At 46.9% G+C, this 60,948-nt stretch overlaps 3 protein-coding genes across 3 annotated transcripts; 2 read left to right on the forward strand and 1 right to left on the reverse strand.

The window, feature by feature from the left end:
- Positions 1-35,692: 35,692 nt before the first annotated feature.
- Positions 35,693-37,759, reverse strand: LOC143882095 (uncharacterized). The gene is made up of 2 exons (XM_077385500.1): positions 36,632-37,759; positions 35,693-36,253 (listed from the first exon to the last, which is right to left on the reverse strand). Exons 1-2 carry the CDS (start codon positions 37,757-37,759, stop codon positions 35,693-35,695), a joined length of 1,689 nt encoding a protein of 562 aa, XP_077241615.1.
- Positions 37,760-43,983: 6,224 nt separating this feature from the next.
- Positions 43,984-45,870, forward strand: LOC143882103 (uncharacterized). Its single transcript, XM_077385511.1, has 4 exons — positions 43,984-44,267; positions 44,436-44,753; positions 44,859-45,462; positions 45,565-45,870. The coding sequence occupies exons 1-4, from the start codon at positions 43,984-43,986 to the stop codon at positions 45,868-45,870; spliced, it is 1,512 nt and encodes a 503-aa protein (XP_077241626.1).
- A 1,143-nt stretch (positions 45,871-47,013) lies between these two features.
- LOC143882111 (uncharacterized) lies at positions 47,014-49,080 on the forward strand. The gene is made up of 2 exons (XM_077385524.1): positions 47,014-48,141; positions 48,520-49,080. Exons 1-2 carry the CDS (start codon positions 47,014-47,016, stop codon positions 49,078-49,080), a joined length of 1,689 nt encoding a protein of 562 aa, XP_077241639.1.
- Positions 49,081-60,948: the final 11,868 nt, after the last annotated feature.

Consider the following 60,948-nt stretch of genomic DNA (forward strand, 5'->3'; position numbering starts at 1 on the left):
GCCACACATGGGAACCCTTGGGCTAACAACAATCGAATTTCAAATTAGTTGAAACATTTCCAGTAACAAGTTATGGATGATTGTGGCTTACTGGAAAAATTTCATGAATTATTATTAAGATTTGATATCAATTCCCGATTTTTCAAAATCCAAATCAGATTATAGATTAACACAACAACCTATAGCATATCAATTTCAAATCAACTTAAACTCTTCAGTATAAAGATAATCATGAGATTAGACTACTGTATAACTTTCATAAATTTGTATGACGATTTGATGCCCATTTAAATTCACATAAAAATCAGATGAAACCAAAGAATTACTTAAAAAGCAAACCTAATGGTATCCTAAAATCAAATGAAAAATTCCAGTAGATATATAATAGATTATATAATTTATTACCAAAATTTCAAAACTTAAAACTTAAATCTCCTCCATAAAATTGGTTTTTAAATATAAGAGATCAATTTGTTTCCTAGGCATTATAACCCGTTTATTAAAATGAATTGTAAAACCTTATTAAATCTTTGCAAAATTAATTAAAAATATTTATCTAACATTCCAGTAACCAAAGTTACTGGTTTGTAAAGAAAAATTTTGAAAATATGTTAATTTAATAAGAAAAGTAATTATGGCACGTAAAACGGGAAAGCGATTAGAAAACAGTAAAAACCATATTAGTTTTAAAATATTTTTTAATGAAAACTTCCATTTATTACTAGGCTTTAATTCTGGAAAGTTTCATCAATTTTTAAAATGATTTGGTATTTATTAAAAATAGCCAAAATCTAAAATAATTAATAATCCGATTAAATAAACTCCAAAAAATATGAAAATTTTTGGGTGATCTAAAAACCTTGTAAAACTACTGGAAACAAACTTTCACTAAATTTGGACATGATTTGATATACTTTTGGCTCCATTCATCAAGAAGTAATCATTTTCGGGGTTATTCTTTGAAAAATAGAATAAAAAATAAAACGGCTGAACCGCGGTTGAAAATTAAGTTTTCAGTAGTTTTGTATTTTATATAAATCCCAGAAAATATCATATTTTAAAAATAACCATGTTTTCAAACACTTGCTTTGATAATTTAATTTAAATCCATATTGAATAAAACAAAAGAAAACCATTTTTAAATTGAGGAAAATTAATTTTTGGATTAAATTTTGGATTTTGAAAACTCATAATCTATATTATAATATACTGGAATTTCAAAGAAAAACTCGTTGATTTGATCCATCAAAATTAAAACCCTAGCATGCTTTTTCTACTTCACAAAGATGAGGAATCCTTACCGTTGATCGCGATCCTTGTCTCTAGGGTTGGTGATCCAAGATATATGCTTTGTCCAACCCTTTTATACGCTAAAAAAGGTAGAAAGAACACTCCAATAATTCTTGATTGTGTGATGCCTTGGAGAAGAAGAAGGAATTCAAGAATTCCTTTTGTGAAGAACACTTGAGAGGGAGATCACACTTAAAGAGAGAAAAAAAAAATTTCTTGGGAGGAGAGAGAAAAAGGACGAATTTGGATTTTTTCCCCAATCTTTTTTGGATTGTTTGCTTTGATTTTTATACAAAAAAAGTTAGGGTTAAGAGAGAAATAGTAATTTCCAATATGAGAGCTTCCTTTTTGGCTTGTTTCCAATTTTCCCTTCTTGTTTTCTTTATTTCTTATTTCCAAATTGGATTTGATTCCAATCTTAATTTCTTGTCAATCAAGACATGTTATTCTCATTCCACATTGATGCTTTGGAAGAAAACCTTATTAAGCAATCATTCCTCTTTTCTTCTTTCCTTCTTTTCACTTTTTATTCTTTTTATTTTTCTTTTAATAAATATGATGTCACCATTGTGACATCATCAAGGTTGGGTGCTCAACTCATGTGGGTCAACCATGTGGGCCGCCCACCATGGTGGTTGACCCATATGGGTGAACCCACATGAGCTGCATCTTTGCGGGCTTTAGCCCAATGGGCCATTTCACACGGATTTCGGGTTTTTCGTAAAAAATCATTAAAATCTTTCTAAATTCAACATTCTATATATGGACCCAACTCATTTGACATTTATGGTGCATCCCTCACACATGATCATACCATCTTTTTTGGAAAATAACTTTTCGGACCAAAATGCCCCTACTTGACTGTTAGACATCCCAATGTGACCAAAATACCCTCAGATTGGTTCACCCCTAAAGGAAAAAAATAAAAATGGAAAGTCTTTGTGGTCAAACTTAAAAAATAGAAACTTTTAAAATTAGGTCCTTTCGGTGAGCAATATTAAACAGAATCATTTGGTATCCCCTGAAAATACCCAAAATGCCCTCAACACTTAGAATTTCCAAATTAAGCGAAACTCCTGAGAAATTCTAAATTTACCAGGTTTTTCAAAATTCAGAAAATCATTCATAATCTCTCAGACATATTTCGGGGATCAAAAGAAATACACACGAAAAGACCAAATTATCCCGAGGTGCTAGAATTTGGCGAGACTAGGGAAAACCCTGAGAAATTCTAAAAATAGCAGATTTTCGAAAATTTATGAACGATCTCAAGATTTCTTAGACACAACTTAGGGACCAAATATGATATGTTTGGAAATGTCTAAAATACCCCGGAAGTGCAAGACTAGAGAAAATCTTGAGAGATCTAAATTTAGCAGGTTTCCCAAAACTTACGAAATTACTCATAATTCATCAGCCGTACCCTCGAGATGGTTTTGGACATATGAGAAATGATTGAAATATCCATAAGATGATGAAAATGTGGAAGCCCCATGAGTTTCTAAAAATAGCAGTTTTTTCAAAAATTTGTAAAATCACCAAAGATTTCTCAAATATAACTCGGGGGTCAAACAAGACACATCGGGAATGACCAAAATACCCCAGTAGTGCAAAATAGGCAAAAATGAGGGAAACCCTGAAAATTCTAAAAATAGCAGGTTTTCTCATTTGCTTGGAAACTTGAACTTTCATCTTTCAGAGGCCAAAGGAACCTCCTAGAGACCTTCAGGATTGCGAATCAACTTCAAAACTCTCATAATGAAATGAAATCTACCCTAAAATGCATGGATGCCTAATCTAATGCTGAATACGGATTCAAAACTCGATGATACTACTGAATCTTTTGCTTTTTAAAGCGTAGCAAAATGGGGGTGTCTACAAAGAGATACCTCCAGAAGGTAAAGGAGAAGCTGAAAAAGAATGGGGGAAGTTGAGATTCTCCAGGTACCGCGGGACATGAACAATCGAGCGGATACTCTGTCAAAAATGGCCTCTGAGGAAACCCATGACTTCGGTACCGTGCTCACAGAGATACTGCTCCACCCTAGCATCGATGAGGTACAAGTCTTGGAAATTGCACCAGGACCAAACTGGATGGACCCCATCATGCGGTATCTAAAAGATCGGATACATCCCGAAGATAAGCTGGAAGCCCGACGCCTAACCGCAAAAGCCGCCCACTACGTGCTCCACGGACCCAGGTTGTACAAACGGTCGTACACATGGCCGTACCTCTGATGCCTGGTAGGGGTGGACATGGTTCCGGTTCGAACCGAGGAACCGAACCGAACCGGCACATTTGGTTCGGTTCGGTTCGGTTCCATTTCTATATGGTTCGGTTCCGGTTCAGAAATCCGAGAACCGGTGCAAATTTGGTTCGGTTCTGGGTTTGGGATTCCGGCACCGAAAACCGAACCGAGAACCGACCCTCACCTTAAGTCCTTAAGTGCCATACCTCCTCATTTGATAAAATCACCCCACGCCCATTTTAATTTACCCCCATATAAGTTTTAATTATTCTTAAAACTAAAAAGTTAAAAAACCAAAATATTCACAAATCAAAACACAAAAAAACAAGACAAAAACCCTAGTTTTTCTTTTCTCCACTCCCGCCGTTCCTTCCTTCTCTCGGTCTCTTGCCGTCTCTCTCGATCTCTCGCCGCTCATTCTCTCCGACTCTCTCGGTCTCTGCAAACCGCAAGCCCGCAAGGTATGATTCTCCTCTCCATCTTCTTCCTCTCTCTCTCTCTCTCTCTCGGGTTTTATCCCTCTCTCTCACTATTTTCTTCTTTTCTTCTATCAGATTAATTTCTCCGTCCCTCCCTCTCTCTCTCTTCCATTTTCTCTAACCAAAGACCCTTCAAAAACCCCATTTCATGTTTTTTTTATTTATGTTTTTTGGGGAAAACCCTATTTCGGGTTTCATTTTCCCTCCATTCCTCTCTCTCTCTCTCATTGTGATCTGTGTATGAAACATTGAAATCCTAGATTTAGGGTTTTTATTTTCCTGAAACTTTATGGTTCTAAGTTTCTAACCCTCTACCATCTGTTTTTTATACATGTTATTACTTATTAGATTGTTGGGTTTTTATTTCTCATGGCCTTGATTTATTTTTTTTGTACAGATTTATAGATTTTAGGATTTTTTTTTGGGGTTTCTATTTTGCAGATTGGTTTTAGAAAGAGGGGTATCTGGTAGATACTTAGATTAGTATTTTTGACTCTGTTGAGTAGTTTTTCTTTGTTACAATTTTGATCCATTTAGCTTTGTTAGGGTTTAAACTTAAAGATTAGGGTTTGTGATTTTGTCCTTTGCAACATTAATTTTAGATAACTATATTTTCTTAGAATTCTTATATTTTGTGAAAGGACATAATTAATTAGGGTATTTTCTTCTGAAACCACATTGGACGTTTTCTTGAGGCATTTAGATATTCTTGTTGGCAGCTTGTCTGAGTTCAAATCATATTCTAACATGTTGCTTTGATGCATCTCTCAAGATTTATTACTATTAGAATTTGAGTTCAATTCATATTCATATTATTGTCTGAGTTCAATTCATTTTATTGTTGCAGCTTGTCTTAGAATTTCTTGTCACACCATCTAGGCATCTAACCATCCATATTCCATATCTTGTTTATCTTGTTAGATGTCGAGCACGGGAGACACCAGCATTCCTAATGACGTACCTGTTGGAGGTTTAAGTCCTATTGAGGAAGGCACGTCTCAAAGTAAAGCAAAGGTATACCAAACTAAGAAAAGGTCTTTTACATCTGGGGTGTGGGAGCATTTTGCTAGACTTAAAAATCCGGAAGGGGGGAAACTTGAAAAGGCAACATGCAATTATTGCCAAAATTCTTATACTTATAGCAATTCTTATGGTACTAGTACGTTATGGAAGCATATTAAAAATTGCACTAAGTATCCCAATTTTCAAGACACGAGGCAAACACTCCTTTCTTCATATCAATCATTGTCACAAGAAGGGGATAGTAGTCTTGTGGCATGAAAATTTGACCAAGAGCTGTGTAGGGAAGCGCTTAATAGGATGATTATCATCGATGAATTGCCTTTCAAGTTTGTAGAACGAGAGGGTTTTCGACATTTTTGTAGTGTCATGCAACCTAGATTTAAGTTGATTGGGCGGCGTACAGTGGCTAGGGATTGTTTGGCAATGTATGCAATTGAGAAAAAAAATTAAAGGATTTGTTGCATAAAACAGACCAAAGAATTTTCCTAACAACAGATGCATGGACATCTTTACAAAACCTTTCTTATATGTGCCTTACAGCTCACTTTATTGATCATGATTGGAAATTACATAAAAGAATAATAAACTTTTGTGTGATTTCTAGTCATAAGGGTGAGGCAATTGGACAAGCCGTCGAGTCATGCATGATAGAATGAGGTATAGAAAAGGTGTGCACAATTACAGTAGATAATGCAAGTTCAAACGATACTGTTGTTGGATACTTGAAGAAAAAAGTTTCTAATAGGAACGGTTTGATTTTAGATGGGGAGTTTTTTCATATGAGGTGTTGTGCGCATATATTAAATTTGATTGTCAAAGACGGGATAAGTGAAGCCATCGATTTGATTTCTCGAATTCGTGGGGCCGTGAGGTACATTAGGAGTTCTCCATCAAGAGCACAAAGATTTAAGTTTTGTGTGGAGAAAGAGAGAATTACATGTAAGAGTTTACTTTGCCTAGATGTTCCAACTAGATGGAACTCTACTTATCTTATGTTGGAAATTGCATTGAAATTTCGAAAAGCTTTTGAATGGTTTGGAGAGGGAGATGTACTTTTTATGGCAGAGTTGAAAGATGGGTGCCCTAATGATGATGATTGGGATAATGCTCGAGTATTGACTCAATTTTTGAAATCTTTCTATGAGGCTACTCTATGGTTATCCGGATCTTTATATGTTACCTCTAACTCGTATTTTCATGAAGTTTTCAAGATTGAACGTCTTTTGGACGAGTCGTCAAAAAGTGGAGATATTTATTTGAGCATTATGGCGTTGAAAATGAAGGAAAAATTTGACGAGTATTGGGGGAACATCAATAAAATTAATATGATATTATTACTTGCCGTGGTGTTGGATCCTCTGTTTAAGTTGAAGTATATTAAATTTTGTTACTCTAAACTCTATGCTTCGAAAAAGGTTAGTGCACTCACTAATAGAGTATATGGAGTATTTCATCGTCTTTTTGTGCATTACCAATCTCTTTCCACATCGCCTCCCAATAAAGTTCAAAACTTAGATGAGATGGAGGTTGATAAGCAAAACCTAGACGCTTGTAAGCAAACTATAGATCTTGTTGATTCGGACTTTGTTGCATTTTTAGAAGAAGAGGAGAGCGTGGATACTAAGTCTGAGGTGGATAAGTACTTAGAAGAAGGATGTGAAAAGCAAGACCCAAAATTTGAAATATTGGGTTGGTGGAAAGTGAATAGTTTTAGATACAAAATTCTTTCTAAAATAGCAAGAGATGATCTAGCTATTCCCGTCTCTACTATTGCCTCAGAGTCCGCTTTTAGCACCGGGGGTCGTATTCTTGATCAGTTTCGTAGTTCTCTAACCCCTAAATTAGTAGGGTACTTGATTTGTGGACAAGATTGGTTACGGGCTTCGCCACTCCCTATTGAAGTAGAAGAAAAGCTAGATGAACTTGAAGAATTTGAATCAGGTAACATTTTATTTGTTTTTTTATTGTTGTCTTAAGTCTTTTGTTATAATTAATTATTGTAACTTGTATGCCCACATTAATTGTTGTATACTTTTGCAGTTGTTACTTCTCTTGATTGACCTTGAAAGTCCAACTGTCACTTCACTCATGTTGAAGAGGATGATGCAAAGAAACGTGAACTTGGACATTGGAATGGAGGATTTGAATAATTTGATGGCATTCCTTTTTATTTACTTTTCCTTTCTATTTGGATGTTTTATGGCTTGGGATGCTTGGATGTTATGTTATGTTACATCCTTTTGTGGTTTGGACTATTATTTGAAGTTTTGAACTCTACAGCTTGGGACTGACCCAAGAGCCAAATGCTATGCTTTTGCTATAAGTTAACTCTATACCAAATTTGTGCCTAATTATTTCCCTTAAAAATAGGTTCTTGTGGAACTTGACTTTTATATGCAGGTTGAGGAATTGGTTTAATGTGATTTTTGCTTTGGATATTAAAGAACATATTACATCGCATGGATGCTAGAATCCGAAACCTCTATTCCGAATTACCCACTAATGCCATGCTTATTCTTTGCACTGGTCATGGAGATACAACTATTGTTCAAAGGTACATCTTTATGCTGTGGGACCCGATCCCGGGAGAGGCGTGGGGGGCGAGCCGCCACGCTCTCTCTTGGTCTCTCGTACCCACGCGAATGGCGTGTGCTTTTTATTATCAATTTTAATTCATCTTTTATGTGAACTTGGGATCACTAAGGCAATCCGAATTCCACACAAAAGAGACTGACAGAGTCGCCACCTAGATGTGGGATCTAGGACCCATAATTAACCAGAAATCTAGACTCGCTACCTGGTTACGAGAATGGAAGGTATGGGGAGTTATCCACCACATGCACCATTCCTGGCCGATAATCGGTCTTCGATTCCAAAAGCTAACTCTTTTAAATTTATTTTAAATGGCTCATTCAACTCTCTGTTAATGTGCGAACTAAGTGACATGCATCCTATGATCTAATTTCAATGTGAATCCTAAATGTGTATCTTGATTTATTAATTTGTCTGGATTCAATCTAAGTGAAAGTTCTCCTAAAATTCTAATTTCATGGAAAGTCCTAAGTGATTTAATTAAGAATTTACAAGAAAATTAATATACAAAACCCCACAATTTGTTGTGGAGCCGACTCGCAGTTGGTATGCCATCAGACATCCAAGCTGCCTACGTACCCAAGCCTCACTGGGATCAGAGTCGACGTAGTTCGGTGCACCTAAGCTAAGCTACATATGCCTAACTCAACTAAGACACCGACCTAAACGGATTTGACTGTTTCAACAGTTTTAAGAGGAGTTATTTAATTCAAGTTGAGGATTTTATTATCCTAGGATTTCATCTAAGATTTTATATGATTCTTATCTAAATGCAAGTTGTTCCTTAGACTAATGCAGGTTAGCCTACATCCTAGTTTACTAGGCTTGTCCTAGGGAAAGATTGGGTGACTAGTGTAACTAGACCAATGGCACGGTTGCTATCCATAGCAAACGTACGTGATGAGGCTGGACTCCTAACTCTAGGACTCCCTAAAACCTAACACTCCCTAAAACCTAGGACACAACCGGACACAAGTGTTCCTAAATTGGGCTCTGATGGTTCTTATGACGGAAACCATAATCCAATGGTTCCGTAAGACTCGAGACAAATCGATTCAAGTTGTTGAAGTTAATTAATTTCAGATTTCAAGGGTTTTCGGTTTCTAGACATTTAAGGAATACCAATGGTTCTAGGGTTCACCAATTTCGGCCTCGAATGGCATCCAAGGAAGGGAATCGTGCGCTCTTTCCTTGTGCAATTTAATACTTAGGTTATAGCACCTTATTGCCTGGCATATCTCAGGATTTCCATGGACAGTAACCTCGGAGCCAACAACATGCTATAGCTTAAATATTCAAATTGTCAAAGATTTGTTGCAATTGGGATACGATTATGGATGCACTAGCCATTTTTCCAGGGAAATCTAAAGATCATAAGATTTCTGTTTCAATGGATTAAGGAATTAATATGTGACAGAATTTTAAGGTTCTTTATAAACTTTGTGATGATTTTTAATTAATTTCGGATTTTCAATGATTTTTATCAGTCTTATACCATAAGAGTGATTTTACAAGTGAAATTATTGTAAACGAATTCGAAATGAGTTGAAATTTCAATAGCAGCAAGACATGATGGAATGTAGCATACTGGAAGATTTTTGCAGATTTTTACATTAAGCTAATATTTAATTTTGATTTAAGAATAACGAGACCAGATTGCAAAAAGAACACAGAAACTACTAGAAATAGAAATCTAAATTCATTGAAATTTTTACAGTAGTATGATATAAGTAAAAATAGCATGCTTTTAGATTTTCATGAATTTTAGAAATTATTTACTTTCAATTTCGGATATTTCAATTTTCAGACCAGATTATGAATTAAGACTACATCCCATAGGAAACAAGATCCAAATGAATTGATAATTTTACAGCAGCAAGAAATATGATATATAAGACTACTATAAAAATTTTGTAAATTGTAATGGTGATCTGATATCAGTAACAATTCTAACAACATCTAATAATTTTCAAAGAAAGCATCAAATAATATACCAAACCAAATCCAACAATTCTTAAAAATTCATGGTAGAATATATCTGTAACATATTATTTTTTCACGAAATTTCATTAATTTTAAAATTTATTTAGTATATATTTTATTTTTCTTCGTCAAAAAGATGTTTTTGAAGAGTTTCCTATTTTTAAAACACGATTTTCGAGAAAATTACGACTCCGGAAAATATCCTTTAATCTTGTTCTGATGTGATGAATACAAGAAAAATTTAAAATTCCAAAAAATAGATCATCCTGAGATGACTATTTTTTCGAATTTCGTAATTTCTCAGCTAATATTTTAAATAAAATTTCACTCTTCACTCAAATTCTAAAAAACCTTTGATCCAATGTCCGATCCGATCTGACAATTATTTTAGTCTATTTAAGTAGATCATTGTATTAAATTTCGAGACGAAACGGAATTGAAACACCCATGCAGATCATGATTTTTAGCACACACATATAATATTTAATTAAATTCAATTTAATGTTAAAAATCATGAATTTTGCATAGCTCATGGAATATTGCCTGTTGTATGAGCATCCATTTGTTGTGACCCGCGGCGAGATCATCAAGGTTTACGATCTTCTTCTTTTTTTTTATGTTGGTCTGCATGTCTCGGACCATCTTGAATTGAACATCGGATTGAAGGAGAGCTCGAGAGATCGCGTTGAGGCATTCATTCAAAACCTTCTCATCGATGATTGTTTTTTCTTTCTTTTCCAAAAACCCGACACCCTGTTTTTCTAGATATGTAGGAGAAAAAAATAGAGGTGGCTCGGCTGTGCTTGAGGGGGAGAGAGATGGATTGAGAGTTAGAGAGAGTGAAGGTAAAACAGAGGGTGGTGGTGATGGGAGAGAGGAAACAGAGGGTAAGTAATGGGGAGAAAAAAAAATAGAGGGAGAGGGTAAGGGAGACAATCCTCTGTCCTCCTCAAAAATGCGTCTCTCTCTCCCTCCCACGCTTCTTTTTTTTTATTTATTACCCAAGAAGAGAATCACTTGCCTTCTAAAAATCGCACACGATTTCCATCAAAGAAAATACTAACTTTGCTATTTTCCAAAATTGCTAAAATCCCACAAATCTCAGCCTAAGGAAAATCAAAATTCCCCTTTTAGAGAGAGATAATAGCACAAGACAAAGGAAAGATAGCAACTTGCCTTCCTTACCCACGTTTTCCTGTAAAAAAAATCGTGTGAGACTCCCAACTACTAAGTTGAGTCTCATTATTATTCTTAGAATTTATTCATTTTTTATGGCTCTTTTCTAATAAGGTTCAACGAAACTGCCGTAACACTCTTTCCTTCTCATCTTTAAAGTATCACATGAGTCACCACGGGATGATCCAAACCATCCATTGCAATGGGCTACCGAATAAATGATTCGCTCCTCTAATTCATTGTCGCATGCCGATCTTGGCCATCCGATTGATAGGCTGCAATGTGGACCGGTTACACCACCTCTTAAATCACTCCATATTGTTTAATTGGTAGCCCCCAAATCTTTTCCTGTTAGATTTCAATACGGACCCCGAAGAATAAAATTGAATTACCTTGAGTGGGCCCCACGCATATTTAGTGAACCCCATTCCAGGTTGGACGAACATATTTTTCTTTGTTTTTTTATTTGATCTTTGAAAACCATAGTGAACCCTGCAAATGACTTGAATGCTTTTTACATGGGCCAACTTGCTTGATCTGAATCTAACCAAAATATTCGATGCGGCCCCACCAAATAGGTCCTAATTCTCTCTGGCTCGGATTCTCGCAAACAATCCCTCACAACAATTATCAGGACGACGCAAAACATGACAGAAATAACCGAAAAGATCGAGAAAACATAGGGGACGGACACCAAAATGGAGAATACTGACAAACTGACAGCGAAACACTAACTTCTTTGTTGATTAAGGCGGAGCAAAATGGGGGTGTCTACAGATGCCCCTCTTTGGTAGAGATGACGTAGTCATCGAATACCAAAGCAAAAATGACAGAACCATTTTGCGTGGCTTTAATCGACAAAGGACTCTCGACAAAATGGAACCTAGACGCAAACATATACTACCTAATGCAAGACCCTAGATGAAATCCTAGAATTTGAACATCTATCAAAAATCATTTACTCTAAACACCTTGAGATGGCAATTTAGAATAATGGAGAATCGGGTTTACTCTGGGTACCAAAATCTTGCAATCTAAAGCAAAAGATGATTATGACGCGGTGCCATTTTTGAACGGGCAGCGAAGGAATGGGATACCATATTTGTATGGATTTTTGGAGGGAAAGGAATACCGTTTTTGAACGGTTTCAGAGGAAACTAGACGCCATTTTCGAATGGTTTTTAGAGAATAACAGATGACTTTCAAAAGATTTTTGAAGAAAACGAAGCATCAGTTTGGATTGGGCTTGGATAAGATGAAATACCATATTTTTACGGATTCTAAGAAAATGAGACACCATATTCGTACGATGTTCAAAGGTAACTCAAGGACGACGAAATATCGTATTTATACGAATTCCAAGGAATGAGACATCGCATTTATATGATGTTCAAAGAGAAAAGTCCATTTTCAAACGGACTCAGGGAGAATGAAATGACGTATTTATACAGATTTCAAGAAAATGAGACACCATATTCATATGATGCTCAAAGATAACGCAAAGACAATGGAATATCGTATTTATACGAATTCCAGGGAATGAGACATCACATTTGTATGATGTTCCAAGAGAAAAGACATTTTCAAATGGACTCAGGGAGAATGAAATGACGTATTTATACGGATTTCAAGAAAATGAGACACCATATTCATATGATGCTCAAAGATAACTCAAGGACAATGGAATATCGTATTTATACGAATTCCAAGGAATGAGACATCACATTTATATGATGTTCCAAGAGAAAAGACCATTTTCAAATGAACTCAAGGAGAATGAAATGACGTATTTATACGGATTTCAAGAAAATGAGACACCATATTCATATGATGCTCAAAGATAACTCAAGGACAATAGAATATCGTATTTATACGAATTCCAAGGAATGAGACATCACATTTATATGATGTTCCAAGAGAAAAGACCATTTTCAAATGGACTCGAAAAATGAGACCGTTCCCAAACGGGCTCAAAGAAACGAGATAGCTTTGATTGATGAATTCAACAACGAAGAATTTAGAGATTTTTCATGAATTTGAATTTGACGTAGAATTGGATTTGATGAATTTTGGTTTTTTTTTTTTGTGAACTCAATAAAATCGGGGATATTATAGATCGTGCCCGACAAAGATATTGGAAACCAAGACTTTGACGAATGATGAGACGACAAACCTTATGAACGAAGAACCATTAGTAACAAGAATGGATTAGGAACACTTTTATGAAACTTCAACAAGATTTTTCTCAAAGAGACTGTTGGTCTTGTCTGCTGGGGATTTTGATAAGTGAAACCTTGAACAAGATATTTGAAATTGGTAATCTAGAACAACGGCTCTCTTGGATATAATCATGGAAAAGTGGGATTTGCCTCTTGACAGGTGTTTAGATAAACATTTCTTGACCATTCGATCACATGGAGATTGCAGTTAATCGCAACCATCCAAATCGTTGCCATTCTCTACAAAGGCAACCAAATTGGACATTTCCCTTACCTTGAAATTTGCTTCCAAAATCTACAAAGATTCCAAGGACACATGGCATCATCTTGGACCTTGAATTGTTCCTAAACTTTAGTACTTGATCCTGGCCGCATAAGTGCCTGCCATTTTTAACATAGCCATGGCTTAAATGGAAGATGCCAAAGAAGAGGGAGAATATTCTAGAAAAATTCGATCTTGGCCATTCTTTCCCCTTCCTTTTTCCACCACTCAATCTCCACCCTACACCTCTAGGCCCTAAAGATGGCAACCTGGCTCATCCCTCACCTATAAATACCCATGCTCTCTTCTTTCAAAAGAGGGAGAAAAAAAGAGGAAGAAGACTCAAAGAAAACTACAAGAGAAATCCTCCATATCCCCTCCTTCAAACCTTGTCCTATTCAAAGGATACACAAAATCTCCATCATATGTAGGTGCACTATTCTCAGATTTTTCCAGGATTATTTGATATTTTTTTATGTATTTTTGCACGATTTTTAGCATTTAATTGAATTTAATTCAATATTATATGTGTGTGCTCAAAATCACGATCTACATGAGTGTTTCAATTCCGATTCGTCCCGAAATTTAATACAGTGATCTATTTAAATAGACTAAAATAACCATCGGATTGGATCGGACATTGAATCAAAGGATTTCAAAAATTTGAGTGATGAGTGGAATTTTATTTAAAATAATGGCTGAGAAATTACAAAATTCGAAAAAATAGCTATCTCAGGATGATCTAGTTTTTGGAATTTAAAATTTTTCTTGTGTTAATCATATCAGAACAAGATTAAAGGACGTTTTCCGGAGTCGTAATCTCCTCGAAAATCGTGTTTTAAAAATGGAAAACTCTTCAAAAATATCTTTTCGACGAAGAAAAATAAAATATATACTAAATGGATTCCAAAATTAATGAAATTTCGTGGGAAAATAATATGGCACTGATACATTCTACCATGAATTTTTAAGAATTTTTGGACTCTGTTTGATATATTATTTAATGCTTTCTTTAAAAATTATCAGATTTTGTGAGAATTTTAACTGACATCAGATCACCATTAAAATTCACTAACTTTTTACAGTAGTCTTATATTTCATAGTTCTTGCTGCTGTAAAATTTTAAATTTATTTGGATCTTGTTTCCTATGGGATGTAGTGTTAATTCATAATCTGGTCTGAAAATTGAAAAATCTGAAATTGATAGTAAATAGTTTCTAACATTCATGAAAATCTCACAGAATGCTATTTTTACTTATATATTACTACTGTAGAAATTTCAATGAATTTCGATTTCTATTTCTAGTAGTTTCTGTGTTATTTTTGCAATCTGGTCTCGTTATTGTTAAATCAAACTTAAATATGAGCTGAATGTAAAAAAATTTAAAAATCTTCCAGTAAGCTACATCCCATCATTTCTTGCTGCTGTAGAAGTTTCAATTCATTTCGAATTCATTTGCAATAATTTCACTTGTAAAATCACTCATATGGTTTAAAATTGATAAAATCCATTGAAAATTCGAAATTAATTAAAAATCATCATAAAGTTTCTAAAGAACCTTGAATGTTTGTCACATATTAATTCCTAAATCCATTGAAACAGAAATTTTAGGATCTTTAGATTTCCCTGGAAAAATGGCCAGTGCATCCATAATCGTATCCCTATTGCACTCGATCTTTGACAATTTGAACATTTAAGCTATAGCATGTTGTTGGCTCCGAGGTTACTGTCCACGAAAATTCTGAGATATGCCAGGCAATAAGATGCTATAACTTAAGTATTAAATTGTACAAGGAAAGAGCGCACGATTCCCTTCCTTGGATGTTACTCTAGGCCGAAATTGGTGAACCCTAGAGCCATTGGTAATCCTTAAATGTCCAGAAACTGAAAATCCTTGAAATCTGAAATTCATTAACTTCAAAAACTTGAATCGATTTGTCTCGAGTCTTTCGGAACCATTGGATTATGGTTTCCGATATAAGAACCATTAGAGCCCAATTTAGGAACACTGGTGTCGGGTCGTGTCCTAGGTTTTAGGGAGTCTTAGGTTTTAGGGAGTCCTAGAGTTAGGAGTCCAGCCTCATCACGGACGGTTGCTATGGATGGCAACCGTACCATAGGTCTAGTTACACTAGTCGCCCAATCTTTCCCTAGGACAAGCCTAGTAAACTAGGATGTAGGCTAACCTGCATTAGTCTAAGGAATAACTTGCATTTAGATAAGAATCATATAGCATCTTAGATGAAATCCTAGGATAATAAAATCCTCAACTTGAATTAAATAACTTCTCCTAAAACTGTTGAAACAGTCAATCCCGTCTAGGTCGGTGTCTTAGTCGAGTTAGGCATAAATAGCTTAGCTTAAGTGCACCGAACTACGTCGACTCTGATCCCAGTGAGGCTTGGGTACGTAGGCAGCTTGGATGTCTGATGGCATACCAACCGCGAGTCGGCTCCACAACAAATTGTGGGGTTTTGTATATTAATTTTCTTGTAAATGCTTAATTAAATCACTTAGGATTTTTCCATGAAATTAGAATTTTAGGAGAACTTTAACTTAGATTGAATTCAAACAAATTAAGAAATCAAGATACACATTTAGGATCTACATTGAAATTAGATCATAGGATGCATGTCACATAGTTCGCACATTAACAAAGAGTTGAATGAGCCATTTAAAATAAATTTAAAAGAGTTAGCTTTTGGAATCGAAGACCGATTATCGGGCAGGAATGGTGCATGTGGTGGATAACTCCACATACCTTCCATTCTTGTAACCAGGTAGCGAGTCTAGATTTCTGGTTAATCATGGGTCCTAGATCCCACATCTAGGTGGCGACTCTGTCAGTCTCTTTTGTGTGGAATTCGGATTGCCTTAGTGATTCCAAGTTCACATAAAAGACGAATTAAAATCAATATTAAAATGCACACGCCAATCGCGTGGGTACGAGAGACCAAGATAGAGTGTGGCGGCTAACGCCCCACCCCTCTCGCGGGATCGGGTCCCACAGTGACTAGTGTAACTAGACCTATGGCACGGTTGCTATCCATAGCAACCGTACGTGATGAGGCTGGACTCCCAACTCTAGGACTCCCTAAAACCTAGGACACAACCGGACACAAGTGTTCCTAAATTGGGCTCTGATGGTTCTTATGACGGAAACCATAATCCAATGGTTCCGAAAGACTCGAGACAAATCGATTCAAGTTGTTGAAGTTAATTAATTTCAGATTTCAATGATTTTCGGTTTCTGGACATTTAAGGAATACCAATGGTTCTAGGGTTCACCAATTTCGGCATCGAATGGCATCCAAGGAAGGAAATCGTGCGCTCTTTCCTTGTGCAATTTAATACTTAGGTTATAGCACCTTATTGCCTGGCATATCTCAGGATTTCCGTGGACAGTAACCTCGGAGCCAACAATATGCTATAACTTAAATATTCAAATTGTCAAAAATTGGTTGCAATTGGGATACGATTATGGATGCACTGGCCATTTTTCCAGGAAAATCTAAAGATCCTAAGATTTTTGTTTCAATGGATTAAGGAATTAATATGTGACAGAATTTTAAGGTTCTTTAGAAACTTTGTGATGATTTTTAATTAATTTCGGATTTTCAATGATTTTTATCAGTCTTATACCATAAGAGTGATTTTACAAGTGAAATTATTGTAAACGAATTCGAAATGAGTTGAAATTTCAACAGCAGCAAGACATGATGGAATGTAGCTTACTGGAAGATTTTTACAGATTTTTACATTAAGCTCATATTTAATTTTGATTTAACAATAACGAGACCAGATTGCAAAAGGAACACAGAAACTACTAGAAATAGAAATCTAAATTCATTGAAATTTGTACAGTAGTATGATATAAGTGAAAATAGCATGCTGTTAGATTTTCATGAATTTTAGAAATTATTTACTATCAATTTCGGATTTTTCAATTTTCAGACCAGATTATGAATTAACACTACATCTCATAGGAAACAAGATCCAAATGAATTGAGAATTTTACAGCAGCAAGAAATATACAATATAAGACTACTTTAAAAATCTTGTGAATTTTAATGGTGATCTGATGTCAGTAAAAATTCTCACAAAATATGATAAGTTTCAAAGAAAGCATCAAATAATATACCAAACCAAATCCAAAAATTCTTAAAAATTCATGGTAGAATATATCGGCACCATATTAGTTTTTCACGAAATTTCATTAATTTTGGAATTTATTTAGTATATATTTTATTTTTCTTCGTCAAAAAGATATTTTTGAAGAGTTTCCTATTTTTAAAACACGATTTTCGAGAAAATTATGACTCCGGAAAACGTCCTTTAATCTTGTTCTGATGTGATGAACACAAGAAAAATTTAAAATTCCAAAAAATAGATCATCCTGAGATGGCTATTTTTTCGAATTTCGTAATTTCTCAGCCATTATTTTAAATAAAATTCCACTCTTCACTCAAATTCTAAAAAATCTTTGATCCAATGTCCGATCCGATCCGATAGTTATTTTAGTCTATTTAAGTAGATCATTGTATTAAATTTCGAGACGAAACGGAATTGAAACACCCTTTCAGACCATGATTTTTAGCACACACATATAATATTCAATTAAATTCAATTTAATGTTAAAAATCATGCAAAAATACATAAAAAAATACCAAATAATCCTGGAAAAATCTGAGAATAGTGTACCAACCTGTGATAGAGTTCCTCGCTGAATCTAAGAGCCGGAGAATCCGAAAAATCCCGCCGACGCGCACTTTAATACGCTTTCTTCCCCTTTTTTTTTTTTTTTTGCTTTCCTTCCTCACTGTGCAGAGAGAGAGAGAGATAGAGACGACAAAGAAGGCTGACAGAGAGTGAGTGAGAGTGGGATAGAGAGATAGGTAGATAGAGAAGAACAAAGAGATCGAGAGAATGAGATAATGAGAGAATGAGAGATGATGAGAGCGAGACATAGAGAGTGAAAATGCGAGAGAAACCGAGATGAGAGTGATACGCAGAGAGGGATAACGTAAAAAAAAACAGAGGTAGAGGTAACGGGGGAGACAAACAGAGGAAGAGGGGAGAGAGAGACAAAACAGAGTGAGCGATGGGGAGAGAGAAACAACACAGAGTGATATGAGGAAGAAGAAAGAAAAAAAAAACAGTACTCTGTTTTTTTTTATCCTCCCTTCGGCTTTGTTTTCCTTTTCTTTGTCGTGAAAGGAGCCTTCCCAGGATGTAGAATTTTGCATAGCTCATGGAATATTGCCTGTTGTATGATCTTCCATTTGTTGTGACCCGCGGCGAGATCATCAAGGTTTACGATCTTTTTTTTTTTTATGTTGGTCTGCATGTCTCGGACCATCTTGAATTGAACATCGGATTGAAGGAGAGCTCGAGAGATCGCGTTGAGGCATTCATTCAAAACCTTCTCATCGATGATTGTTTTTTTTTCTTTTTGCGGAATGCCCGTAAGGGAGATGAGAGATGGGGAATCGTTGTTGGGGTAGGAAACGGAGAGAGATCGTAAAAAAAACAGAGAGTATGGCTGGTGAGATGAAATACAGAGGGAGAGTGAGGATCAGGAAATGGTTAGAGAGGGTAGGGAGGACTTAGAAATATGATGAGAGTGAAGGCTCTTTTTTTTTTCTCGTTTTTTTTCTTTCTTTTCCAGAAACCCGACACCCTGTTTTTCTAGATATGTAGGAGAAAAAAATAGAGGTGGCTCGGCTGTGCTTGAGGGGGTGAGAGATGGATTGAGAGTTAGAGAGAGTGAAGGTAAAACAGAGGGTGGTGGTGATGGGAGAGAGGAAACAGAGGGTAAGTAATGGGGAGAAAAAAAATAGAGGGAGAGGGTAAGGGAGACAATCCTCTGTCCTCCTCAAAAATGCGTCTCTCTCTCCCTCCCAAGCTTCTTTTTTTTATATTTATTACCCAAGAAGAGAATCACTTGCCTTCTAAAAATCGCACACGATTTCCATCAAAGAAAATACTAACTTTGCTATTTTCCAAAATTGCTAAAATCCCACAAATCTCAGCCTAAGGAAAATCAAAATTCCCCTTTTAGAGAGAGATAATAGCACAAGACAAAGGAAAGATAGCAAATTGCCTTCCTTACCCACGTTTTCCCGTAAAAAAAATCGTGTGAGACTCCCAACTACTAAGTTGAGTCTCATTATTCTTAGAATTTATTCATTTTTTATGGCTCTTTTCTAATAAGGTTCAACGAAACTGCCGTAACACTCTTTCCTTCTCATCTTTAAAGTATCACATGAGTCACCACGGGATGATCCAAACCATCCATTGCAATGGGCTACCGAATAAATGATTCGCTCCTCTAATTCATTGTCGCAAGCCGATCTTGGCCATCCGATTGATAGGCTGCAATGTGGACCGGTTACACCACCTCTTAAATCACTCCATATTGTTTAATTGGTAGCCCCCAAATATTTTCCCGTTAGATTTCAATACGGACCCCGAAGAATAAAATTGAATTACCTTGAGTGGGCCCTGTTATGCCCAAAATCGGTTAACGGATATGGCAGTGACGTAAGAGCCGAGCTGGGGGGAAGTAGAGTCCGGACGAGCTGTGTGCTGCACAGGAGCAAACGAGGTCAGAATGACCGACCCGGAGTGTACTCCGGACAGGCCCTTCGACACTCAAGTCAGTATGAGCCGGAGTGAAGAGGGTGTTTGTAAGAGTGGTGGGTGAGAATTTCAATACCCTGATTTATGAGCTTTGAAGGCCCTTTTATAGGGAGAAATTGGGGTAGTTGGGGAGTTAATGCTCCCAGACAGGTGTCGACCAGCTATAGGCTCAAGCTCGCCTACTCTGTGTAATTACCAAACTGCCCCTGCTGGCGAGGGTCCGGCGGTGGGCCCTCCTCTAGCCACGTGTTGGGAGCTAACAGGCTGCTGCGCTGTCGCACCCCATCAGGCCCCACGCATATTTAGTGAACCCCATTCCAGGTTGGACGAACATATTTTTCTTTGTTTTTTTATTTGATCTTTGAAAACCATAGTGAACCTTGCAAATGACTTGAATGCTTTTTACATGGGCCAACTTGCTTGATCTGAATCTAACCAAAATATTCGATGCGGCCCCACCAAATAGGTCCTAATTCTCTCTGGCTCGGATTCTCGCAAACAATCCCTCACAACAATTATCAGGACGACGCAAAACATGACAGAAATAACCGAAAAGAACGAGAAACATAGGGGATGGACACCGAAATGGAGAATACTGACAAACTGACATCGAAACACTAACTTCTTTGTTGATTAAGGCGGAGCAAAATGGGGGTGTCTACATATGCCTACTGTATTAGTTGTTGAATTCATGTTTTGTCTATATGGTTTTAGAAATCTAATTTTTAAGTTATTGTTGGGAGTTTTTCTTAACAGGAGTCCTTAAAATCTTCTCCTTTTTTGGGTCCAACAACTAAGTACCTTTTCCTTTTTTTCGGCTTGAAAATTTGGACCTGGATATGCAATTTTGAGCAGTTTCGTAACTACTGGATTATTGAATCATGAAACATTTTGATCTTTCTTTTATAGTAAATAACCTTATAAACTCTCTTTTACTAGAAATTGCAGCAGAGAAAGTAAATAAACGTGAGTCACCAATTTGTTGAGGGCATTTTTGTCTCTCAAAGTGTAACACAATAATTGAGGAAGTAATATTTTAGTTTTTTGGTCTACTCATGGCTATCTGTCAACTCATAGGAAAAACTGTCACCATCTCAGAAATCTATTATGATTTTGTTTTTCTGAAATCATTGAAGAATTGTGCTAGGCACTAGAAAATGAGAACAAGTATCTTCAACGTCCGAAATTAGTGTCAGAGAGCCAAAGAGAACTCAACATCAATTGTAAGGATTCTATGGAAAGTCATGTTATTTGTCACTTTTAAGTGATAGACCTTTCATTTTTTAATCTGATATGTATTAAAATGCATCATCAAATATCTATTTATCTTACCTGAAAAACTTAATTCAATGGATATCCCTGACTAAGAATTGGTTTTATCTGTTTGTCATAATTTTGAGTTCAGAAATCCCTAACTTGGTCTTATCAACTGATATTTTCTAACTGAGATTGGTTGCAAAACATGAATTGAATTGAATTTCCTGATGGGTAGGAAATTGCCCATCAAAGATAAGAATTACTACTGATCTGAATGAACTGCCTAGTGCCTAACTGCCTACCAGTAATATATTACTGTTCATCTGTTTCACACCCATGGTATTAGTCTATTAGATGCGATATTTGCTACTTCAAAAGTTGATATTATGTTTTAATGAAGATTGAGGAAAATGCTTTCTGAGGAGCGCAGTAGCATAATTTGTCGTGAGAAATTTATAAAGGTCTTGGAAGAGCTCTAAGCGCAAGCTGAAGTAGCTCTGTGTTTTGTTCGTGTTAAGAATTGATTATACATTGTGAGCAAGTTCAAATTCTTCGCTTTTCAACCTTTCAGTGCTCCTCTTGTGGCATATCAGTTCATTCCATGCTGACCAGGTAAGACACTTTGGTACTATATAATTCTTTCCTTTGTGTAATGTATAACAGATAGGGTAAAAAAGATTCGGCAATTGCTAATTGCTAGTACATTCCCTTTTCAAAATTTCATGCTTTTCCATTGTTTGATTACATATGAAAAAAGTTACATGAACCACTGTATTTAAAGTTTTATTTTCTTTTCACTGTTGTTTAGGGCCTTTTGATGCTCTCCACTGTTGCCAACTGAAGTCTCTCCCCTCCACCCTTACACTATTGGGTCCACAAATATTCCTTGAAATAATTTTTCATGGTTGATTTGTTTTTGCCCAAGAAATGTTGGGCTAAAAACAAGGAAAAAAAAACTATTGAAAATATGATTTATTTTCTCCCTGTTTTTTAGAAAATTTTCACCCTCTCCTCGCTCGTGTCCTCAAGTGTCTCCTCCCACCCTCCCAAGTCCTAACCCATCTCTCTCCACATTATAAACTAATATTTTAAGGATAAAAAAAAATTATGGTTTCCAAACATGGCCTTATTCTATATCACCACAAGGTATAGAGTAAGTGAGATCAAGACCATTGATCTTCTATATCACCACGAGGGAGCCCACATTGTCTTTGTCCCATGTTGGACAGAATAACCAAGTGTAATTCATTATTCATATATAAACAGGGCCATTGGTGAAGGTTGGGTAAACCCAGAACCGAACCGAACCAAACCGATTATATATGGTTCTGGTTCGGTTCGGTTCCATACATATATGGTTCGGTTCTGGTTCCAATTTCAGGGAACTGATTATATATGGTTTGGTTCTGGGTTTAGCCCAAAATCGAACCGAACCGAACCATGTCCACCCCTAATGCCTGGTACCCTCCGAGTCGCAGTACGCACTACGAGAAGTGCACGAGGGAATCTGCGGAGACCACAGAGGCAGCAGGATCCTAGCCCAGAAGGTCGTAAGGCACCGCTACTTTTGGCCTACCATCCTCAGAGACGCCCAGGAATTTGTCAAAAATGCAGCCCGTGCCAGAGGTTCGCTACCACCCCCCGTCAACCGGCCACCTCGTACACCGCAGTGGCAGGGCCCCTGCCTTTCGCCATGTGGGGCATGGATCTGCTCGGGCCGTTTCCAAAGGCCCTGGGGGGGGCACACGATGTTGTACGTCGCCATCGACTACTTCACCAAGTGGGTCGAAGTTAAAGCCGTGGCGAGGCCAAATTCAAAAGCAACAGAGAATTTTTTTTTATCATGACTTGGTCTGCCGTTTCGGCATTCCGAGAATACTCGTAACGGACAACGGACCCCAGTTCGCAAGTGCTGAATTCGGCAGGTTCTGTGATAATCTGAGCATCGAACACCGATTCGCCTCCGTGGCACACCCGCAGGCCAATGGACAGGTGGAGGTAACTAACAGGATCTTGCTCCAAAGCCTCAAGAAGCGGTTGGGAGAAGCCGGAAAGTGTTGCGTAGAAGCACTCCCGAGCGTCCTCTGGGCCTATCGGACAACGCCCCGGACCGCAACCGGGGAGTCCCCTTTTAGCTTGACTTTCGGGGCCGAAGCGGTCATTCCGCTGGAAATCGGCCTCTCCAACTTCCGCACGGAGAACTACAACGAACAGGGAAATTCTGAGCTCCTCCGAAACGCTCTCGATCTCGTGCTCGAAAAAAGAGAGCAAGCCCTCCTCCGAACCGCCTCCTCCCAACAAAGGGTGGCACGATACTACAACGCCCGAATGAAAAAAATGCATGGTAAAGCCCGGAGACCTAGTACTACGGCGGGCGGAGGTATCCAACCCCCGAAACACCGGAAAACTCGCACCGAGATGGGAAGGACCCTACAGGGTCGTTCGAGAGCTACGCCCCGGGGCCTATAAGCTTGAGTACCTCGACGAGGCCCCAGTCCCTCGAAGTTGGAGCATGGATAACCTCCGAGAGTTTTACCAGTAGAAAGAAAGGGTAAGGTCCGTGTTTTCTTTTAAGTCATGACGGTTGTTCTGTTTGTTTTCTTTTTGTTATTTCCAGAACAAGGCCATGTATTCCCCTTTACAAATTAATGGAATAGTGTTCCCACCTGAGCCATGCGCATCTCCACTTTCCGGCCTACGATGAATAAAGGGCCGGAAGAAGACAGGGAGTGGGACAGAGGTAGCATCTAGGCTGATCCCCCCGAAAATACCTTAAAACGCTCCTGATAAAAAAAAGACCTCTCCTTTTTAAAAGGGCAGGGGGACCCATTAACTCCGAGCTGATCACTCGAGGGGAAGATGGCCCTTCCACGAACAAAACGCCCTACAGGGGCGCACCAGAAGTATTCTCGCCGACCAAATTAGAATTTAACAAACCCGCCGCGAAGAAACATACCAGAAAGTTCAAATGGCCCACGACGCATTGTATATATTAAAAAAAGAAAAAAAAAAGAGAGTTCAAATAGCTATTACAGACCCAGCACATCGATAGAACCATAAAAAGAAGCAAAAAATCCCAAGGCATCCGAGCCTCACCGAGCCCCCGCAGAGGTCTCAATAACTGTAGGAGCTTCCGGGGCAACCGCCGGATCCTCGACCGGTCTCGTGGTATCCACTGGCTCCGGCAAAAGATCATCCGGAACGGCTTCCTCGGCCTCGTGCACCAACTTCTCAAAAGGGAAGGAAGGATCAATCTCGCGAACGCGCCGCCGACATTCGACGAAAGCGTCTATCTCGATATCCACGCTAAACGAGGCTGCGGCCTTAAAAAAACTCCTCGGAATCTCGCCATTCCTCCCGCGCTTTCACCAGCTCCTCAGCGAAAGTTTGTCGGGTCACCACTAAGTTATTTTCTGCACGGTTCCTCCCATCCTCGGCCAGCTGGAGTTCCCCCCGAAGTTGAGAAACGGTGTCGTCAAGCGCCGCCTTTTCGGCTTGGGCCTTCTCAAGGTCCTCACTCAGCTTGCGAACTCGGCCCTCGAAAGCACCGATCTCGGACTCGTCCTCAACCATGTACTGCAGCATCTTCCTGGCGTAACTTTGAACCTACAAAAAGCCCCCGCCACAAGCAAACCATTAGAGAATTGCCGCGCGCAGTCTCAAAGGCAACAAAAAGGGGAGAACACAAGCGGAAAAGCCAGCCACTCGGTATTTACGCATGACATCGACTGAAGGTACCGGGCCCCCAGGGCCCTGCGGGGGAAGCTTTCTAACTCAGCCTCATCGCCAGGAAGGGCGGTCATCAACCCAAGCTCCACCTCGACCCGGGGATTCCCAAGGACACCATCCTCAACGCCGATCTTCCAGTCAGGCTTAAACATTTCTCCTTGTGCCCGGTAGCACTGCGGGGAAAACTCCATTTGCTACAGAAGTAGCTTGGTCATAACCAACCCTTCCAACTGACTCGGCATGTCCTCCGCAAAGGCGGCAGGAGGAAGGGCCCCACGGCCGGCTTTCCCCTGTTTACTGCAAGAAGGGGCAACCCTCTTGGCAGGAGGCTCCAACTCCCGGGGAGGAGACCTAGCCGTACCCCTCTCTCCGACCGATCGACCGGAAGAGCTAGACGGCTCAGACGGGGGAAGCCTAGTTTGCGACCGGTCTTTCCTGGCCATGGCCATAAAGCCGGAAGGAATCTTTTGACGGCTAGCCGGACCCTTCGCCGCCGTCGCCGCAACCCCCTTTCCCCTACCAGCATCACAAGAAGAAGACATACCTACTTTCAAAAACAGCAAAACAACAACAACTCAGAGCAAAGAAAACGACAGCTAAGAAAAAATGCTTGAAGTACATGTAGGCAAACCCAGGGAGAAAGGCTCACCGCGATGACTGGCGGAACTCTCCCCCGCCTTCTCGCCCGTGCAGCAGGCCCTCCTCTCCATAGCACCCAGCAAACCAAACCTCCTCAAACCCCTCTCCCATCTAAACTCAGAAACATCAATAGGCTCCCCGGAGGCAAGCTTCTCCAAGTCGAACTTGCTACAGTCTGACTCGTCGGGGAGGGATTTCCTTCGCCATTCAACGGAGCGCCTCCAAGAACGAGGGAAGCCCCAACCAACATCCGACGGAGGAATGATGAACACGTACTCCTCTTTCCACTTCTTAATGGAAGAGGGCAAGTTCGCCGCGATCTTCACCTGAGGACGCTGGGTCAGGTACAACCAGCTGTCCTCCCCCTTCACCAATGGGCTAAGGGAAACGCAACTCCTGAGCAGAGGGAGGGTAGGCTGAATCTTGTGAAGACCTGCCTTGGCTACAAAAGCCAAGAGAGTACGCCAACTATTGGGCACCAGTTGGGAGGGGGCCACTCGGTAAAACTCGAGGGCCTCTACTATGATACCCAAGAGCGGAAACCTAATCCCCGCCTAGAAAGCCTCTACGTAGAAGGCTACCTCTTCCTCCGTAACGCCCTCGCACACCCCATCCCCAAAAGAAGGAACCCTAATCCCGTAATCCTCGGGAATATGAAACTCCCTCCTAATCCTCTCCGCCGCCCCTTCTTCCAAAGTACTCCTACAGGACGCCACCCGACCAGGGTGGATAACGGCACCAGACCGAATGTCCCTAATCTCCGCCTCACGAGCAGAAGAAACTCGAGTGGGAGATTCAAATGGAGCGGCCCCCAACGATGATCCAGAAGACCAGGAGCTATCTTCCAACTCCCTGGGTGGCTGTTCATCTCGAGAGCCGCCCCCGCCCGCCCTTTACCAACCGCCTCCTTTTCCTTGGCGGAGCCCTCTCCACTACTTCTACTGACTCGGTAGACGGACTCTGAGAACCGGTCGCGACAGGCATCGTAAAATAACCAAATGTCAGACAAAATAAAAAGCACAGAACTCACCGAGGCAGACAAACGAGGAAGGGCAAAAACCAGAGAGAAGTTGGTGAAGAGCAGCACCTAGAGAAATCGCCGCAGAAGGAAGCCCACTTCACCCGACGAAGACGAAGAAATAAGACAAGAATGAAATCCCCAAAAAGGCCTTAAAAAGAGCTAGGGTTTCGACACGCGTCGATTAATCTCCCTCCTTGTCTAATCGGATGGGACGTGCACACGTGGCGCCGATTGGGGAACTCGAGGGAACCGCCAAAAATCGAAGCGCCATTCCCCCCCGACTGAAAAGACGTTGCTACCCCTACAGCTAAATAACTTCCCCAGCAAGCCATCCCTATAACATCCCCACCTAATGAAAGGAAGGGCTTGAATTTCGAACCACCCGCGCGTGCACAGTTTCGAATCCTCACTACCTAGTGAAAGGAAGGGCTCGGATTTCGAACCAACCACGTGTGCCCAGCTTCGAATCCTCGCCTCCTGGCCAAAGGAAGGGCTCGGACTTCAAATCGCTCGCGCTGGCCCAGTTTCAATCCCTCCCCACCTAATGAAACGGAAGGTCCCGGAGAGGGGAAACCAAGCAAAGGGATCCGACCTCAAAGCCACTAGAGGAAAAATACGCGCCCAGACCCAGAGTCATGACACGAGAGCTCGACATACGAACCCAACAGGCGGAGGAAACTAAACGCGCTAGGTAAAGGCTCGGAACCCCGCGCAGGTTTGGGCAAAGCGTCACAATTCCTCGGAACAAGGAAAATATATACCAAACACAGTGGAAAAGCAACCAAACAGATGGGAAAAGCAGCATAAGAAATACGGCACAAACTCATAAAAACCATCCATTCACATCCTTTTGGCCCACATGCCTACAAAAAAGGGGGGGATAAGAAACCAAACATAGGGCACGCAGGCCCCAAAATCCCCGACAAGAAAGGGGAAGAAAGGAAAAAGAAACAGGAAAATAGGAGAAGCCAGAAACTAATCAGAAGAAGACTCCTCTCCTGAAGGGTCCCCCTCCTCTTCCCAGGAGCTCTCCAGCAAGGGGTCCACCTCGTATTCAAGCAGTTGCTCGTTGAGGGAGTGAACCTTTCTCTACAATGTCTCATTCTCCCGCTTCAAATCCTCAATCTCCTTACCCATCTTCGAAACCCGGCCGCACAGTTCCATCCCCTGATGATAGGCCTTGGAGAAAAAAGACCACTCCCTGGCGACCGGGAGCGAGACGACTTGTCCTTCCTAGGCAAGGAGGAAAGACGAAGGGGGGGGAAGCCCGAGGAAGGGCCCGAGTCCCTCCTAGCCATTTTCCGGCGGGCCGTAAGGTCCTCCTCCGAGTCGGAGGACAGGTCGGGGTCACTCGACGATTCCTGGGAAAGAGGGGCTTTGCCCCTAACCCGCGAAGGGGAACCAGACACGTTACCAAAAAAAGGGAAAAGAGAAACACCTATCTCAGAAAGAAAGCAATGACAGAACGCCGGGATGGTCTTCCTTTTTAAGCTCGAGGGAGAAACCCTTGTGTCTCGAAACAAGGCGACCCACCCGACACGTGTCTCCTCCCTATCGGGTAACCGACTGGAGGCCACATAATGACGCTACCATTTCCTGGGGATGACCGCCGGATAAAATGGCACGTCTCCTCGTACTCTGGAGCCCCCATAAATGCCCTCACCATGGCAGCGCTTGACCAGACATTACTCCCTTGGCCCATTCAATGGACCAAAGGAGTAAGGGGGTATTATGATGGGACATAAATACGACACTACTCCCAAATCTCGCCACGTGTCGTCCATGCACCAATAAAGCCTAACCATCATGAGGAAATGTGCTGATAAACGACAAGACCATGCGATTGCGACACGTGTCACCTTCTCGCCGTCCAAACCTCATAATCACAAATTATGGAAGGGATTATCCAGCAAAACCATGCGCACCGTCAAAACAGGGGAACGGCCCAATCCCACCAATGAAGGTTTTCTCTCCATAATGATGAAAAGGTCCGCACGCCACCCCTTAAAAGAGGGAGAAGGGAAGAAGAGAGGAGGATTCTTTTGGATCTCCCACAAGACAACCGAAAAAGAAAGAGGCAAGGCAAGAGCAGAGTAGGCCGGGAACTTAATCCCACTCTCCCTGTTAGTCCCCTCCGACCCATCCACCCACACACCAAGAAAAGAATCTGCGCCTTGGCCTTGGTAAACCTGATCGAACCCTCTCCTCTTCTCGCTGTTCTTTATATTGATTGGTCAAAGAATCTGACTTGGGTGTCGAAGTGGTCGTCCGGGACCCACCCCGGACCCCCCTGATCCCCTTTGTTTGTGATTGCAGACCCCGTGGAGGCTCTCTACCGACCGTGCGATCGCAGACCCGGATTCCAACGCCATCATATTGGCGCCAGGCCTGGAGAAAAAAGACCACTCCCTGGCGACACGGGAGCGAGACGACTTGCCCTTCCTAAGCAAGGAGGAAAGACGAAGGGGGGGAAAGCCCGAGTCCCTCCGAGCCCTTTTCCGGCGAGCCGTAAGGTCCTCCTCCGAGTCGGAGGACAGGTCGGGGTCACTCGACAATTCCTGGGAAAGAGGGGCTTTGCCCCTAACCGGCGAAGGGGAACCAGACATGTTACCAAAAAAAGGGAAAAGGTGCGAAGAAACACCTATCTCAGAAAGAAAGCAATGACAGAACGCCGGGATGGTCTTCCTTTTTAAGCTCGAGGGAGAAACCCTTGTGTCTCGAAACAAGGCGACCCACCCGACACGTGTCTCCTCTCTATCGGGTAATCGACCGGAGGCCACATAATGACGCTACCATTTCCCGGGGATGACCGCCGGTTAAAACGGCACGTCTCCTCGTACTCCGGAGCCCCCATAAATGCCCTCACCATGGCATCGCTTGACCAGACATTATTCCCTTGGCCCATTCAATGGACCAAAGGAGTAAGGGGGTATTATGATGGGACATAAATACGGCACTACTCCCAAATCTCGCCACGTGTCGTCCATGCACCAATAAAGCCTAACCATCATGAGGAAATGTGCTGATAAACGACAAGACCATGCGATTGCAACACGTGTCACCTTCTCGCCGTCCAAACCTCATAATCACAAATTATGGAAGGGATTATCCAGCAAAACCACGCGCACCGTCAAAACAGGGGAACGGCCCAATCCCGCCAAGGAAGATTTTCTCTCCATAATGATGAAAAGGTCCGCACACCACCCCTTAAAAGAGGGAGAAGGGAAGAAGAGCGGAGGATTCTTTTGGATCTTCCACAAGACAACCGAAAAAGAAAGAGGCAGGGCAACAGCAGAGGAGGCCGGGAACTTAATCCCACTCTCCCTGTTAGTCCCCTCCGACCCATCCACCCACACACCAAGAAAAGAATCTGCGCCTTGGCCTTAGTAAACCTAATCGAACCCTCTCCTCTTCTCGCTGTTCTTTATATTGATTGGTCAAAGAATCTGACTTGGGTGTCGAAGTGGTCGTCCGGGACCCACCCCGGACCCCCCTGACCCCCTTTGTTTGTGATTGCAGACCCCGCGGAGGCTCTCTACCGACCGCGCGATGGCAGACCCGGATTCCGACGCCATCACCGCGTAGTTGAAGAAGATGAGCCCCAAGGGTGACCGAATGAGTTGAATGGAGAGGGAGAGTGGGATGTTGTTTGTGGTGTAGGAAAATGGAGTGATGAGGGCTGTTGGAGGTGTAGAAAAATGGAGTTGTTGAATTTGTGGTGGGGAGGGTAGGCTATTGAAATTGTTTTCCACAAGGGTGAGGAGGGTCCTATTTATAGGCCACATTGGGGGTAGTTTAGGGAAGGGTAAAAGGGAATTGGGTGTAATGCTAGGATTAAATCGGGTTTTATCTAAGGGCCAAAATGGGTTGGTTAGGATGGGATAAGATCAAGAGTCTTGAGGAGGTGGAAAGATAAGCGAGAAAGATAAGGGGAGGAAAGCTAGGGATGAGAGCTAATCCCTTTTCCTCTTACCATGCATGGCTTTCATAACGACACTCCTCTCCACCCTTCGTTGGATTAGAATCCTCAAAAGTTAGCATAGAACCCATTTGTTTACGATAGATTTGATAGTTAAAATGGTGCAAAGAAACGTGGGTTGAGTTGGCACGTTGGATGAGGGCTGTTAGGCCCAAAATCAGTTAACAGATATGGCAGTGACGTAAGAGCCGAGCTGGAGGGATGTAGAGTCCGGATGAGCTGTGTTCTGCACAGGAGCAAACGAGGTTAGAATGACCGACTCGGAGTGTACTCCGGACAGGCCCTTCGACACTCAAGTCAGTATGAGCCGGAGTGAAGAGGGTATTTTAAGAGTGGTGGGTGAGAATTCAATCCCCGATTTATGAGCTTTGGAAGCCTTTTTATAAGGAAGGTTTGGGGTAGGTAAGGAGTTAATGCCTCCAACGCAGGTGTCGACCAGCTATAGGTTCAGGTTCACCTACCCCGAGGGAATTACCAAACTACCCCTGCTGGCGAGGGTCCTGCGGTGGGCCCTCCTCTAGCCACGTGTTGGAAGCTAACAGGCTGCTGCGTTGTCGCACCCCATCAGTTGCCCCCCAGTTCTCCAAGTTATTATGGTGACTTGGGGAAATACGAGGCTTGTCATGTGGCAGTCCTGAATATGAAGCAGTCCGGAAATTGGAACAGTCCGGAAATTGGAGGCAGTCCGGAATCTGGAGCAGTCCGGAAATTCGGGCAGTCCGGATTTTGGAGCAGTCCGGAATCTGGAGGCAGTCCGGATTCTGGAACAGTCCGGAAATTGGAGGCAGTCCGGAATCTGGAGCAGTCCGGAAATTCGGGCAGTCCGGATTTTGGAGGCAGTCCGGATTTTGGGGCAGTCCGGATTTTGGAGCAGTCCGGAATCTGGAGGCAGTCCGGATTCTGGAACAGTCCGGAAATTGGGGGCAGTCCGGAATCTGGAGCAGTCCGGATTTTGGAGGCAGTCCGAATTTTGGGGCAGTCCGGATTTTGGAGCAGTCCGGAATCTGGAGGCAGTCCGGATTCTGGAACAGTCCGGAAATTGGGGGCAGTCCGGATTTTGGAGCAGTCCGGAAATTGGGGCAGTCCAGAAATTGGAAGCAGTCCGGATTTTCGTCAGTCCGGCTTGGGCCGGACTGCCTTTTGTCGTTTAGCGACCCAGTCCGGCTTGGGCCGGACTGATTTTTGTCGTTTTGCGAAACGCGTCATATCCAGTCCAGCTTGGGCCGGACTGCTTTTTGTCGTTTAGCGACCCAGTCCGGCTTGGGCCGGACTGCTTTTTGTCGTTTTACGAAACGCGTCATATCGAGTCCGGCTTGGGCCGGACTCCCTTTTGTCGTTTTGCGACCCAGTCCGGCTTGGTCCGGACTGCTTTTTGTCGTTTTGCGAAACGCGTCATATCCAGTCCGGCTTAGGCCGGACTGATTTTTGTCGTTTAGCGACCCAGTCCGGCTTGGGCCGGACTGCTTTTTGTCGTTTAGCGAAACGCGTCATATCCAGTCCGGCTTGGGCCGGACTGCCTTTTGTCGTTTAGCGACCCAGTCCGGCTTGGTCCGGACTGCTTTTTGTCGTTTAGCGAAACGCGTCATATCCAGTCCGGCTTGGGCCGGACTGCCTTTTGTCGTTTTGCGACCCAGTCCGGCTTGGTCCGGACTGCTTTTTGTCGTTTAGCGAAACGCGTCATATCCAGTCCGGCTTGGGCCGGACTGCCTTTTGTCGTTTTGCGACCCAGTCCGGCTTGGTCCGAACTGCTTTTTGTCGTTTTGCGAAACGCGTCATATCCAGTCCGGCTTGGGCCGGACTGCCTTTTGTCGTTTAGCGACCCAGTCCGGCTTGGGCCGGACTGCTTTTTGTCGTTTTGCGAAACGCGTCATATCCAGTCCGGCTTGGGCCGAACTGCTTGGAACTCATCTCGAAGTTTGTGCCCGCCATTAATACAAGACACGTGGCATCCCTCGGGTGTCCTCGAGACGTGTGCCCTTCATTTACTGCACACCGCCTCAGAGAAATCTATATAAGAGTGGGTTTTACCTCCTCACTTTCACTTTTTACTTCTCCTCCTCCTCCTCTTTTTTCTCTGTCGGTTCGGCGAAGCTCAGTTCGGCGAAGCTCAGTTCGGGTCGTGTAGTTTTTGTGAACGGCGGTGGATTCGGGAGCATTCAGTGTGATCCGGTAATTTTTCTTGAGCGCGTCTCATTCATTTCTTTTCCTGCTTTCATGTCTAGTAGCTCTAGTTCTGAGTCCGGCTCGGGGGAGTCGTCTTCTAGTAGTTCAGGGTCTAGATCGTTGATTAGGATCGAGGATAGGCCTACCTGGTCACCGGCCCCGAAAACGGTGAGTGTGACTGTTATAGGTAGTGATGAGGAGGGGGAGGACGAGGCGATATTAGACCTGAACACCGCTCCGCTTCTAACGGATAGTTACGTCCCACAAGGGGGGAGTGTTGGTAGTGACGCCGACGAGGCGTCCACAACGTTTCACCCGGGCCGGGCTGTTGAGGTCGTGGCACGGGCCCGTATGGATGCCAACCCTACCTACAACATACAGGCTCTCAATGAGGAGAACTACCTGGATGAGTCCGCCATGGCAGTGATTAGGGATAAGTACTGCATCCCATCCAGGTTTGGACTGAGGGAGGCGACAGAGGGAGATAGAGCCTGTAACGAAAGCTCCGATATTTGCATATATGACGAGTCATTGAGGGCCGGACTCCGATTTCCTCTACACCCCTTCTTCGCTTTGGTGCTTCAGCATTACGGGCTAGCTCCGGCCCAAGTGGCGCCGAACTCATGGAGGCTACTCACGGGGTTTGTATACCTCATTCGGGGCCGGCTTCAGAGGGACTTGTCAGTACCGTTGTTCCGCGCATGTGCGCAATTGAAGAAGCACAAGGGTGGTGGTTGGATTTACATTAGCCAGCGTCCGGAGATAAAAATGATCACTGGCATTCCCACCTCCATACACCTGTGGAGGAACAGGTTCTTTTATGTCGAGGACGCGGAGTCCAGCGAGCCTTGGCCGGTCCCTTTGAAATGGGGAACCCCGGATACAGTCGCGATGAGTCGCAAACCGTTCCTTGAGGGTGAAGATGCGAGAACCCTCGCTCTACTTCGGGAGGTGCTGGACCGGGAGGGGCCTGTTAATTGTTCAGACTTCCAAGGGGAAGAGGTTTTGGTTGGGTTGGGCCTTAGTACTGCGACCCGGGCACGTACGTAGATAGCCTCCTTTAAAATTCGTCTCTCCGCTGTTCTTTTCTTTTCTTTTTTGTCTCTGACTGGTTTTGTTTTCGTCTATCTTTCAGAGATGCAGTAGCAGTCGTTAGTGGATAAGATGAGGAAGGGGGCCTTCGGGACGGTCCGTCAGGGCCAGAAAAGGAAGGCCCCAGAGACGGCGAGTCCGGCTCCGACTCAGGACGCGCCGCTCCCGCCCAAGGTCAAGAGTTCGGTGAAACTGGTGAGTTCATCCGGCCGGGGCGCGGGGTCCTCGAGGACCGTGGCGACATCTGCTGGCACCCTCCCGCCCCCGACGAGGCCCGGTGATAACGTTTTTCGGCCGAACTGGGCCGTCCAAAAGACTGATTCCGGCCTTGGAGAGAGCCGGGTGGCTGTAGAGATTCAAACTAAATGTATTCTTGACAAAGACAAGCAACAGGTTCTCCACGAGCCGCCAGCTACGGCCGAAGAGGCTGTATTTTCTTCTCTTTATCAGGTAAGATGGCTGACGAGTACGCTTACTCTTTGTTCGCCTTCTGTTTTGTTTGCTTGTGTTAACACTTGCTCCTCTGTATTTTATAGATCGGAGTGTACTTCAACGATCTGTGGGGTAAGAGTAAGAAATTCTCCGATGCTATAACCAAGTCTGAGGAGGAGATTGGGAAGCTGAAAAAGGAGGCGAAGGAGCTGAAGAAGTCCGTCGAAAAATCTGCAGACGAGATCAAGCGGCTGAGAGAAGATTTTGCCGCTCAGCTGGCCGCGCAGAAGGAGGAAGCAATGGAAGCCCTCAACGCTCAGAGGGAGAGAGCCTTATCGAGGCAGGCGACTGCCGTTCAGGAGAAGGAGGACGAACTCCTTCTTCTATCCAGTGAAGCCTACAAGATAGGGTTCTTTGACTGCCTTGGGCAGGTCAAGGATTCCAATCCGGGCGTTGACCTGTCGAGGATGGTTATACCTGATCCACCGACGCTCACTGGCGAGGAGCCGGCCGCAGCTGACGCACTTTTGCCCCCGGGGGAAGATTCAGCGCGGGATGGGGGCGATGAGGCGCCCTGAGTTCTTTTTCTTTCCTTTTTTTGGCGACTTCTTGATTCCTTTTTGTAATGGCCCCTTGGAGGCCCAACTCCCTTTTTGTAATGGTCCTCTGAGGCCCCAACATATGAATGGAAAGACTTTTGTTTGTCTAACTCTTCTATGCTTGTCCGTCTCTAGTTTATACTGCTTTTTTGTATGATGCATAACTATCGCTCCAGGTAGGAGTCATGGACTTAGGAGTGGACTCCCGATTCTTTGCGGAGACGAACCGTGGCGAACCAAACGTCGAGTACCCTAGTTTTAGTGAACTGGGTTTCGAAGGAGCTTTGGTTTTTTGCATCCGGGCTGGTTCCGGACCAGGAGTGGGCTCCCGGTCTTTACGGAGACGAGCCGTGGCGAACCAAACATTGAGTACCCTAGTTTTAGTGAACTGGGTTTCGAAGGAGCTTTGGTTTTTGCATCCGGGCTGGTTCCGGACCAGGAGTGGGCTCCCGGTCTTTGCGGAGACGAGCCGTGGCGAACCAAACGTTGAGTACCCTAGTTTTAGTGAACTGGGTTTCGAAGGAGCTTTGGTTTTTGCATCCGGGCTGGTTCCGGACCAGGAGTGGGCTCCCGGTCTTTGCGGAGACGAGCCGTGGCGAACCAAACGTTGAGTACCCTAGTTTTAGTGAACTGGGTTTCGAAGGAGCTTTGGTTTTTGCATCCGGGCTGGTTCCAGACCAGGAGTGGGCTCCCGGTCTTTTTGGAGACAAGCCGTGGCGAACCAAACGTTGAGTACCCTAGTTTTAGTGAACTGGGTTTCGAAATCTGACGGACACGAAGGCATTTGCAAAAAGAAAAGATTCTTTCATTCACATTCAGGAGATATTTACAAAGTTTTTTTTTTTTGTGTGTGTCGGCTACTTTGCTACTGATGATATTTGCGAAGGTTCTTCGAGTTCCAGGCATGTGGTAATAGTTGTTCCTCGAGTGTTTCCAGTCTATAACTTCCCGGGCGAATCACCTCTTTTACTCGGTAAGGCCCCTCCCAGGTTGGGGAAAGCTTTCCGGCCTTCTTGGGTTGGGAGATAGCAGCTTTCCTTAAGACAAGATCTCTAACTCGAAACTCTCTAGGGCGTATCTTCGAGTCATGGTAGCGAGATACTTTCTGCTTGTAGGCGGCGACTCTTATTCGGGATTCTTCTCTGGCCTCCTCTAATAAGTCAAGATTCGCGCGGAGCCCGTCACCGTTGAGCTGTTCGTTGAAGTTGGAAATTCTAGCGGACGGGGTGCCTACATCGACAGGTATTACCGCCTCTGTTCCGAAGGACAGGTTGAATGGGGACTCACCCGTTGGTGTGCGCGGGGTGGTACGATAGGCCCATAGGACGTGATACAGCTCATCTGCCCATCGACCAACTTTTTCGTCCAGTCTTTTCTTGATCCCTTGCAGCAGGATTCGGTTTGTGACTTCTGTCTGCCCGTTGGTCTGTGGGTGTGCTACGGAGGTGAACCTCTGCTCAATTTTCAGGTCGGAGCAAAACTTCCGAAAGTTTCGGCAGTCGAACTGTTTGCCGTTGTCTGTTATCAGGGCGCGAGGAATCCCGAATCTGCAGACTACTGATTTCCAGAAGAAGTTCTGCACATTCTGTTCGGTGATCTGGGCTAGAGGTTCAGCCTCCACCCATTTGGTAAAGTAATCAATAGCCACCACTACGAAGGTTCGCCTTCCGGAGGCCGGTGGGAAGGGGCCCAAGATATCCATCCCCCAAATAGCGAAGGGTAGCGGGCTGACAATTGGGGCCATAGATACAGCGGGCTGATGAATGGTGGGGGAGAACTTTTGGCATTTCTCGCATCTCTTTACCAGGGTCAGCGCGTCTTGTCTCAACGTCGGCCAGTACAGACCTCTAAGGAGGACTTTGATCGCCAAGGCTTTGCCCCCCAAGTGCTCCCCGCAAATACCTTCGTGTGTCTCCTGCAGGGCATACGTGGCGTCGCTGGGCTGGAGACACTTTAAGTATGGGAGAGTATAGGATCTTTTGAACAAGTTCTCGCCATCAAGTGAAAAACGGGCTGCTCTTTGGATCACCTTGCGCGCTTCTCTCTTGGCCTCAGGCAGTTTCCCACTACGCAGGTAGTCGACGATCTCATCCATCCAGCAGGGCTCGTGTTCCACCTGCATTATCTCAGCAGCCTTTCTTTCGATACTGGAGGCCTGTAGGAACTCCATGCATATATTCCCGAGAGTCGTGTATCCGGATGCGGCCAGCTTGGACAGTACATCTGCCTTTGTGTTGTCCGTTCTGGGGATTCTGACAACCTCAAAACTTCTGAACTTGGAGGATAGTTGCCGGACCTGGGAGAGGTATTTAATCATTCGCTCGTCGCGGGCTTCGTATATACCTTGGATTTGGTTGGCGACCAACTGGGAGTCACAGTAAGCTTTCAATCTCTGGGCTCCGGTCTGGACTGCAAGATTCATTCCGGCGAGGAGTGCTTCATACTCAGCCTCATTGTTGGAAGCGCGAAAGCCGAACCTCAAGGCGTAGTCTAGTGCGAAGCCGTCCGGCCCGGTTAAAACCAGACCGGCTCCACAACCAGCATTGTTTGAGGATCCGTCCACGTGCACTTCCCAAAGTGCTTCGGCGATTGAAGGATCATGCTCAACTGGTGGCAGGGGGATGGTTCCTGCTCTGGCTCCATCTTCTGCTGGTTCTCCGGCTGTAGTAGCACCTTTCGCTGCTGGGGCTTGGGCGATTTCAGGTTCGGCGATCTGCTGGGGGATGGAGCATTCAGCTACGAAATCTGCCAATACTTGAGCCTTGATTGCGGGCCCGGGCATGTACCGGATGTCAAATTCACTCAATTCCACGGCCCATTTAACCAATCGTCCTGAAGTATCTGGCTTATGGAGGACTTGTCTAAGCGGCTGGTCAGTTAGGACCTTTATCGTGTGAGCTTGGAAATACGGTCTCAACTTCCTGGCCGCCATTACCAGCGCGTAAGCCAATTTCTCGACCCGCTGGTACCTTATTTCGGCGTCGTGCAAGGCTTTGCTAACGTAGTAGACCAGTTTTTGTTGGCTGCGCTCTTCACGAACTAGGACCGCAGCCAGAGCTAGGGGGCTTATAGATAGATACAAGATTAGCTCCTCACCGGGCTCCGGTTTTGTCAATAGCGGTGGAGAGGACAAATATTGCTTCAGCTCCTCGAAGGAGGTTTGGCATTCCTCTGTCCAGGGCGAGGTTTTGAGGCCTTTGACTGCGTTGAAAAAATGGAGACACCTCTCTGCAGATTTTGAGACGAAGCGCCCCAGCGCGGCTATCATCCCTGTCAGTCGCTGCACTTCTCTGATGGTTTTCGGCGGAGCGAGCTCCACCACGGCCTTGATTTTTTCTGGATTGGCCTCTATCCCTCTCTGGCTGACCATAAACCCCAGAAACTTTCCCGAGCTGACCCCAAAAGTGCACTTGGTGGGATTGAGTTTCATCTTATTGTCTCTCAGGACTTGAAACGTTTCTTCTAGATCGGAGACATGATCTTGCGAGCTTAGACTTTTTACCAGCATGTCGTCGACGTATACTTCCATGTTGCGGCCAATCTGATTCCGGAAGAGTTTGTTTACAAGCCTCTGATACGTGGCCCCGGCATTTTTCAGGCCAAAGGGCATGACACGGTAGCAGTAGGTCCCCTGATCCGTTACGAAGGAGGTCTTCGGGATATCTGACTCATACATTCTGATCTGGTTATATCCAGAGAAGGCGTCCATGAAACTGAGCAATTCGTGACCTGCGGTGGCATCGATGAGCTGATCGATTTTTGGGAGCGGGTAGCTGTCCTTGGGACAGGCTTTATTCAAATCCGTGAAGTCGACGCAGGTTCTCCATTTCCCATTGGCCTTTTTCACCAGGACTACATTTGCCAGCCAGTCCGGGTATTGGATTTCTCGGATGAAGTCCGCTCTTAGGAGTCTCTCCACCTCTTCTCTGATCGCCATCTGCCTTTCGAGGGCGAAGTGTCTCTTCTTCTGCTTCACCGGCCTGCAGGTCTGGTCGACACCTAGTCTGTGCGAACTGACCTCCGGATTGATGCCGGGCATGTCCGTGGGGGCCCATACGAAGACATCCGCATTGTTCTGGAGGAACTGGGTGAGGTTGCGCCGGGCGCCGTCGTCCAGAGAGGAGCCGATCTGGACTACCTTTTCATCATCGTTCTCGCACAGGGGGACGGGGACAAGGTCTTCGGCGGGCTGAGTTCCCTGAGCTTCGTCCCTCAGGTCCAGTAGCTCGATTGGCAACGACTCCGTCGCATTTCTGCCCTTAAGCGCCATTGCATAACATTCCCGAGATTGCGGCTGGTCTCCTCGAACTTCTCCCACGCCATTGGGCGTTATGAACTTCGTCTTCTGGTGATAAGCAGACGCGACGGCGCGGATCATGTTCTGGCCAGGCCGTCCTAAAATAGCGTTATAGACCGAGGTGGCCCTCACTACTAGGAAGTTGACCATGGCGAAGGCTTGGCAGGGCGGCTCTCCGACGAGGACAGGAAGCTCGATTTGTCCCTCAACCTTGACTACTTCTCCTGAAAAGCCGAAAAGATCTGAGTTCGCGGGCTTTAAGCGGTCGTCACCTATCATCATTCTTTCGAAGGCGTGATAGTACAGAATGTCGGCTGAGCTCCCGTTGTCTACCAGGATTTTCCTCAGCTCCCAGTTTGCGACGAGCATAGTCAGGACTAGGGCGTCGTCATGTGGTAACATCAGGCCGTCAAGGTCCGCGTCCGAGAAGGAGATCTCATTCTCCGTCTTCGCTTTCTTACTGCATGCATGCACGGCATTGACTCGGCGTGCATATGCTTTCCGAGCAGCGGAGGAGGTGCCTCCAGCCGCCGGGCCGCCCATGATCGTGCCGATGACTCCTCTTGATTGGGAGCCGTGTGCTTCTGGCGGTGGACTGGGCGGCGATGGAGATTGTCTTCGGACTGGGGGCGGTTGAGACCGCCGAGGGCTTCGGCCCTGGGGACCCTTCTCCTTGGGGTCACTCCCGCGGGTGTCACTCCGGACATATTTCTTCAAGTAGCCCCGGCTGATTAATTGCTCGATCTCCTCCTTCAGCTGTCGGCAATCGTCTGTATCGTGTCCGTGGTCCCTGTGGAACCGGCAGTACTTCGATTTGTCTCTCCTGTTTCCCTTGGAGATCATTGGAGTTGGCCATTTTATGAACTCTTCTCCGCTGATGGCTGCCAGGATATGCCTTCGGGAGGTGTTGAGAGGGGTGAAGTTTTCCTCCCTCCTGTGCGGGGATTTGTCCCTTCTGACGACCTTATCGTCCCTGCGCTGCTTAGCATGGGGCCTGTCTTGGTTCCTGTCATCAGAGGTTCTCCTCCGACTCGAATCCAGAGCTGCCAGTGTCTCTTCTACAGATATGTACTCCTCTGCCCCGGACATTAGGTCTGCCAGGGAGTGAGGATTCCGGCGGGCCACTGCTCGGCGGAAATCGTTTGATCTAGCACCCGCGAGAAGCGCGTTCGTAGCGGCCGAGGGGTCCAAATCTGGCACTTGGAGTGCCTCCCTGTTGAAGCGGCTGACGAAGGCTTTGAGAGGTTCATTATCCTCCTGCCGCAAGGTCATCAGGGATGCTGCTGTTTTCCTTGGCCTGCGGCTGCTCATGAAGTGGCGGACCAGGTCTTCCCCGAAGTCATCGAAGTTGTTGATGGAGTTCGGTCGGATCCTTGAGTACCAATCCCTAGCTGCACCTGTGAGGGTCGTCGGGAATGCTCTACAGAGGAAACCGTCTGACGCACCGTGGAGGAGCATCAATGTCCGGAACGTCTCCAAGTGGTCGACGGGGTCCGTGGTCCCATCATACTGCGGGATAGCTGGCATTTTAAACCCCCTTGGCGCAGGGGCGCCCATCACATCGTCGGTGAACGGCGTTCTGCTCGAGAACGCCCTAGACATAGGCCGGCTTTGATCCTTAGCCAGCTCTTCGATTATGTGGCCCATCTCTTCTATCCTTCGCATCACCGGGTCGTCTTTATGTTCTGATGACCTGTTTCTCCCCGCGGATTGGCCTGCTGCGGAGCCGGAGTGGCTCTCCTGACTTCGACGATGGGACCCTGATTTTGCCTGCGGCGCGTGCTCTTCATGAGCTCGGCGCCTTTGCGCAGAGCGAGACCTAGACCTCCGACGGCGGTGCGGCTCTGTCTGCGCATGCCTGGCTATGGGGTGACGGACTTGTCTGGGGGAATGGTGAGTCCGGTCTTCACTACGGCGCGACGACCCTCCCCTGTGGATTTCTGGCCTTTCTAGGACAGGTTGTGGAGCTTCCGGAGGAGGTTGGGGAGGCGCCTGGAGCAGCTGCTGGTACTGACCAACGAGAGCGGTCATCTGTTGAAAGAGAACTTGGACTTGCTCTGGAGTCGGCATGGGGTTAAGGTTTACGGAGCGAGGCTGGTTCTGTTCAGCCGTGGCGGAGGCTGCAACTACCAGCGAGGCGAGTCGCTCACTTCGAGTCCTGCCAGGTAGCACGGCTCGGGTGGTCCGTGCGGTTGGCACCCGCGCACTCTTGCGTCCTGCCATTTTTGTGAAGTGGTTGGAACAGCCTTTAGTTCAGGGGTCCCACGGATGGCGCCAATCTGTTAGGCCCAAAATCGGTTAACAGATATGGCAGTGACGTAAGAGCCGAGCTGGAGGGATGTAGAGTCCGGATGAGCTGTGTTCTGCACAGGAGCAAACGAGGTTAGAATGACCGACCCGGAGTGTACTCCGGACAGGCCCTTCGACACTCAAGTGAGTATGAGCCGGAGTGAAGAGGGTATTTTAAGAGTGGTGGGTGAGAATTCAATCCCCGATTTATGAGCTTTGGAAGCCTTTTTATAAGGAAGGTTTGGGGTAGGTAAGGAGTTAATGCCTCCAACGCAGGTGTCGACCAACTATAGGTTCAGGTTCACCTACCCCGAGGGAATTACCAAACTACCCCTGCTGGCGAGGGTCCTGCGGTGGGCCCTCCTCTAGCCACGTGTTGGAAGCTAACAGGCTGCTGCGTTGTCGCACCCCATCAAGGGCAAACACCAAGGAATGAGGTTCGGTTGAGAGAGAGAGAGAGAGAGAGAGAGAGAGAGAGAGAGAGAGAGATGGATTTGATGAGATTCAATCTCACCTTTCCACGTAGTTGCATGGATTCGGTGAGATGGAGAGAGGGGGTGGTGAGGTGGAAGAGATAGAGAGCGAGAAGGGGGGGGGGGGGGGGGGGGGTGAGAATCACATCATATATCCAAAGCTCTTATGAAGTGACCTAATGATCTTCTTGTTGGGCATTTTTAAAACCTTTTGCCACTAAAATCCTTCTCAAGCAGGCCTCATAAATTGATTTGATATGGATAACCCAAAAAAAAACACTTCGTGCACTTGTGATTGACTCTAAGTGGGACCCACATTAAATAACATTTGCTTTGTGACTGATCCGAGCTCACATAGGTTTCATATAAAGAACGAAATTTCTGAGTCTCTTATGTTGGGTTGGATTCCAAAACGTGTGGGATGAAGTCCCTCCTTATCAAAGTGACCGAATGCTTTATTTGAGGTAGTTTCATTGAATTTTACCTTAAGCCTTTCACTCACACCGCAACTTATCTTAAAATAGTAAACTTTTATGGCCTTTGATATTTCATCCAAGGATCGAGGGAAGTTGGGTACTGTGTGCGTCATGAGGTGATCCAAACCGTCCAATTGACCGACCGTAACACAAGTGAATTGGGCCCCGCAAATCATTTTCATAAGCTGATCCGAGTAGTCAAATTGAATGGGCTATAATATAAATTGATTGAAACCCTAAATCTTCTTTATAGGATGATCCAAACTTCCCATTTGGAGGTCCACAACATAAATTGACTGTGCCCCACAAATCACATTCATAGGATGATCCGAACCGTCACACCAATTGGCCGCACCCTGCAAACCTTTCATACAGGATCATCCGAACTGTCCATTTGATAGGCCTCAATGTGGATTAGTTACACGTACACCACCCTCAAATCAATTCCGACGGATGATCCTAGCTGTCCAATTGGAGGCTTCTCGTGTAATTAATTTGGATCATCTATAATGAGGTTGATGGGACATAAATACGGTGGAACCCTTGAATCTCACGACGTGTCACCCATGCGGCGGAGGAATCTAATCATGCTTAGAAAAGACATTAATACACGATAAGACCAAGTGATTCCGCCACGTGTCACCTACCCGCCTCCAAAAGCTTCATCATCACGATTATGGGCAAGATTACACAACAAAACCACGCGCGCCGTCGAATTAGGGGGACAACCCAATCCAACGAAAGAAGGTTTTCTCTCTGAAATGATAAGAAAGTCCACGTGGTGCCCAAAGAAGATTTGCATGCAAGATCAAAAGATAAATACACCATTAAGTCCCTAAGAAACGAGGCTGGGAAAAAAGAGAGGGGACCGGGAAAAAAGAGAGGGGACCGGAGGAAAAGAAGAGGGGACTAGATCGAGGCAGAACACAGCTCATCCGGACTCTACATCCCTCCAGCTCGGCTCTTACGTCACTGCCATATCTGTTAACCGATTTTGGGCCTAACAGATTGGCGCCATCCGTGGGACCCCTGAACTAAAGGCTGTTCCAACCACTTCACAAAAATGGCAGGACGCAAGAGTGCGCGGGTGCCAACCGCACGGACCACCCGAGCCGTGCTACCTGGCAGGACTCGAAGTGAGCGACTCGCCTCGCTGGTAGTTGCAGCCTCCGCCACGGCTGAACAGAACCAGCCTCGCTCCGTAAACCTTAACCCCATGCCGACTCCAGAGCAAGTCCAAGCTCTCTTTCAACAGATGACCGCTCTCGTTGGTCAGTACCAGCAGCTGCTCCAGGCGCCTCCCCAACCTCCTCCGGAAGCTCCACAACCTGTCCTAGAAAGGCCAGAAATCCACAGGGGAGGGTCGTCGCGCCGTAGTGAAGACCGGACTCACCATTCCCCCAGACAAGTCCGTCACCCCATAGCCAGGCATGCGCAGACAGAGCCGCACCGCCGTCGGAGGTCTAGGTCTCGCTCTGCGCAAAGGCGCCGAGCTCATGAAGAGCACGCGCCGCAGGCAAAATCAGGGTCCCATCGTCGAAGTCAGGAGAGCCACTCCGGCTCCGCAGCAGGCCAATCCGCGGGGAGAAACAGGTCATCAGAACATAAAGACGACCCGGTGATGCGAAGGATAGAAGAGATGGGCCACATAATCGAAGAGCTGGCTAAGGATCAAAGCCGGCCTATGTCTAGGGCGTTCTCGAGCAGAACGCCGTTCACCGACGATGTGATGGGCGCCCCTGCGCCAAGGGGGTTTAAAATGCCAGCTATCCCGCAGTATGATGGGACCACGGACCCCGTCGACCACTTGGAGACGTTCCGGACATTGATGCTCCTCCACGGTGCGTCAGACGGTTTCCTCTGTAGAGCATTCCCGACGACCCTCACAGGTGCAGCTAGGGATTGGTACTCAAGGATCCGACCGAACTCCATCAACAACTTCGATGACTTCGGGGAAGACCTGGTCCGCCACTTCATGAGCAGCCGCAGGCCAAGGAAAACAGCAGCATCCCTGATGACCTTGCGGCAGGAGGATAATGAACCTCTCAAAGCCTTCGTCAGCCGCTTCAACAGGGAGGCACTCCAAGTGCCAGATTTGGACCCCTCGGCCGCTACGAACGCGCTTCTCGCGGGTGCTAGATCAAACGATTTCCGCCGAGCAGTGGCCCGCCGGAATCCTCACTCCCTGGCAGACCTAATGTCCGGGGCAGAGGAGTACATATCTGTAGAAGAGACACTGGCAGCTCTGGATTCGAGTCGGAGGAGAACCTCTGATGACAGGAACCAAGACAGGCCCCATGCTAAGCAGCGCAGGGACGATAAGGTCGTCAGAAGGGACAAATCCCCACACAGGAGGGAGGAAAACTTCACCCCTCTCAACACCTCCCGAAGGCATATCCTGGCAGCCATCAGCGGAGAAGAGTTCATAAAATGGCCAACTCCAATGATCTCCAAGGGAAACAGGAGAGACAAATCGAAGTACTGCCGGTTCCACAGGGACCACGGACACGATACAGACGATTGCCGACAGCTGAAGGAGGAGATCGAGCAATTAATCAGCCGGGGCTACTTGAAGAAATATGTCCGGAGTGACACCCGCGGGAGTGACCCCAAGGAGAAGGGTCCCCAGGGCCGAAGCCCTCGGCGGTCTCAACCGCCCCCAGTCCGAAGACAATCTCCATCGCCGCCCAGTCCACCGCCAGAAGCACACGGCTCCCAATCAAGAGGAGTCATCGGCACGATCATGGGCGGCCCGGCGGCTGGAGGCACCTCCTCCGCTGCTCGGAAAGCATATGCACGCCGAGTCAATGCCGTGCATGCATGCAGTAAGAAAGCGAAGACGGAGAATGAGATCTCCTTCTCGGACGCGGACCTTGACGGCCTGATGTTACCACATGACGACGCCCTAGTCCTGACTATGCTCGTCGCAAACTGGGAGCTGAGGAAAATCCTGGTAGACAACGGGAGCTCAGCCGACATTCTGTACTATCACGCCTTCGAAAGAATGATGATAGGTGACGACCGCTTAAAGCCCGCGAACTCAGATCTTTTCGGCTTTTCAGGAGAAGTAGTCAAGGTTGAGGGACAAATCGAGCTTCCTGTCCTCGTCGGAGAGCCGCCCTGCCAAGCCTTCGCCATGGTCAACTTCCTAGTAGTGAGGGCCACCTCGGTCTATAACGCTATTTTAGGACGGCCTGGCCAGAACATGATCCGCGCCGTCGCGTCTGCTTATCACCAGAAGACGAAGTTCATAACGCCCAATGGCGTGGGAGAAGTTCGAGGAGACCAGCCGCAATCTCGGGAATGTTATGCAATGGCGCTTAAGGGCAGAAATGCGACGGAGTCGTTGCCAATCGAGCTACTGGACCTGAGGGACGAAGCTCAGGGAACTCAGCCCGCCGAAGACCTTGTCCCCGTCCCCCTGTGCGAGAACGATGATGAAAAGGTAGTCCAGATCGGCTCCTCTCTGGACGACGGCGCCCGGCGCAACCTCACCCAGTTCCTCTAGAACAATGCGGATGTCTTCGCATGGGCCCCCACGGACATGCCCGGCATCAATCCGGAGGTCAGTTCGCACAGACTAGGTGTCGACCAGACCTGCAGGCCGGTGAAGCAGAAGAAGAGACACTTCGCCCTCGAAAGGCAGATGGGGATCAGAGAAGAGGTGGAGAGACTCCTAAGAGCGGACTTCATCCGAGAAATCCAATACCCGGACTGGCTGGCAAATGTAGTCCTGGTGAAAAAGGCCAATGGGAAATGGAGAACCTGCGTCGACTTCACGGATTTGAATAAAGCCTGTCCCAAGGACAGCTACCCGCTCCCAAAAATCGATCAGCTCATCGATGCCACCGCAGGTCACGAATTGCTCAGTTTCATGGACGCCTTCTCTGGATATAACCAGATCAGAATGTATGAGTCAGATATCCCGAAGACCTCATTCGTAACGGATCAGGGGACCTACTGCTACCGTGTCATGCCCTTTGGCCTGAAAAATGCCGGGGCCACGTATCAGAGGCTTGTAAACAAACTCTTCCGGAATCAGATTGGCCGCAACATGGAAGTATACGTCGACGACATGCTGGTAAAAAGTCTAAGCTCGCAAGATCATGTCTCCGATCTAGAAGAAACGTTTCAAGTCCTGAGAGACAATAAGATGAAACTCAATCCCACCAAGTGCACTTTTGGGGTCAGCTCGGGAAAGTTTCTGGGGTTTATGGTCAGCCAGAGAGGGATAGAGGCCAATCCAGAAAAAATCAAGGCCGTGGTGGAGCTCGCTCCGCCGAAAACCATCAGAGAAGTGCAGCGACTGACAGGGATGATAGCCGCGCTGGGGCGCTTCGTCTCAAAATCTGCAGAGAGGTGTCTCCGTTTTTTCAACGCAGTCAAAGGCCTCAAAACCTCGCCCTGGACAGAGGAATGCCAAACCTCCTTCGAGGAGCTGAAGCAATATTTGTCCTCTCCACCGCTATTGACAAAACCGGAGCCCGGTGAGGAGCTAATCTTGTATCTATCTATAAGCCCCCTAGCTCTGGCTGCGGTCCTAGTTCGTGAAGAGCGCAGCCAACAAAAACTGGTCTACTACGTTAGCAAAGCCTTGCACGACGCCGAAATAAGGTACCAGCGGGTCGAGAAATTGGCTTACGCGCTGGTAATGGCGGCCAGGAAGTTGAGACCGTATTTCCAAGCTCACACGATAAAGGTCCTAACTGACCAGCCGCTTAGACAAGTCCTCCATAAGCCAGATACTTCAGGACGATTGGTTAAATGGGCCGTGGAATTGAGTGAATTTGACATCCGGTACATGCCCGGGCCCGCAATCAAGGCTCAAGTATTGGCAGATTTCGTAGCTGAATGCTCCATCCCCCAGCAGATCGCCGAACCTGAAATCGCCCAAGCCCCAGCAGCGAAAGGTGCTACTACAGCCGGAGAACCAGCAGAAGATGGAGCCAGAGCAGGAACCATCCCCCTGCCACCAGTTGAGCATGATCCTTCAATCGCCGAAGCACTTTGGGAAGTGCACGTGGACGGATCCTCAAACAATGCTGGTTGCGGAGCCGGTCTGGTTTTAACCGGGCCGGACGGTTTCGCACTAGACTACGCCTTGAGGTTCGGCTTTCGCGCTTCCAACAATGAGGCTGAGTATGAAGCACTCCTCGCCGGAATGAATCTTGCAGTCCAGACCGGAGCCCAGAGATTGAAAGCTTACTGTGACTCCCAGTTGGTCGCCAACCAAATCCAAGGTATATACGAAGCCCGCGACGAGCGAATGATTAAATACCTCTCCCAGGTCCGGCAACTATCCTCCAAGTTCAGAAGTTTTGAGGTTGTCAGAATCCCCAGAACGGACAACACAAAGGCAGATGTACTGTCCAAGCTGGCCGCATCCGGATACACGACTCTCGGGAATATATGCATGGAGTTCCTACAGGCCTCCAGTATCGAAAGAAAGGCTGCTGAGATAATGCAGGTGGAACACGAGCCCTGCTGGATGGATGAGATCGTCGACTACCTGCGTAGTGGGAAACTGCCTGAGGCCAAGAGAGAAGCGCGCAAGGTGATCCAAAGAGCAGCCCGTTTTTCACTTGATGGCGAGAACTTGTTCAAAAGATCCTATACTCTCCCATACTTAAAGTGTCTCCAGCCCAGCGACGCCACGTATGCCCTGCAGGAGACACACGAAGGTATTTGCGGGGAGCACTTGGGGGGCAAAGCCTTGGCGATCAAAGTCCTCCTTAGAGGTCTGTACTGGCCGACGTTGAGACAAGACGCGCTGACCCTGGTAAAGAGATGCGAGAAATGCCAAAAGTTCTCCCCCACCATTCATCAGCCCGCTGTATCTATGGCCCCAATTGTCAGCCCGCTACCCTTCGCTATTTGGGGGATGGATATCTTGGGCCCCTTCCCACCGGCCTCCGGAAGGCGAACCTTCGTAGTGGTGGCTATTGATTACTTTACCAAATGGGTGGAGGCTGAACCTCTAGCCCAGATCACCGAACAGAATGTGCAGAACTTCTTCTGGAAATCAGTAGTCTGCAGATTCGGGATTCCTCGCGCCCTGATAACAGACAACGGCAAACAGTTCGACTGCCTAAACTTTCGGAAGTTTTGCTCCGACCTGAAAATTGAGCAGAGGTTCACCTCCGTAGCACACCCACAGACCAACGGGCAGACAGAAGTCACAAACCGAATCCTGCTGCAAGGGATCAAGAAAAGACTGGACGAAAAAGTTGGTCGATGGGCAGATGAGCTGTATCACGTCCTATGGGCCTATCGCACCACCCCGCGCACACCAACGGGTGAGTCCCCATTCAACCTGTCCTTCGGAACAGAGGCGGTAATACCTGTCGATGTAGGCACCCCGTCCGCTAGAATTTCCAACTTCAACGAACAGCTCAACGGTGACGGGCTCCGCGCGAATCTTGACTTATTAGAGGAGGCCAGAGAAGAATCCCGAATAAGAGTCGCCGCCTACAAGCAGAAAGTATCTCGCTACCATGACTCGAAGATACGCCCTAGAGAGTTTCGAGTTAGAGATCTTGTCTTAAGGAAAGCTGCTATCTCCCAACCCAAGAAGGCCGGAAAGCTTTCACCAACCTGGGAGGGGCCTTACCGAGTAAAAGAGGTGATTCGCCCGGGAAGTTATAGACTGGAAACACTCGAGGAACAACTATTACCACATGCCTGGAACTCGAAGAACCTTCGCAAATATCATCAGTAGCAAAGTAGCCGACACACACAAAAAAAAAAACTTTGTAAATATCTCCTGAATGTGAATGAAAGAACCTTTTCTTTTTGCAAATGCCTTCGTGTCCGTCAGATTTCGAAACCCAGTTCACTAAAACTAGGGTACTCAACGTTTGGTTCGCCACGGCTTGTCTCCAAAAAGACCGGGAGCCCACTCCTGGTCTGGAACCAGCCCGGATGCATAAACCAAAGCTCCTTCGAAACCCAGTTCACTAAAACTAGGGTACTCAACGTTTGGTTCGCCACGGCTCGTCTCCGCAAAGACCGGGAGCCCACTCCTGGTCCGGAACCAGCCCGGATGCAAAAACCAAAGCTCCTTCGAAACCCAGTTCACTAAAACTAGGGTACTCAACGTTTGGTTCGCCACGGCTCGTCTCCGCAAAGACCGGGAGCCCACTCCTGGTCCGGAACCAGCCCGGATGCAAAAACCAAAGCTCCTTCGAAACCCAGTTCACTAAAACTAGGGTACTCAACGTTTGGTTCGCCACGGCTCGTCTCCGTAAAGACCGGGAGCCCACTCCTGGTCCGGAACCAGCCCGGATGAAAAAAACCAAAGCTCCTTCGAAACCCAGTTCACTAAAACTAGGGTACTCGACGTTTGGTTCGCCACGGTTCGTCTCGGCAAAGAATCGGGAGTCCACTCCTAAGTCCATGACTCCTACCTGGAGCGATAGTTACGCATCATACAAAAAAGCAGTATAAACTAGAGACGGACAAGCATAGAAGAGTTAGACAAACAAAAGTCTTTCCATTCATATGTTAGGGCCTCAGAGGACCATTACAAAAAGGGAGTTGGGCCTCCAAGGGGCCATTACAAAAAGGAATCAAGAAGTCGCCAAAAAAAGGAAAGAAAAAGAACTCAAGGCGCCTCATCGCCCCCATCCCGCGCTGAATCTGCCCCCGGGGGCAAAAGTGCGTCAGCTACGGCCGGCTCCTCGCCAGTGAGCGTCGGTGGATCAGGTATAACCATCCTCGACAGGTCAACGCCCGGATTGGAATCCTTGACCTGCCCAAGGCAGTCAAAGAACCCTATCTTGTAGGCCTCACTGGATAGAAGAAGGAGTTCGTCCTCCTTCTCCTGAACGGCAGTCGCCTGCCTCGATAAGGCTCTCTCCCTCTGAGCGTTGAGGGCTTCCATCGCTTCCTCCTTCTGCGCGGCCAGCTGAGCGACAAAATCTTCTCTCAACCGCTTGATCTCGTCGGCAGATTTTTCAACGGACTTCTTCAGCTCCTTCGCCTCCTTTTTCAGCTTCCCATTCTCCTCCTCAGACTTGGTTATAGCATCGGAGAATTTCTTACTCTTACCCCGCAGATCGTTGAAGTACACTCCGATCTATAAAATACAGAGGAGCAAGTGTTAACACAAGGAAACAAAACAGAAGGCGAACAAAGAGTAAGCGTACTCGTCAGCCATCTTACCTGATAAAGAGAAGAAAATACAGCCTCTTCGGCCGTAGCTGGCGGCTCGTGGAGAACCTGTTGCTTGTCTTTGTCAAGAATACATTTAGTTTGAATCTCTACAGCCACCCGGCTCTCTCCAAGGCCGGAATCAGTCTTTTGGACGGCCCAGTTCGGCCGAAAAACGTTATCACCGGGCCTCGTCGGGGGCGGGAGGGTGCCAGCAGATGTCGCCACGGTCCTCGAGGACCCCGCGCCCCGGCCGGATGAACTCACCAGTTTCACCGAACTCTTGACCTTGGGCGGGAGCGGCGCGTCCTGAGTCGGAGCCGGACTCGCCGTCTCTGGGGCCTTCCTTTTCTGGCCCTGACGGACCGTCCCGAAGGCCCCCTTCCTCATCTTATCCACTAACGACTGCTGCTGCATCTCTGAAAGATAGACGAAAACAAAACCAGTCAGAGACAAAAAAGAAAAGAAAAGAACAGCGGAGAGAAGAATTTTAAAGGAGGCTATCTACGTACGTGCCCGGGTCGGAGTACTAAGGCCCAACCCAACCAAAACCTCTTCCCCTTGGAAGTCTGAACAATTAACAGGCCCCTCCCGGTCCAGCACCTCCCGAAGTAGAGCGAGGGTTCTCGCATCTTCACCCTCAAGGAACGGTTTGCGACTCATCGCGACTGTATCCGGGGTTCCCCATTTCAAAGGGACCGGCCAAGGCTCGCTGGACTCCGCGTCCTCGACATAAAAGAACCTGTTCCTCCACAGGTGTATGGAGGTGGGAATGCCAGTGATCATTTTTATCTCCGGACGCTGGCTAATGTAAATCCAACCACCACCCTTGTGCTTCTTCAATTGCGCACATGCGCGGAACAACGGTACTGACAAGTCCCTCTGAAGCCGGCCCCGAATGAGGTATACAAACCCCATGAGCAGCCTCCATGAGTTCGGCGCCACTTGGGCCGGAGCTAGCCCGTAATGCTGAAGCACCAAAGCGAAGAAGGGGTGTAGAGGAAATCGGAGTCCGGCCCTCAATGACTCGTCATATATGCAAATATCGGAGCTTTCGTTACAGGCTCTATCTCCCTCCGTCGCCTCCCTCAGTCCAAACCTGGATGGGATGCAGTACTTATCCCTAATCACTGCCATGGCGGACTCATCCAGGTAGTTCTCCTCATTGAGAGCCTGTATGTTGTAGGTAGGGTTGGCATCCATACGGGCCCGTGCCACGACCTCAACGGCCCGGCTAGGGTGAAACGTTGTGGACGCCTCGCCGGCGTCACTACCAACACTCCCCCCTTGTGGGACGTAACTATCCGTTAGAAGCGGAGCGGTGTTCAGGTCTAATATCGCCTCGTCCTCCCCCTCCTCATCACTACCTATAACAGTCACACTCGCCGTTTTCGGGGCCGGTGACCAGGTAGGCCTATCCTCGATCCTAATCAACGATCTAGACCCTGAACTACTAGAAGACGACTCCCCCGAGCCGGACTCAGAACTAGAGCTACTAGACATGAAAGCAGGAAAAGAAATGAATGAGACGCGCTCAAGAAAAATTACCGGATCACACTGAATGCTCCCGAATCCACCGCCGTTCACAAAAACTACACGACCCGAACTGACCTTCGCCGAACTGAGCTTCGCCGAACCGACAGAGAAAAAAGAGGAGGAGAAGGAGAAGTAAAAAGTGAAAGTGAGGAGGTAAAACCCACTCTTATATAGATTTCTCTGAGGCGGTGTGCATTAAATGAAGGGCACACGTCTCGAGGACACCCGAGGGATGCCACGTGTCTTGTATTAATGGCGGGCACAAACTTCGAGACGAGTTCCAAGCAGTCCGGCCCAAGCCGGACTGGATATGACGCGTTTCGCAAAACGACAAAAAGCAGTCCGGCCCAAGCCGGACTGGGTCGCTAAACGACAAAAGGCAGTCCGGCCCAAGACGGACTCGATATGACGCGTTTCGCAAAACGACAAAAAGCAGTCCGGCTTCCGGACTGGGTCGCAAAACGACAAAAGGCAGTCCGGCCCAAGCCGGACTGGATATGAAGCGTTTCGCTAAACGACAAAAAGCAGTCCGGACCAAGCCGGACTGGGTCGCAAAACGACAAAAGGCAGTCCGGCCCAAGCCGGACTGGATATGACGCGTTTCGCTAAACGACAAAAAGCAGTCCGGACCAAGCCGGACTGGGTCGCTAAACGACAAAAGGCAGTCCGGCCCAAGCCGGACTGGATATGACGCGTTTCGCTAAACGACAAAAAGCAGTCCGGCCCAAGCCGGACTGGGTCGCTAAACGACAAAAATCAGTCCGGCCCAAGCCGGACTGGATATGACGCGTTTCGCAAAACGACAAAAAGCAGTCCGGACCAAGCCAGACTGGGTCGCAAAACGACAAAAGGGAGTCCGGCCCAAGCCGGACTGGATATGACGCGTTTTGCAAAACGACAAAAAGCAGTCCGGCCCAAGCCGGACTGGGTCGCTAAACGACAAAAAGCAGTCCGGCCCAAGCCGGACTGGATATGACGCGTTTCGCAAAACGACAAAAATCAGTCCGGCCCAAGCCGGACTGGGTCGCTAAACGACAAAAGATCCAAAATCCGGACTGCCCCCAATTTCCGGACTGTTCCAGAATCCGGACTGCCTCCAGATTCCGGACTGCTCCAAAATCCGGACTGCCCCAAAATCCGGACTGCCTCCAAAATCCGGACTGCTCCAGATTCCGGACTGCCCCCAATTTCCGGACTGTTCCAGGATCCGGACTGCCTCCAGATTCCGGACTGCTCCAAAATCCGGACTGCCCCAAAATCCGGACTGCCTCCAAAATCTGGACTGCCCGAATTTCCGGACTGCTCCAGATTCCGGACTGCCTCCAATTTCCGGACTGTTCCAGAATCCGGACTGCCTCCAGATTCCGGACTGCTCCAAAATCCGGACTGCCCGAATTTTCGGACTGCTCCAGATTCCGGACTGCCTCCAATTTCCGGACTGTTCCAATTTCCGGACTGCTTCATATTCAGGACTGCCACATGACAAGCCTCGTATTTCCCCAAGTCACCAAAATAACTTGGAGAACTGGGGGGCAACTGATGGGGTGCGACAACGCAGCAGCCTGTTAGCTTTCAACACGTGGCTAGAGGAGGGCCCACCGCAGGACCCTCGCCAGCAGGGGTAGTTTGGTAATTCCCTCGGGGTAGGTGAACCTGAACCTATAGCTGGTCGACACCTGCGTTGGAGGCATTAACTCCTTACCTACCCCAAACCTTCCTTATAAAAAGGCTTCCAAAGCTCATAAATCGGGGATTGAATTCTCACCCACCACTCTTAAAATACCCTCTTCACTCCGGCTCATACTGACTTGAGTGTCGAAGGGCCTGTCCGGAGTACACTCCGGGTCGGTCATTCTAACCTCGTTTGCTCCTGTGCAGAACACAGCTCATCCGGACTCTACATCCCTCCAGCTCGGCTCTTACGTCACTGCCATATCTGTTAACCGATTTTGGGCCTAACAGCCCTCATCCAACGTGCCAACTCAACCCACGTTTCTTTGCACCATTTTAACTATCAAATCTATCGTAAACAAATGGGTTCTATGCTAACTTTTGAGGATTCTAATCCAACGAAGGGTGGAGAGGAGTGTCGTTATGAAAGCCATGCATGGTAAGAGGAAAAGGGATTAGCTCTCATCCCTAGCTTTCCTCCCCTTATCTTTCTCGCTTATCTTTCCACCTCCTCAAGACTCTTGATCTTATCCCATCCTAACCAACCCATCTTGGCCCTTAGATAAAACCCGATTTAATCCTAGCATTACACCCAATTCCCTTTTACCCTTCCCTAAACTACCCCCAATTTGGCCTATAAATAGGACCCTCCTCACCCTTGTGGAAAACAATTTCAATAGCCTACCCTCCCCACCACAAATTCAACAACTCCATTTTTCTACACCTCCAACAGCCCTCATCACTCCATTTTCCTACACCACAAACAACATCCCACTCTCCCTCTCCATTCAACTCATTCGGTCACCCTTGGGGCTCATCTTCTTCAACTACGCGGTGATGGCGTCGGAATCCGGGTCTGCGATCGCGCGGTCGGTAGAGAGCCTCCACGGGGTCTGCAATCACAAACAAAGGGGGTCAGGGGGGTCCGGGGTGGGTCCCGGACGACCACTTCGAGACCCAAGTCAGATTCTTTGACCAATCAGTATAAAGAACAGCGAGAAGAAGAGAGGGTTCGATCATGTTTACCAAGGCCAAGGCGCAGATTCTTTTCTTGGTGTGTGGGTGGATGGGTCGGAGGGGACTAACAGGGAGAGTGGGATTAAGTTCCCGGCCTCCTCTGCTGTTGCCCTGCCTCTTTCTTTTTCGGTTGTCTTGTGAAAGATCCAAAAGAATCCTCCGCTCTTCTTCCCTTCTCCCTCTTTTAAGGGGTGGTGTGCGGACCTTTTCATCATTATGGAGAGAAAATCTTCCTTGGCGGGATTGGGCCGTTCCCCTGTTTTGACGGTGCGCGTGGTTTTGCTGGATAATCCCTTCCATAATTTGTGATTATGAGGTTTGGACGGCGAGAAGGTGACACGTGTTGCAATCGCATGGTCTTGTCGTTTATCAGCACATTTCCTCATGATGGTTAGGCTTTATTGGTGCATGGACGACACGTGGCGAGATTTGGGAGTAGTGCCGTATTTATGTCCCATCATAATACCCCCTTACTCCTTTGGTCCATTGAATGGGCCAAGGGAATAATGTCTGGTCAAGCGATGCCATGGTGAGGGCATTTATGGGGGCTCCGGAGTACGAGGAGACGTGCCGTTTTATCCGGCGGTCATCCCCGGGAAATGGTAGCGTCATTATGTGGCCTCCGGTCGATTACCCGATAGAGAGGAGACACGTGTCGGGTGGGTCGCCTTGTTTCGAGACACAAGGGTTTCTCCCTCGAGCTTAAAAAGGAAGACCATCCCGGCGTTCTGTCATTGCTTTCTTTCTGAGATAGGTGTTTCTCCGCACCTTTTCCCTTTTTTTGGTAACATGTCTGGTTCCCCTTCGCCGGTTAGGGGCAAAGCCCCTCTTTCCCAGGAATTGTCGAGTGACCCCGACCTGTCCTCCGACTCGGAGGAGGACCTTACGGCTCGCCGGAAAAGGGCTCGGAGGGATTCGGGCTTTCCCCCCCTTCGTCTTTCCTCCTTGCTTAGGAAGGGCAAGTCGTCTCGCTCCCGTGTCGCCAGGGAGTGGTCTTTTTTCTCCAGGGCCTGGCGCCAATATGATGGCGTCGGAATCCGGGTCTGCGATCGCACGGTCGGTAGAGAGCCTCCACGGGGTCTGCAATCACAAACAAAGGGGATCAGGGGGGTTCGGGGTGGGTCCCGGACGACCACTTCGACACCCAAGTCAGATTCTTTGACCAATCAATATAAAGAACAGCGAGAAGAGGAGAGGGTTCGATCAGGTTTACCAAGGCCAAGGCGCAGATTCTTTTCTTGATGTGTGGGTGGATGGGTCGGAGGGGACTAACAGGGAGAGTGGGATTAAGTTCCCGGCCTACTCTGCTCTTGCCTTGCCTCTTTCTTTTTCGGTTGTCTTGTGGGAGATCCAAAAGAATCCTCCTCTCTTCTTCCCTTCTCCCTCTTTTAAGGGGTGGCGTGCGGACCTTTTCATCATTATGGAGAGAAAACCTTCATTGGCGGGATTGGGCCGTTCCCCTGTTTTGACGGTGCGCATGGTTTTGCTGGATAATCCCTTCCATAATTTGTGATTATGAGGTTTGGACGGCGAGAAGGTGACACGTGTCGCAATCGCATGGTCTTGTCGTTTATCAGCACCTTTCCTCATGATGGTTAGGCTTTATTGGTGCATGGACGACACGTGGCGAGATTTGGGAGTAGTGTCGTATTTATGTCCCATCATAATACCCCCTTACTCCTTTGGTCCATTGAATGGGCCAAGGGAGTAATGTCTGGTCAAGCGCTGCCATGGTGAGGGCATTTATGGGGGCTCCAGAGTACGAGGAGACGTGCCGTTTTATCCGGCGGTCATCACCAGGAAATGGTAGCGTCATTATGTGGCCTCCGGTCGGTTACCCGATAGGGAGGAGACACGTGTCGGGTGGGTCGCCTTATTTCGAGACACAAGGGTTTCTCCCTCGAGCTTAAAAAGGAAGACCATCCCGGCGTTCTGTCATTGCTTTCTTTCTGAGATAGGTGTTTCTCTTTTCCCTTTTTTTGGTAACGTGTCTGGTTCCCCTTCGCGGGTTAGGGGCAAAGCCCCTCTTTCCCAGGAATCGTCGAGTGACCCCGACCTGTCCTCCGACTCGGAGGAGGACCTTACGGCCAGCCGAAAAATGGCTAGGAGGGACTCGGGCCCTTCCTCGGGCTTCCCCCCCTTCGTCTTTCCTCCTTGCCTAGGAAGGACAAGTCGTCTCGCTCCCGGTCGCCAGGGAGTGGTCTTTTTTCTCCAAGGCCTATCATCAGGGGATGGAACTGTGCGGCCAGGTTTCGAAGATGGGTAAGAAGATTGAGGATTTGAAGCGGGAGAATGAGACATTGTAGAGAAAGGTTCACTCCCTCAACGAGCAACTGCTTGAATACGAGGTGGACCCCTTGCTGGAGAGCTCCTGGGAAGAGGAGGGGGACCCTTCAGGAGAGGAGTCTTCTTCTGATTAGTTTCTGGCTTCTCCTATTTTCCTGTTTCTTTTTCCTTTCTTCCCCTTTCTTGTCGGGGATTTTGGGGCCTGCGTGCCCTATGTTTGGTTTCTTATCCCCCCCTTTTTTGTAGGCCTGTGGGCCAAAAGGATGTGAATGGATGGTTTTTATGAGTTTGTGCCGTATTTCTTATGCTGCTTTTCCCATCTGTTTGGTTGCTTTTCCACTGTGTTTGGTATATATTTTCCTTGTTCCGAGGAATTGTGACGCTTTGCCCAAACCTGCGCGGGGTTCCGAGCCTTTACCTAGCGCGTTTAGTTTCCTCCGCCTGTTGGGTTCGTATGTCGAGCTCTCGTGCCATGACTCTGGGTCTGGGCGCGTATTTTTCCTCTAGTGGCTTTGAGGTCGGATCCCTTTGCTTGGTTTCCCCTCTCCGGGACCTTCCTTTTCATAAGGTGGGGAGGGATTGAAACTGGGCCAGCGCGAGCGATTTGAAGTCCGAGCCCTTCCTTTGGCCAGGAGGCGAGGATTCGAAGCTGGGCACACGTGGTTGGTTCGAAATCCGAGCCCTTCCTTTCACTAGGTAGTGAGGATTCGAAACTGTGCACGCGCGGGTGGTTCGAAATTCGAGCCCTTCCTTTCATTAGGTGGGGATGTTATAGGGATGGCTTGCTGGGGAAGTTATTTAGCTGTAGGGGTAGCAACGTCTTTTCAGTCGGGGGGGAATGGCGCTTCGATTTTTGGCGGTTCCCTCGAGTTCCCCAATCGGCGCCACGTGTGCACGTCCCATCCGATTAGACAAGGAGGGAGATTAATCGACGCGTGTCGAAACCCTAGCTCTTTTTAAGGCCTTTTTGGGGATTTCATTCTTGTCTTATTTCTTCGTCTTCGTCGGGTGAAGTGGGCTTCCTTCTGCGGCGATTTCTCTAGGTGCTGCTCTTCACCAACTTCTCTCTGGTTTTTGCCCTTCCTCGTTTGTCTGCCTCGGTGAGTTCTGTGCTTTTTATTTTGTCTGACATTTGGTTATTTTACGATGCCTGTCGCGACCGGTTCTCAGAGTCCGTCTACCGAGTCAGTAGAAGTAGTGGAGAGGGCTCCGCCAAGGAAAAGGAGGCGGTTGGTAAAGGGCGGGCGGGGGCGGCTCTCGAGATGAACAGCCACCCAGGGAGTTGGAAGATAGCTCCTGGTCTTCTGGATCATCGTTGGGGGCCGCTCCATTTGAATCTCCCACTCGAGTTTCTTCTGCTCGTGAGGCGGAGATTAGGGACATTCGTTCTGGTGCCGTTATCCACCCTGGTCGGGTGGCGTCCTGTAGGAGTACTTTGGAAGAAGGGGCGGCGGAGAGGATTAGGAGGGAGTTTCATATTCCCGAGGATTACGGGATTAGGGTTCCTTCTTTTGGGGATGGGGTGTGCGAGGGCGTTACGGAGGAAGAGGTAGCCTTCTACGTAGAGGCTTTCTAGGCGGGGATTAGGTTTCCGCTCTTGGGTATCATAGTAGAGGCCCTCGAGTTTTACCGAGTGGCCCTCTCCCAACTGGCGCCCAATAGTTGGCGTACTCTCTTGGCTTTTGTGGCCGAGTTCGCAAGCTGAGTGAGGACCTTGAGAAGGCCCAAGCCGAAAAGGCGGCGCTTGACGACACCGTTTCTCAACTTCGGGGGGAACTCCAGCTGGCCGAGGATGGGAGGAACCGTGCAGAAAATAACTTAGTGGTGACCCGACAAACTTTCGCTGAGGAGCTGGTGAAAGCGCGGAAGGAATGGCGAGATTCCGAGGAGTTTTTTAAGGCCGCAGCCTCGTTTAGCGTGGATATCGAGATAGACGCTTTCGTCGAATGTCGGCGGCGCGTTCGCGAGATTGATCCTTCCTTCCCTTTTGAGAAGTTGGTGCACGAGGCCGAGGAAGCCGTTCCGGATGATCTTTTGCCGGAGCCAGTGGATACCACGAGACCGGTCGAGGATCCGGCGGTTGCCCCGGAAGCTCCTACAGTTATTGAGACCTCTGCGGGGGCTCGGTGAGGCTCGGATGCCTTGGGATTTTTTGCTTCTTTTTATGGTTCTATCGATGTGCTGGGTCTGTAATAGCTATTTGAACTCTCTTTTTTTTTCTTTTTTTAATATATACAATGCGTCGTGGGCCATTTGAACTTTCTGGTATGTTTCTTCGCGGCGGGTTTGTTAAATTCTAATTTGGTCGGCGAGAATACTTCTGGTGCGCCCCTGTAGGGCGTTTTGTTCGTGGAAGGGCCATCTTCCCCTCGAGTGATCAGCTCGGAGTTAATGGGTCCCCCTGCCCTTTTAAAAAGGAGAGGTCTTTTTTTTATCAGGAGCGTTTTAAGGTATTTTCGGGGGGATCAGCCTAGATGCTACCTCTGTCCCACTCCCTGTCTTCTTCCGGCCCTTTATTCATCGTAGGCCGGAAAGTGGAGATGCGCATGGCTCAGGTGGGAACACTATTCCATTAATTTGTAAAGGGGAATACATGGCCTTGTTCTGGAAATAACAAAAAGAAAACAAACAGAACAACCGTCATGACTTAAAAGAAAACACGGACCTTACCCTTTCTTTCTACTGGTAAAACTCTCGGAGGTTATCCATGCTCCAACTTCGAGGGACTGGGGCCTCGTCGAGGTACTCAAGCTTATAGGCCCCGGGGCGTAGCTCTCGGACGACCCTGTAGGGTCCTTCCCATCTCGGTGCGAGTTTTCCGGTGTTTCGGGGGTTGGATACCTCCGCCCGCCGTAGTACTAGGTCTCCGGGCTTTACCATGCATTTTTTTCAATCGGGCGTTGTAGTATCGTGCCACCCTTTGTTGGGAGGAGGCGGTTCGGAGGAGGGCTTGCTCTCTTTTTTCGAGCACGAGATCGAGAGCGTTTCGGAGGAGCTCAGAATTTCCCTGTTCATTGTAGTTCTCCGTGTGGAAGTTGGAGAGGCCGATTTCCAGCGGAATGACCGCTTCGGCCCCGAAAGTCAAGCTAAAAGGGGACTCCCCGGTTGCGGTCCGGGGCGTTGTCCGATAGGCCCAGAGGACGCTCGGGAGTGCTTCTACGCAACACTTTCCGGCTTCTCCCAACCGCTTCTTGAGGCTTTGGAGCAAGATCCTGTTAGTTACCTCCACCTGTCCATTGGCCTCCGGGTGTGCCACGGAGGCGAATCGGTGTTCGATGCTCAGATTATCACAGAACCTGCCGAATTCAGCACTTGCGAACTGGGGTCCGTTGTCCGTTACGAGTATTCTCGGAATGCCGAAACGGCAGACCAAGTCATGATAAAAAAAAATTCTCTGTTGCTTTTGAATTTGGCCTCGCCACGGCTTTAACTTCGACCCACTTGGTGAAGTAGTCGATGGCGACGTACAACATCGTGTGCCCCCCCAGGGCCTTTGGAAACGGCCCGAGCAGATCCATGCCCCACATGGCGAAAGGCAGGGGCCCTGCCACCGCGGTGTACGAGGTGGCCGGTTGACGGGGGGTGGTAGCGAACCTCTGGCACGGGCTGCATTTTTTGACAAATTCCTGGGCGTCTCTGAGGATGGTAGGCCAAAAGTAGCGGTGCCTTACGACCTTCTGGGCTAGGATCCTGCTGCCTCTGTGGTCTCCGCAGATTCCCTCGTGCACTTCTCGTAGTGCGTACTGCGACTCGGAGGGTACCAGGCATTAGGGGTGGACATGGTTCGGTTCGGTTCGATTTTGGGCTAAACCCAGAACCAAACCATATATAATCAGTTCCCTGAAATTGGAACCAGAACCGAACCATATATGTATGGAACCGAACCGAACCAGAACCATATATAATCGGTTTGGTTCGGTTCGGT

Source organism: Tasmannia lanceolata, unplaced genomic scaffold (assembly GCF_043159265.1).
Source record: "Tasmannia lanceolata isolate RefF3 unplaced genomic scaffold, GAP_Taslan_0.1 ptg000002l, whole genome shotgun sequence".
Taxonomy (NCBI): Eukaryota; Viridiplantae; Streptophyta; class Magnoliopsida; order Canellales; family Winteraceae; genus Tasmannia; species Tasmannia lanceolata.

Excerpts from the sequence above, each read along its gene's own strand:
- LOC143882095 (XM_077385500.1), bottom strand. The coding sequence starts at position 37,759 with ATGGCGGCCAGGAAGTTGAGACCGTATTTCCAAGCTCACACGATAAAG. Across the intron at positions 36,254-36,631 it reads GACAAGACGCGCTGACCCTG|ACCAACGGGCAGACAGAAGT; the intron begins GTAAAGAGATGC and ends GCACACCCACAG.
- LOC143882103 (XM_077385511.1), top strand. The coding sequence starts at position 43,984 with ATGCGAAGGATAGAAGAGATGGGCCACATAATCGAAGAGCTGGCTAAG. Across the intron at positions 44,268-44,435 it reads ACAGGTGCAGCTAGGGATTG|GGAGGCACTCCAAGTGCCAG; the intron begins GTACTCAAGGAT and ends CCGCTTCAACAG. Across the intron at positions 45,463-45,564 it reads AGGGACAAATCGAGCTTCCT|AACATGATCCGCGCCGTCGC; the intron begins GTCCTCGTCGGA and ends CGGCCTGGCCAG.
- LOC143882111 (XM_077385524.1), top strand. The coding sequence starts at position 47,014 with ATGGCGGCCAGGAAGTTGAGACCGTATTTCCAAGCTCACACGATAAAG. Across the intron at positions 48,142-48,519 it reads GACAAGACGCGCTGACCCTG|ACCAACGGGCAGACAGAAGT; the intron begins GTAAAGAGATGC and ends GCACACCCACAG.